Raw genomic sequence first — 72,089 nt, 5'->3', positions numbered from 1 at the left:
ATGTGAAGACTTCAGAACAATAAGGAGGCTACAGAATTACTTCATCTTTTTTGCTGTGAATGGCTTACATTCTCGTGAGCCCCAGAGGGCAAGATTTTGAAGATTTGAGGAAGTCAAAATATGACCCTAAGTAATCAACCCTTCCCTCCTCCTACTCGATCGGAAGTCCGCTTGTGACCTTTCACCGTAAATACATTCGTTTTTCCGGAAAGCGCGGTGGTGCGATTTCGCTCTCGAGCAGTTCCTATTTCGCGCGCCGGTGTCCAGTCCGACGCGTCTATTTTAAAACCAACTTCCCCGATTCTCCATCAGGTGTCGGATGGGATCGTATTACTCTGCTTGGCTCTGGGGACGACCTCGCAAGGCGGCAGCGACCGCCACCCGCTATTCCCGCCTAACAGTTGCGTTAGCGCAGCGTAAGTTTATTGGAGAGTCAGCTACTGAAATGACGCAACGAACGCTGGAGTATTAAACTGCTGCGTTCATCAAAATATCAGAAACACACATTTTCCCGATCACAGTTCTGGCGAACGAACATCGAAATCCCACGCGAGGTGATTGAAAATGAAAAATAATGTATCTCTGAACGACAGATTCAAAAACCTAACATGATCGCGTCAACTATTTTAGAAATTCCTTTTGGCATTGCGACATTGATCATGAATTCGCTTCATAAAGAATCTGATCAATCGCTAATTGTTTTATAAATTAGAATCGGATAGATGCAACAGCTTTTAACATTATATCTCTGACGCTGATAGCTCAAGATAATTAAGAAAGCAATTAATGGTGTCCATATTGTAATTGGAACAATTGAAATACCACCGGCACACGGTGAGCAAAAATGTGATATTTTAAAATCTTTATAAGAAAAAAATAATGGGCTTATTGAATTTCTTTTTATGTTAGGTGTAATAAAATAAAACATTGGACTACCTCTTATACTTAAAAATAAATTAAGGCTTCTTTCGAAATATAGGATTATTATATTATCATTAGCAGTAGTCTTCCGGCATAGGGTAGCCTTTTTGATGAACCCTGGAACAGCACAATACTCGTAAGCAATAACCAATATTAACCAAAATGCCCTGGAACCCCATAATACGCATTTCAATTATCCATTTATATGTTAGGTAAACGAGGAAAGGGCAGGAAGAGGATAGTGATGTTGGACGGGATGAAGGGAGGAAGAAAGTACTCTGAGATGAAGATAGACCTGATGTGGAGTAGGATGCTGGATTTTGTGTTTTGTCAGGAGTCACGAAATATTTATTTGGTAGTTGTGTCCATCCTACCTTAACCGGTAGATTACCTAATAATAATAATAATAATAATATCAGTGTTCTGCATATTTCCTACCTCCCATAATTTGATTCATAATGTCTTTTCCAATTATCCCTCTACCACGCTTTCCCAGCGTTCTCACCAAAATATCACCATTTTCAGCATCCCACCAGCGTCTCCTCTATCGACGTTTCTTACCCTCCTCAAATTCCTCCTACCACCTCCTTTCTTCCCCCAACATGCCTAAAAACTCGGTCATTTGTTCGCATAACGTCCGCCATATATTATATAATTATCTACACTGATATCTCAGAGGCCTCCAATCCACGTACACGTATCCTCTTTCTCCCACGACCATGTCACCATGCCATACTAAAATTCACTCCATTATTAAGTTTTCACTAATCTTTTCTCTGCATTTTTACTCAAGGTGCGTGCTAACTCCCGACACTGTACGAATATAAACTCTTCTTACCCAATCACATTCTTATTTTTATTCCCCTACTACTGCCCCCACCCTTACCCAAAACACGTCTAACCTAACCTGACAAAACCTGTTCAGCCAGGGGGCTATGGAACATCCCCTCGTCAGGAGATCAGGCGGCCGGGAAAATGTTGTTGCAGAATTTGGCGTGAACGACGGGCGGTATGAGCCATCATCCTGTTGAGACCTTAAGGCTTTTGTGTCATATTCATCAACATACCCTTTCATTGTGGGTAGTAAAAAGTTCTCCAGCATCTCACCATAGCGCACGGAGTTCACAGTAGCATTTAAACCTCGAGATTCGAAAAAAGCAAGGTCCAATAATGCCTAAGGAGGAAGCAGCACACCAAACTGTCACTTTGGGGATATAAAGAGGCCTTGGGGGAAGTTCGCGAAGGTTATCAGTCACACTTAACGAAAATTTCGCTTATTTACTGAGCCGGAGAGGTGAAAATGCGCTTCAGCGCTGGACCACAGCGCCCTCTGCGTCGCCACTACACTATCATACTATCATTGTCCTTAGAGAACGTTTCTACGACGAAGCCTCGATGCTCACCAGACCACTGCATGGTAATTAATAAAAAATGGCGTGGTTTCCCCCAGCTAACGCCACCACTCTTACTCCCCTAATTTACTTGCGCGCTCTTCAGTGACTTTTAAAAACTAAGGAGTTTATTATGTTCCACCCTCTACATATATGTGTACATATATGTACATATATATATATATATATATATATATATATATATATTTCTACCCTTTCCACGGACATCCCAGTGTTACTCCCCTATCGACCACTGTCTATTCAGACTCTCCATTCGCTATCCGCACCTGTGTATTCTGAGACATGTACAGATTCCAGATAAGTAGTCTTTTCCTCCAGTCTTCTCCTATCTACTGCAAAATGTCCACTGTGCCCTGTTTAGATCCCGCGAGAAAGACCAAGAGACAAGTACATAGCGCAAATAAAATAGGACATAAAAGAGAGAAATTATGAGTAGGTGAGAGGGAATTAACACTACATAGAGAAGGGGCGAGGGCTGCAATAAACCAATGCTAATATTAAAATACTGAAAATGATGCCAGTTGAACTGCAATGGATTCTTTGTCTAGACGATCTCAATGGCCTGGGGAGCGGGTATTTATTTTAGTTTCGTCGGGTCGAATGGAGTGGTCGTTACCTACGCAGCGTTCGGCAGCAGCTGGTTGTTATGGTTGCCCCAGCCGTGAATGTCTCTTATAATGCTCCAGCTCAATCTCGTTGATGCTCGCCCCGTATTCCCGACGTAAGCCTCTCCGCAATCTCACGGGGTTCGGTAATAGCTTGGAGTGCCTTCTTAAGGTTGGTGAGATCTACGCATCATTCCACAAGGAAGGTAGACTTGACGCACTGCAGTTGCTGGGGGGGGGAAGCTCTTCTCGTCAACGACTGACTTGTCCCGGTGAATGAATAATGTCAGCACATCCCACCCTTGTGAGAGATGAAGGTGGATACCGCCAAAGATATGTGCGAGTCGGCTTGCAGTTGACACTGTGGTCAAGCCTTCCATCCCTCTTCCAGTAAATCAGTATTAAGAGGAAAGGAGGTGGCCGTTGGCTTCCAGTTCCATTGTTAAAGCAATGTTGGGATGCTGGCCGTTCTGTGCTACAGGAACTGGTCGATAATATCCCAGCTATGAGGCCAGACTACTATGCATCGTCAAAATATCGGAAGAAGTGCTCCGGTCACAGTGGATCTCAGTTTACGGTTTTTCTTCAAAATCTTTTATTAAAGAAATAGGAATTGGTGGGGGAAAAAGGGAACCATATCGTAACTACATCTGATCATTGAAAGAACTTTCCGTCAAACGGAAAGTAGGTGGAGTTTAGCATGTGGAGAAATAATTTCACCCTGTCGACACTGAACCTGGTACTCAGGAGTCTTGACTTTGAGGAGAATGACATTAATTTCTCAGAAACGGCGGGAGATGCCGCAACAGTAACTTTTAACGGAGCCATCCGCTAATGTGCATTTCAATGCACATTAGCGGATGACTGCATTTTAGCCCTAGGGCTAAAGCACTCGACCGGATATTGAGGGATCTGGGTTCGACTCCCAGTCAAGGCGAATGATTTTTACACTCTGAAATTGTTGCATCACAATTCTTCTCCTTATATCCATACTACTTTGACCATTTTGGTTCAAATATTTTCCGAGATAAGTACTGTTCCACCTTCTTCTCGCAATTGTAGATTTGGCCTCCCATTTTAACGTTTAGCTTAACCTTTCTCTTTCCGGAAAACCGCATAACCTTGTTTAGTTTATATTTATTCTCATCCTATACTTATCATACTGGCTTTCCCATGCACTCAGAAATTCTTGCAACTCCTTGGCCGGCTGACCAGCTAAAGCTTCGTTAACCGCAAACCTAATCGATTTTACGGATTCCACACCAACTTTCTTTCCTATCCCCAGTTCTTCCAATGCCTCTTTAACCAATTCCTCCAAATATACGTTGAATAGCACAGGTAATTACTGACACCCCTGTCCTACTCCTTTTCCTAGCACTACCTATCTGGAGTCGTACCTGAACTGTCTGTCTCATCTATATATATATATATATATATATATATATATATATATATATATATATATATATATATATATATGTATATGTATATGTATATATATACATGTATACCGGTGTACCTGTATGTATGTTGCAGATAAGTCTCTCATCCCTCCAATCTACCCCAAATCCCTGCAATACACTCAATAATTTTACCCACTTAACTCTATCAAGCCCCCTTTCGAAAAATACATCCTGTGTGTATTCTATGTTCCTTTCTATCTGGGACCCCATTACTGCAATGGCATCATGCGTCCGGCTCCCTTTCCTGCACCCAAGTTGATCATTCCCTCAGTAATCATTTCCTCCGCTCTCCCTTCCCTTGTTGATAATTCCGAAAATCATCTTAGTTGCGGGGGAAATCAGACTTATCGTTCTGTAGCCCTCACTTATTGCTGCCTTTCCCTTTTTTGGATTAAGAACTAACTCTGATATGACCAAGTCTTCCGGCAAAATTTCTCCCTCATAAATGCTACGAAAAAGTCCAATTAGACTCTTCCTCCCATATTGTCCTAAAACTTCAAGTAGTTCCGCGGGAACGTTGTTCATCCCCACGGCCTAAATTCATTTTAATTCCATCAATGCTCTTCCTACCTCACCTTCGAGTAAGTCTGGACCTAAGCTATCCTGATCTACATCTATTTCTCTTTCTATGTCTAATCTCGCTGGTCTAATTTCTTTTCCATACAGTTCCTCTAAATATTCCTTTCGCCTCTCTTGGATCTTTTCTGGTTCAATTAAATTTTTCCTGACTTATCTTTGACTGTTACCAACAATGTCCTCTTTTTAATTCCTGACGGGGTGTTAATATCCCTGTATAGCGTACCTACTCCACCATTCTCTGTAGACTTTCTACACCCTCGCACCACGTTGCTTTTGATTTCTTTGTATCCTGCCTAAGCTTATAATTTAACTCTTCTTACTTCCTCCTCCATAACTCTGTGTTTATATTCTTACATTTCCTTCTCTCGTCTATTTTCTTCATCATTTCGTCCATAATCCGTGGCTTCCTTGTCCTATTAACAGATACTATTGTTTTGTTCTCGGCTTCTTATAGTCCTTATTTCCCAGATTCATTTCTTCGCTCATGATTTTCTCTATAGCCTGTTGGTACTCCTTCTTTGTCAACCCAGTTAATTTTTCTACGTTCCATTTCCTAAACCGCCTCCCTTGCCTTATCTTTTTCAATCTAAAGTTAAACTTTATAATTACTAAATTGTGATCCGAGTCTGCATCCACTCGCGGGGAAACTGTGAGAATTTATCAAGCTCTTCCAAATTCTGTTCCTAGCCGTGATATAATCTAACCGATGCCTTTCTGAGCCACCTGGATATTTTCATGGGCACGTAAGCCTTTTGTGGTTTCTAAAGCAAGTGTTGATGATGACGAACCCCTGCCGCTGGCAGAATTCAATTGCTATTATCAAATGAAGAACACAATGTATCTTTCCAATGTCCTTTATTTACGCACAGCTAGTTTCAACGCTTTAGTGTCATCCAAGCAGCATCCGAGCCGAATTCACTTGCTTTTTCCCCGCGGTCATTCCTCGTACCTAAACCCTCACCTCATCCTCGTCCATCACCTCATCACCATCTCTTCCTTCGCCTATCGTCACATTCCAATCCCCCATCACCATCAAATGTTTCTTTGACGGAAAACAGGCGATTATGTCCTCTAATTTATCGTATACCCTATCGACTTCTCCCACCCTATGATTGCTTGGTATCACGTATACTTGGATAATTGCCAAGTTCGTCGGTTCTGCTTTTACCTCGACTAGTAATATGCTATCAGACTCTTGCTCTATGTTTACTGCAATTATTCCAGCCCTTTCATTCAATATGATTGCCACCCCTCGGAGCTCTTGTCCCCTCCGTGCCCGTCTGCATAAACACACCTTCGCCAGTTTGTCCCTTGCCAGTCGCGGTACATTTCCTGGAGGTGTCGACGACAACCTCGTTCCGGCACCACGTCGCGGTCCCTCCGACGTTATCCAGCCTTTTCAAGTTAGGTTTGCCATTTAGTGCTCCACATTTTTAATAATTATGACAGAGAAGGGACCAAATTTTTCAATTTTTACTTAAACTACTTATTTGCTGCTCTTTTATTGCAGGTTAGCTTCATGGTGATATTATTCTCATTGAACCGTTATAAATTAACTAATTTTACCCATACTTTCCTGCTTTAGATGGGTTTTATTGTAACTGTCTGCCCCATTAAGGTAACTACATGTTGTAAGGCGTAATAATACTTTTGGAATGTGGTTGTGGAGAAGGGTGGAAAACGTGAAATGGACAGAAAGGAAAACAAACGAGGCGGTAGACGTTGCGAAAGGGGAGGAGAGGGAGAAATCCAAAGAAGGCGGGAAAGATGGATGCAGGGCATATTGAGAGGCAATGACATATTTCAAGGCTGACATACACGCAGGATGTTAAGATAGGAGAATGGAATAGACAGGCGAGGCAGGCGACGGGGAAGAGAATGGGACGAAATAATTGGGGCCAGAAGGTAATTGAAGGAGTTGTTTATTGCAGTGCGTGGCGTGGTGTAGTCTGGGGGTTCGCCCAAGGGATAACTTGAATGGCGGAATACCGGAATAGAACGAAGGCCTGCAGCGATCATTCCGCGAGGGGAGGCAAAGGACTCTGGGGAAGGCGGTGGTGAAGGGGGGACGACCGGGGTTTGTTTCTGTTTGCATCAGGAGGCCGTGTAGTAGGGGTGAGGCGGCAATGAACTCCTTCTCGTACGCAGGCGCGTACACCCCTGGGCGCTCGTCGGGGTCCCGCGCAATAACGCCCACCCCCTTTCCCTTAGGCGCACGTGGTCGGGTTAACGTAGGAGGGGATGGTTGCGGGGGGGATGGTTGCGGGGGGGATGGGAAGGGGGAGGGGGTCGGATTCGTCAACTGGAGCGACCGTGGGGAGGTAAAAGGATATAAATGAGCGTAAACATTTGCAAAAATGTGGGTCAAGGTCGAGCGAGGGACCTGAGTCGCAGTTGCCGCCGAAGAGTGGGGCGGCCATCGACCGGAGGCCAGCACCCAGAAGGTGGGCACGCACGGTAATCATCTGGAAGGAGGATGGGAAGAGCGAGAGATGCCTAGATGCGCGACAGAAGTCTACGTAGATAAACAAACGTCTTCGCCGGAAAAAAATGAGGTCTTACCATCGAGAAAAAACGAGTAGCCAGTGACACACGAGATGACGACTACGCCACCCGTGAATCACTCATGAGTGGAGCCGATGAGCAATATTTGCGGCTGACGTGGAGGCCAGAATCGTGCGTTGATGATTATAATTTTATTTAGGTTTCTGGATCCTTCAGAGAAGGCCACGCAATGGATTTAACTTTAAAATTTTTTATCAAGAGTGTATTTATATTTATTACTTTCAATGACCTCTATGTGTAACATTTCTACTTCCATCTACATGGTACCCTGCCAGGCACCCCTAGAATGTGTGATGGGGGTGATGACATACCTGGGATGTAACAAGAAAAATTTTAAGTTTTAGTTACAATACATGGTATGTAAAATAATTCAAATAATATGCGTAGATTAAGCCAATTAAAGGTTCATGCCCTAGGGCATCTAACTATGAAGTAATTCTCCAAGAATGGGAGAGGAATCGCTGGTAATGATTCTCTAATCTTATTTTTTTATGGATATTACGTGCACAATGAGCTAGGAACACGGGTGGAAGAATTCCATGGAAATAAAAACACAAATATGCTGGCGTGTTGACAAGCAATGAGGACATCCCATCAAAGATCGCAGCAAAATTGTGAGTCAGATTATCAGAATACATCGGTGTGCTACAGCTACGGGTAGTAATAGTGCCGTCGTAGTAGCAAGCGCCGTCAAAGACAGCTGTCCTAAGGAACTTACAATGGAAATTTCAAAATAAATCGCCCGATACACTGGTAGAACGGTATAATTTAATTAACTACTCCGATTCAAATAGTTGATGTTCCAGTAATTAGAGAATTAAATGTTATCTTCCATAAATAATTACTGAAATGTGGTGATAATAAGTAACTTTATTGCACTAAACTAATACAGAAAGTACATAATACTCTTTGATGACGTTTAGAGACCAGGAGACCAGTGAACAAATATTCGAACGAAATTCTCAGCCAATCGCAAGAGGGCGACAAGAGGAGCTCTGCTTCCAGATCGGTAGAGGGAAGTGTTTGGCGCGAGCACGAGGGCGCGAGTCTTCGAAAAATATGATTTCGACCTTATTTAAAACTCTTACGCCCTAGTTACGACTACATGTGATAAGGACTGCACATTCTTGCTTATCAATTTCAAGAAGAAAGGTGACGAGATTGCACCATTTATCTTGACCAGAAATTTCGAAAGTATGCTCGTCCTATAAAGTGGAAAGTCCCTAACATCCCGGGCCGAAAAATGAAAAACTTCGGTTCCATGCTAGGGGCTCTTGGAATCAATTTCCACGGGGTAATACCGTCGAGATACGCATCGAATCCAGATGCATCACCATCAGACATATTATCGTTCGATCAATTGAGAGCGAATCGCCTTAGAGGTCATTTGATGAACAATTATTTCTTTCAACCGTCTCTCGAACTATTCTTTTTAGGATATATTCTTTCTGTTTCCTTAACCTTCATGTGTATTTCTATGCAAAAGAAAGATTCAGGCGTCAAAAAAGGCACACTTTGATAAATGGATTGACACCTTCGCTTCCGCAGGCCGGAAATGCACTGCGCCCAACAAACAATTCCAAAACTTATCACCTTGAAGAAATTTAGCAATATGGGGAATTGATAAATTCATATTACATATTAATTTTAATCGAAAATTTTAATTAACTAAACCGTCAATGCGTTATAGCGTTACATGCCTTATACCGTTTAAGGTAAGCTTGTATGGACACAAAATTAACATCCCTACACTTCGTTCAGTCGCATTACAAGAAACAAACTTATACCCCAAGTTATAATTAACCCCTCTTCAACTACGCATCATTTCTCCCTCCTTTCATACGGTCCAAAATGCCTATCCATTTCCTCTCCCTACCTGGCTTGCCTAATATTCTCCCCTCTATAAAAATAACCATTATCCCATTGCCTCTCAGTATTTCTTGCACCCACCTTTCCTGCCCTCATTGGATTTCTCCCAAATCTCTTCAAATCCAATGAAAAGGGGAGAGGCACGCGTGCATGCCAATGCCGTGCGTGATCATGCCAATGGCGAAATGGGCCAGTTGCAAGATTTGAATGATTCCAGAATAGAAATATGTTCCAGGATGATGGAGAATATTTTGTTTTCGATAGGCCCGTGACATACATAATTTATTTCTAATGGTCAATAAAAACTACCCCGTTAGATTAAAAAACATTACATACTAAAATAAACCAAAATTCCGAATAGAATACAAGTAGAAGAAGTATTGGGGCTTAATAAATATTGCATACATACACGCACAAAACTGCGAACAGAAAACTACTACTACAAGTGGGTCACGAGCGCGGGGCATTAGCTCATGAAATGCTCGTGATATTGTTCATCATGCGCTTTGGATTGTTAATTATGCAGTGTTGTTAAGCATGGTGGCATCGGTGGCTCGCCTGTTTGTCTCAATTTTTTCATGTTGTGGTCGCTGTTGTCAGATTCGGCGGCTGTTTGTGGGTGGATGGCACACCTTTCATTAGAGAGGGTTGGGATAGAGTGTGGTTGGCACCTTTTGTATGGCTTAACGTAAAAATGGCCCTATGCGTTTGTTCTGCCAGAATGTACATAATATAATATTAATGAGTGTCAAAGTAAAAGTTCTTCTTAAAAAGAATATCGTCGACAATTTCAATCCTTTTGTCGATGTGATAAATATGACTGCAATTTTCTTAAAATTCCTTCTATTTCAAGCAAGAGCCAACCTGAATTTCATTCAAATAATTTAAGCCTGTATTTTTTTATCTTGAAATTTCCGGGGAAAATTAGCTGAATTGCAACAAGTTTTTCTTGATAAAAATTTTAAGTTTCCTGTATTTGCTTGAAATTTAGTCCAAACTTAGTTAAGGTAATCTTTCGGAGTTTCAAAAATAAATGATGAGAAAATATTTTGTAGCGTGCGTATTGCCTGAATCGCGATACAGCAACCGCCTGTTGTTGTTGACGCATACCTCATCGCGAGAGCGTGTCCGATTACGTTCTGACCTCCTGCGATTACATCGCACCATTTACCGCCGTGGAGCGAAAACACCAAAATATAATCTAGCGTTTCTTTCGACTAAACCTGACCTGATACACAAGGAATTGGGAAAGTTGGAAAAACATTTAAGGGGAGAATATGTGGGAGAGAGGTAGAACAGATGTCATTCCTCCCAAACCTCAAATGAACGAGATGATTGGTCACTGCTGATGAATTCGAAGATAAACTCCGTGTGCGATGGATGAGGTTCAAAGGGAAGACCAAACAACACTCGCGCATGGTCTGAGCTACAACGGAATCATCCCTTCCACTCGTTGCAAATGAAAGAAGAATACTCGGTGGCAAGTTATATCCAAAATACATTGATATGGCGTCGTGATCCTATGTGACCCATTCGCCTGGAGAGAGAGAGAGAGGGAGAGAACCTACTTGATGTGACTTGTTTCATGTGATTTCCGTTATCTATTTGATGAAGCGAGAAACATTACTACAATCAAAGTGAGAATGTTTCCGTTTGGAGTTTATGTATTTCCCTACCATTCATTCCATTAAAAGTTTTAACATTACGCCCATTTCCATTTTTAAAAAATGACTTTTTTCACTTTTTGCGATCATTTACAAGATTAGAGCCTTCAAAAATTATTATAACGTTTAGGGATCAACTTATAAAAATATAGAATAGATGGATGTTGCCAGCCAATCTGCGGGTTGAGAAACTTCTGATGATTATTATAACTTAAACTGGAAATGAGATTTAAGAGCTCGAAATAAGAAAATTTGTTTTATAGAATGGCTATTAAAATTACAGGATCTGACTGAATTGAAAAAAATAATTTGAAAGATAACTAAGGGACAACCGAATTACCTGATGGAAGGGGGAAAACAAAACTCTATGTCGTCCAATTCGAGCGGAAAATGTGTTCAGTGTTAGTCATAACTGTAGTTTGTATTCGATAGATTTTTAGATTTTTGGCGAATCGATGGTTAAAAATAACTTCCACCGATTGTAATGACGCGCATATTATCAAACGATCGCGAAAACAGCCAAAATTATTGCACTTTAATATCATGGAACAAATGATTTCTCTCTAATATAGACAGTGAGAGCGAATAATTTTTCCAATGTGTTAGTTGCGGTGACAGAGTCGCATTCCATAGTTGAAATTTCATTTTTCGTGAAATAAATCAACGCCAGATTGCTGCGTACAATATCATGTACACAGGGATTTCCCGCCAAACAGGAAAGACTCTTATCAAGCTGTGATTAAGACTAAGGTCAGGTTTTATAATGTCACGTTACAATGGAGGATAACTTTAACCTTGGGTTAAGGCCAAAACTCGGTGCTCGGTTTTATGGCCGCTAGTTAAGTTTCAAACCGACAGTTAAACAGCTCAAATTACTGACAGACGATATTACCATGAATACAATGTTTACATTCACTAATGAGCAACCTTATTTGTTTATAAAATCGGATTTGACGGTTACCGGGGATCGAGATGGTGCGGTGGCTATCGTACTGGCTTCCCACCCAGAGGGCCCGGGTTCAAAACCCCGGCGGTGTTGAATATTTTTCAGTGGTATCTCGATCCCTACTTGAGGTGCTTTGTGGAGGGCACTTAAGGTGAGTACGCCGTCCGTCGGATGGGACGTTAAACTGCGGACCCCTTGGCGCCTTTCATAAAGAGTAGACTAATACGGTCTCTCAACCCTTCAACCTTTCCTGCTCATCCCTAATGGCGCAAATGACCTCAGCTGTCGGTCGCCTCCCCTAAAATACTACTAAATACTGCTACTTGACGGTTACCTGCAAGTTAAGTTACCGCTCACATTGACTAATGATTGGACTTAATGAGACATTATCATACCGGGCATAAGTATATTTATTGCATTTGACCGACGATCCCATTTGACCCATCAAGAAAATCAAACCATTGGACATGAAATAATTCGGATTTCAAAAATAAGGAATGTTGTCCCACCACGCAACCAATGCATCGAGATCCAAGCAAACCGACTGCGGGGGCGGGGAGTGGTGGGCGGGAATATAAAAGGCTGCAGCATCCGCAGGATACTGCAAGGGTGTTCGGCGGCTGGTGTAGAACAATTCTTTGGCATCATGTAACCCAACGCCTTCGTTCAATGACCATTTTGTTTGTGGCATATTTCTTATACCTAGAGCTTTCTACACTCGTGATCATGAGTAGTGCCATTTGGGAGATATTTCATTTGCCTGCTCGGCAGTCAATCGCAAGCAGTTATCTTCTGCCCACCGACATCTTTGCAGTTATCCGAAGCATCCGTTTCCATCGGTATCAAAGGTAATGCCCAGCATTTTACGAGCGATCTATAGGCTGTAACTTCTCCTGGTGGCTTCGCACACAATGAACATGGAGAATAGAGTTGCCACATTTGCGTCGTTAGATTTGTGTTTGTCTAGTATTTATTTTAAGCCGTGCACTTAATTTTCATAGTCCAAGTGGCCCCAAAATCAGACTAGCCACAACTTTTCATTGTGAACAGTCGTCCACTTGGCATTTATTACCGTGCGCCTCAGTTGGCCGATGCGCGTTCGATCACTGTCTAAGTCCTTCGATCCCATTCCGAGAACACTGTGAAAGAACGCAGTGATTGAAGAAGCGGACGAACTAATTCAATTTCAACAATTATGAGACGGGGATTGAAAAACTCAAAAACCTACGAATAATTTGCATTGCGCTTGATAACCTTTGAATCTGCTCCGTAGATTCCTCGAAACATCGAAATCAATTCCTCGATTCCTTCGAAACAGGTGCTCCGACAGTTCAGATGAAAATTTGATGTTTTATGTGCCTGGATCATTAGATAACTGATATAGGGTGTATTTGGACTCAACACAGAGTCACCATTACGAAAGATAAGTATCACTCAAAGCTGGGATCACTGGTATGCCTATCCAGCAACTTGTCTTTATTTTTCATGTAAAATATGCGATAAGATAGTTTTCAATTGCCAATTTCTCGATTTCGATTTAAAAATATTTTAGCGGAAAACAGAAAGCTAAACACAAATAGTAAAAATAAGGGAAAATTAGGAAATTCTACGTAAATGGAAATTAAAAAATCACTACCGAAAACAATTCAAAACCTTTTCTACCTTGCAAAATGGAAAAACAAAGACACAAAAATATTATACAAGTAAAATGCACTTTACATTGTGAGACATAATACCCAACAAATGAGCGAAATCATCCGTGTATCATTTAAAAATTTTGATCATTTAATACATTTACTTTTAACTCTTTTTTTAACATAAAGCTTTTAACACACCAGTGCCATATTTACAACAATTTCGTAGAATACATTGCAGACCAAGTTAGTAAAATTCACCCGCCTATCTGATAATAAACATGGAGGTGAGAGGTTGGGTGGGTGAGGTGCAGACTGGCATTCGTACATCAAAAGGGTCTTGATAAAGGGGGTGGGAATCTGGGGGGGGGGGCACGACGGTTCCTATATGCTCTGCGTGTGTCGCTTCTGCAGTTTTGCCTGGAGCTTAGTCGTTAATTTTTCCGCCCTCGATCGCACGGCTCGGAGAAGCAGCGAATTTCTTCCATCCACACCACCGCTCCCCTAAAAATCCCACCTGCACACGAAATCATCAAATCGTAGTTTTTCCGCCTGGAAACGTTAACAATATGAAGTAAGAAGGGACACTTTCACACAACACAATGTTCATACTTACATGTTGATGAATGTCGTGTTAGTAATTCTATATCTTCTCATTCTATTAGGAAGATGCGTCTAATCAATCTCGAGAAATACCAAAAAAAGCTGACTGTATTGATTATTTCTGAAAAATATCTCGAAATGGCAATCTGTAATCCAAGAGAAATTATATCACAATTCTAAGCGTTAAATCTTCAGTCGTAGATTTTTTTTATCTCATGATTTTTCATCCCGTGATTAATTTGTTGGTTATATTTACGATCTATGAGCTGCAGTTTTTGCTTCTTCGACTAAGCTCCTTCCTCCCAAGAGACAGCTTATATAATGTTTTTTTGGGAAAGTATCCAATAGGTTCTATTGTTTCAGGCTTCACTTCGTGGAAGTATTTAATATCCATTACTAAAAAGAAAGACTCGTACTTTTCCACAGATTTTATTATACGGTACATGTACCGTATAATAAAATCTGTGGAAAAGTACGAGTCTTTCTTTCTTTTTAGTAATGGATATCCAATAGATTTCCAAAGATATTCATGAAGCAACAAATATCATGAAAAGCATATCAGATAGACTCTATACCATATTTTACATGGGTTCGTAAAAATCATCAACGTGGGTAAAAGTAAAATCCACGACATGAAAAATTTATCCCCGACACACTTCCAGCACTTGAAATTCTGCGGTTTAAATTTGGCATCGATTTCAGGACACACTCCATGCATCCTGAATCCAGCGGCCGATACAGGTGCCTAACTTCGCGCCCACTTGCTCCTTAACGAATTTAGACATCCTTCAAGATGGCTTCATCCTTAAATTTGAGATATTGAGACGCATAACTGATGAGTTTGGACGCAGCTAATGTAAATTATGGAATGGGAAACAGCTTGAGAAGAGCCGTTCGTCGAGATAGCAAAAGGTTTAAAGAGAGACAAAAATTGTCACCGATGCCAAAGTCATTCCAGCAAATAAAAGGAAACGGAGGGCGGACTTGAGAGATTGACGCGAATCTCAACAGATTGACTCCTTTCATTTCCTTCATTCATCAACGTCCAATTTCTCCTCCTTCTTCCCAAGGTCGTTCAATTTCTCTCTCGTGACTCCATCGATTTGGTACCATGGCACACTTATACCATATCATACGATCGTTCAAGTAAACACATCGGGGTAATATCGATTGTTCCATTCACGTCCCGGGATCAATCGAATCCACGGAGCGGCGTCCGCCCAAACGGAAACGTCGCGCCTTCCTGCCCCCATTCGCCTCCCCCCCATCCCCCGCCAACGAACCCCACCCCCCCAGCGCGAGTGGAAAATTCCACTGCGAAAGGGAGGACGGCGTATGCGTCCGTCTGTGTGCTGGAGGGATGTGGGCTGGAGAGGAGGCACTGGAGGGGGCCGCAGAGGCGCCGGCCGTCCTGGGCTCTCTCTCGGTGAGAACTCCTCGCAGGCGGGGTTGGGGGAGGGGAGGCCTTTGCCCCGCCTCTCCAGACTGGCCTGGGCCATCCACCCACCCATCCTCGCAGGTGTGCGTGCGTACGCAAGGGGAGGGTGGGTATCTCCACTCCCATACAAACACGTATATGTTCATGGATTTGTAGGTATGTTTTATTACCACTGCTTTGGCACTTAGTGTTTTTTCCCTGATCGTGCAACATATGCTAACCAAGGAGCATTTCCCTTTATTGCATTACGAATTTCCTTGCTAAAGTGACTGTTTTAAATACGATTGCTTTTTTCTTGATTGTGCAAATATAGTGGGCTTATTCCTGTTGCTCTGATGTAGTTAATGATTTTTTTGCTGGTCATGCCTGTTACGGACACTTAATTGGCATATTATAAATAGGTATGCTACTATCACTGATTCATTATTACAAAATGTAGGTCTTGCTGTCATTATTTTCTATAGGTGGCTATCTAAATAATGTTAAGGTGTAGTTTCTTTCAGCCTGGTGGCTCCTATTTGCATCCATATAGTGTGTGGTTGTTGTTCGGAAGAAGCTTCTTTTCATGCCCTCGCCCTAACAATCGACCGATGGTCGAGGACTTCCACAGTGCCATTAGGTTCACGTAAATCCATGATAAAATCTGTTTTTTCCATAGATCTGTCCTTTTTACTCCAGACAAATAGTATTTTTTTAACTGTAAATGAAAACCATCAAGACATTGATGGTACACTTAAACCAGAGTTTTCTACATAATATTGCTCCTTCAATGTCTACACTTTTTAATTTTTGGCCCTTTCTTCATTTATGGCAATCACCAGTCCCCTTGACCTCGCCATCAAGGGATTTTTCCAGACACAGATGTGGCAGTATTCTCACAACGGTCCTCAGCATTCATGAAAAAAGGGAGGGAAGAAAAGAACTGAACCTGCATCCATGACTCCCCAACTGAGCCAACAAGAACTGTAGAGGAGGGGCGCAGAGGGTACCAGAGCTGCAGGGAGAGAGGGTTAGGCCCATCAATGCACGTTATGCGAGGTTTTTTAGAAAGAAAGATTACTTTGGTTACTTTTGGGACGATTTGTGATGTTTACGGACAATTATTTTGAGAAGAAACTCTGGGTAATAGCAGTAGAGGAGAAAAGCACGGAAACTGTACAGCAAAATGACGAGAAAGCCTGGGTTGTTACAAATGCGGTGACCTCGGATGGAGAGGGTGCGGGGGAGGGGGTGTTTAGTTTTGTGAAGGCGGCAGCTAACTGTTGAAATGTAAATACCGTTGTGTGTGTCTTCTGGGGCAGTATTTTGCTCTCCCCCTCTTTGATGCAATTGAGTAACCTGATTTCCTTTCACTTTTTCCTCCACTTCCTTCTCCTTAAGGTCTAATTGGTGGTGCATTCTGATTTGCAAAAGCAGTGCTTCACCTAAAATCGCTCTTTCCGATATTATTTCGGAACGATTTAGCTTTGCTAATAATCTTCAACATCCTCAAATTCACAAGAGCTAACGACCTCACTAGTTCTCTGTCACGCATATCGTTAAGAATGTATTTTATCATAGAGACGTCATATATGTCACCCCACCTTGAGATCGACTCCATAGAATACACACATGACTCGTGAGTTTCCTTGCTCTGCTTCTGCCTTCTGCTGAGGCTCCTGTAGATATCGTCTGATCAGCTTCGGAAGAAATACTATTGACGATCCCCGTCTTTAGAGGTTCCCATGAAAATATATCTTCTGCAACGCTATCTAGCCACATCTTTGCATATCCCCTCACCTCATTTACGGTGTTCGTTAGCAACACGGAATGCCTCCCATGCTTGCGCAGAAGCGACATCCACTTGCCTCATCCCCTCTTCAGCTGTCATTCCCATGGACATCGATGGCTTGGATTCCCGTGCTGTAGTCTGTTGTGTCACATCACACGATTGCAGTGTTTCCCATCACTCTCGACGGTCCCGCTGTCATCTGGTCTCGCTCGCGTACGATAACCCCCCGCTCCCCTTCCAGCAACTCCACCCCCCGTCGCAGATACGTTCTCGCTCCAGTCCTCGGCAGCCTTCAGGCTGCTGGTGTTGATATAGACGAGGGACATCCAACGAAGCTGCCCGGACGCCCTTCCCCGTCCATTCCCGCGCTCGACGATAGGCACGCTCTACTGTCGCTCACTCCACTTTAGTTTGTACCCAAACTAAATAGTTTCATCTCCATTTAAAGTAATTGCCACTGGATTACTTCCAGTCCCTTTTGATCATGGCGCAGTCGCAGGCGCAGAAGGATTCTTCACAAACCTTGGGACATACCTACTCGTATTCTGAAGCACTAATTCACTATTTATTATCCGAACGCTGCACTCCGAGAGGCTCTAACAGTTCACCAGGCTGACTACACACACATAGCTAACAATAGTTAAGCTTAAGAACGCCTCCACGGTGCCGGTATTACACTTCCGACACAATTGACCCACCGTCTGTCCCTGCTGGGTAATCATTGCCATTGCGTCCGCCGGCCAATGCCCCCTGGATGCAGTACCGCTCGGCCACCGAGGTAGCTGCGGCGTCGAATGAAGGATAAGTCGGCAGCGCTTTTTTTTGCCGCACTAAGCGATTTTTAACCGTTATTTTCGTGTTTTACCCACCAGTCCCCAGCATGTGTTTTATCATTAGCAAACCGCAACCCCAAAAAAATAAATTCCCCAACTGCAACTGTACACAGCATTCCATCGGTGACGATTTCCTGATTGCAGAGAATCTTCCGTCAGTGACAAGGACACAGTTACTCCACCAGCCCCAAACCTCCACTTTCTAAAAATCTCATACTAAAGTTCATATTTTCGTGGAAGACGAAACGGGACAGTGCCCAAACGTAAAACTCTGCCCTTCCACGATATCATCTCTCTACTTTTCTTCGGGTCAAACGAGCAACTCCACAACCAAATCGATACGTTATGAACGGGTCTTATAAAGGATGATTCTTTCCGCAGTTCCTCTGTTCAATGTACTCCAGGAATAAGAAATTTTGAGTGAGGAGGTATTGGTTGAAAGCATGAGGCGGAGGGACGAGGTTTAGTACAGGAGGTGGCTTCCCGCAGCTTTCATCAAAAGCGTTTTTACGTAACTCCATCGCTGGGATGGCCGCCAAACTGGGATTAGACCTCGAGCCGACTACCTTTCGTCTGTCTCCCTTACCCTACCCTTCCACCTATTTGGAACAAATGACTCCACTAGTAGGTACATATATTCGTACAAGTTATCGTTGCTCCCGCCAACACAGCTCTACAGGTCCTTAGATAGCGCACTTTCGTCCACCATTCAAAGGTTCTGACAAAAAATATCCAAGTGGAATTAGGATGAACAATCGAATCCGTAAAACATTGTTCTCTTTTAACACAAATGTTGTAAATACTACTATTACATGGGCTGTTCAATAATCCCTTATAAAATCCAACAGATGGCGATCATAGTATCGGAAAAGATATATAAGAGAATAAACGCAATCGTGTGGTCGATTCGAAGGCTGGTTTGGCGCTTTCCGACTGCAATCCTGACGAGTTTCTATGTCGATGCATAACTGCAGACAAAACATGGATACACAATTATACTCCAGAGACAAAGGAACAGTCGAAAGTGGTTTTTTTTTTAATCCGGCCGATCCGGCAGCGAGGAAGGCGAAGACGGCGAAATCGGTCCACAAGGCTATGTCCACGGTTTTTTGCGATGCACGCTGAATCATTCACATCGATTACTTGCGAAAATAATGAAGGATGGAGAGTAATAGGCGGAGTTATTGCACCGGTTGTGCGTAGAAATTAAGAAAAGACATTCTCATTTGGTCAAAAAAATCCTCTCCCATGAAGACAATGCACGGATGCACTCCTGCGCAGTTTAAATTGTGAAAATTATTTAAATAAAGTTTGGATTATAATAACATCCACCGTATTCTCCAGATTTGGCCCCCAGTGACTTTTTTTTAAATGTCAAACCTTGAAAAAAATGGCTTGAAGGAAAATGATTCACATCGAACGAGGCGGATATGACCAACACAGATTCCTATTTTCAGGACCTTCCGAAATCCTACTTTTCGGACGGCTTAAAAAAGGTGGGATAACGCTAAAAAAAAGGGTGCCGAGCTAAAATAAGATTATTTTGAAAAATAAAAAAATTTACCCAAAATTATTTGCCTTCTATTTTTTTCCAACCACCCACATAATTTATGCATTTACCAACTACATGCAGAGAAAGTCAATCACGTTCCATAACATGACGCACTTCCTTCGCCTCTTTGATTTATGCTGGCAAGCCAGTTACGCACGCCTTTTTAGTCGCACTGGAATGCTTTTTTGCCTCATCGAAGGAAACTGTAGGTCGCAAAAAGTTGATTGAGTCACGTCGTAGGGATTGAATTATACAGAAGGAAAGTGACGCAAAGGATCCAAGTTTCGTTCGATTGTTCTTGATTGCCCGCTCCCTCTGCGTCACGGAACATTGGGCGGAATTCGATCCGGTTGGAACTGGAGGTCGACAAAAATTGGCGGGCTGCTTTCACGCCATCTTCCGAGAGCAGCGGAATGACCCCCTCGCCTTCAGCACCGTTCATGCGCGGTGCATCACCTTTTGATCCTTTTAACGATCGCGAGGGTCGAGTTGGACGGTGAGGTTAATCACTGTCAATTTCTGGAACTGGAAATATCCAGCGCGAGGTGGAGGCGGTGACGTGCTTCTAAGTCACGATTCCAGTTAGCGATCGCGCAATTCACGTCGCAAGTAGCCTTCACCTTGGCCCGCTGAAGACGCTCGGACAAATGAGCGCACACGTGCGCAGCAGCTGCCCTGGAGAATGATCGAGAAGTGCCCTCTCTTGAACTTTGGCATACCGCTAAGCACATAATATTGCACTAGCGTCAGAATGATCAAGGGACGTTATTTATCATTAACAATAGTGTACCGTTCGAATGCTGGGTATTGGACGGACACAAGGGTCGCGTCTACACTTCGAACCCCGCCTGATATCAGAATAACACCGCAACACCTTATACGACAATAAACTACTCTTCAACTCTGATCACTTCGTTCTATCCAACATGCCTATTCTTTTCCTCCCCCAGCCTTGCTTTCCAAAATTTCTCCCATCATAGTTTTCCATATTTCATTCAAATATATTCAATAAAATAAAGTGAGTCTCTCGTTATTAACTAAAATCAGGATATTTTTGACATTGCATATCCAGAAAGAGAACGCTGAAAACGGTGTTTATCTGTAGTATATGTTGTCTTCGCACATTCACTTTTTATATTGCTCCAATTTCTCATTCCTGAAATCCATTGATCATAGGAGCTGCGGTAAAGACCGTCTCTGCAAAGACCCTGTTCATTGCGTACCGATTTGGTTCCGGAGTTGGTCATTGGACTCGAAGGGAAGAAGCCAGCGGTCCGAAAAGACTCCGGGGCAAAGCGGCGGCTTCCCCGACGGACGCCCACCCCTCGTTCACCGGCCCTGCTCCAACTCCAGCCCCTCCCCTTTTCCGTCCATCCACCCCGTCGTTAATGTCCCTTGACAGGTAATTCCGAAGACCGACCAAAATATTACGGATTTTAATTTATCATCGTCGAAGCGCATCAATGCATGTTGCCTGAATGCCGTCAGAAGTTATGCCAGATTCATTTTAATCATCTCCTCAAGGTCCCTACAAGCTTCGTAGTTACTATAAGGTATTGGGCTAAACCTAAGCTAACATACAACCCCACACCCAAAATTACAATGAGCCCATCTTCAATTCAGCCAACTTACTTCCTCCTTTCATTCCAACATCTCTATCCTATTCCTACCCCTCCCTCGTAGTCTTACATTCTCTCCACTGTCGCACTCTTCTAAATCCCATTGCCAAACGAAAGGGTCTGCATCCATCTTTCTCCAATAATTCTCTCCTCCCCCACCATACCTAGCATTTATTCATTCAATTTCCTTTCTATCCACTTTGCCTTCTCCAAACTGACATTTCAAAGCCTCCAATCCATGCTTCCTGCTTGAATTACGCCTATACCCCATATTAACGAGCCTTTTCTTGACATCCTTACTCAAAGTCTCAGTCATCAACACCCTCCTCCTTGTGAAAACTTCTTTGCCTAATGCAATTGTTCTCCTTATCTCTCTTCTACTTTGACCATTTTGATCCTAAGCACTTCCAAGATACGTAAACTGTTCCACCTGTTTTAGTTTTTGCCCTGGTAATTTAACATTTGCCTTACCTTTCCTCTTTCTAGAAAACCACATATCCTTTGCTTTATTTATATTTATTCTCATCCCATACCTATCACACTGATTTTCAATTGGCCCAACCGAGTTTGAAACCCCCTGGTTGACAGACAAACTGAAGCTTGGTCATACGTAAATGTGATTTTATGTATTCCCCACCAACTTTAATTCCTCTCTCTAATCCTTCCTAAGCCTGTTTAATGATTCACTCCAATTATTGTGGAACAACACAAGTGATAATGAACACTCCTGTCTTACACCTCTTCCCAACTGCCAATCCCGGCTCCCTACCACATGAGCTGTCTATGACAAGTACAGGTTGTGGATAAGTCTCCTACATTTACACCTCCAATTACTCCTATTTTCAGCAAAAAATTCAGTAATTCTATCCAATATCAAACACCTTTTCGATAACTACGAAATGGACATATACATCCTGATTGTATTCTGTCCCTCTCTGCCAGTGACCTCATTACTGCAATGGCATCATGCGTGTAATCCACCAAAAGTCATTTTAAATTCATAGGCAACTTTGTGAAGTGTACAGAGATGGAATGTTGAATCAAAGTGGAGTGAGGCAGTGGTGCTTTCAGTTTAAAAATGGCAGCACCAATTTCCATGACGAGGACCGTAGTGGTCAGCCTTGTCACAGATTAACTGATAATGAAAAGCAACAAAATAATTCATGAAAATCACCAATTTTCAATAATGGATCTCTCTCTAGATATGGCTTGCAACAGAGAGCTTTAAGAGTGACATAGAATTGCATGCTGGCGTAAACAAATGTTTAAAATGTAAGGCGGCAGATTTCTTCAGAGACAGAATTGAAAAAGCTTGTGTATCATCAGGAAAAATGCTCCATTTGAATGGCGGCTATGGGGAAAAAGTTAAAGAATGTACCTTTCAAATGTATATAATAAAAATTCGTCTCGTCCCTAGATTCATACTAAATTTCATAACTTAACTTACATTCTGGACAGACCTCGCCGGCTTTTCTATTGCAGCGCACATTTCAACAGTTCGCAGTGAGCAAAGTAGAAGTATCACAGCAGGATTCCTACTGAGAGTAGGGACGTTTACACACTAAGATGGTGGCTCTACTCCTACCCACTCCCACACTAGGCCAAAACATAAGTTATTTTCTTGACAGTCCTTGTATAATTAAAATTCCAACTGTTTCGGCTAATATTTTGGATTTCCTGATAAGCAGAGTATATTTTCAAAAACTTGACATTTTCTTATACCATTAGAGAATTACACCATGAAGTGACTGAAGAGCTTGTTGCATTTGCTGGCCTTATATGTTACACTGAAATCATCAACAACTATATTCGCATGTGAACACACATCAAGGAAACTTCTTCAATGTCTTTTAGGTTGTCTTCTGTCACATGTCATCACTAATTTATAAATGGAGATCTTTGTGGCTACCAGCAATTTGTAGCCATTATGACACCTTTGCTATACAGATGGTGTTGTTACTTGGCCTCAAGGAAAAGAAGCTCTGGAAGAATGTCATGAACACTTCAATAGTATTCATGAAAACACCTAGTATTATAAGAAAATCAAAGACAGTACCTTTCTTTGACAAATTAGTCACAAGAAGGTATAATTAAAGTCTGGGATGTTTAGTTTCCAGAAGAATACCCACAGGGACCAGGATATAAAGATATCCCATCACTGCCCATGTCTGAATTGCAGTGTTATTAATACACCACATTATTGAGCTAACATAGCATCAGATAATGAAAGCATTAAAAATAACTAGGAGCTACTTGTTTCTGTTTTAGGAGGAGGTACTCTATTCATAAAAAGAGCTTTGGATGAAAAAGGAGAATGACTGGAAAAGACAGGAATTAGTCAGAGCCAAGCTGCCATGCACTTTAGGAGCAACTGACCTAACAGTTTATATCCTTTGAAGTGATTAAGTTTTGGTACATTGAGGAAAATCGTACACCTGCTTCAATCTCGAAAAGATACCATTCTATCTCTTCCAATAGAGTACAAGATTCTATGAGCAGGTGTCTCAAGTTACATCAAGCAGACGTGACTGTCCATGAAGTTTACCTGGCCAATGGAGCATTAAAGAGTGCTTGAGGCAGGGCAGTGGATGAACTATGTAGAGCATTTTATGACAGACTTTGGGCAGAAGATGGCATGAGAGGCCAAAGTTGAGGCAAAAGTTGGGCTCTAATATTCTTGTCTGATTCAGGAAATAATGAAGATAGCCAACAACTATTACAGTTCAATAGGAAAGATAATTATCACCTCAGCTGCTTTGTAGACAGGACATCTAACCAACCACCAATTAGAAATAAGAGACCACGTCATATTTTTAGGAAAGTGAAGAAATGGTAGAGATGTAACAAAAATTACTCCGTCAGACACGTGGAAACACTAAGAAAACAAGCAGAATCACAACACAATGTTTTTATTTCCAATTCTTCATTTCTCCTATCCAGTGGAATTCATTGATACAGGCAGAATGCCTTCATAATGAGCAATTTTAAATCATCACAGTTTTCCAACTTAAGTTCAGAGGAATAATTTCCAGATGTGATAGCTTGATTCAATAAGTCCGACAGATTGCCTTCAGTGTATCATTCTGACTACAAAGGTACAGAGCTTGATTGCTCTTTGGTTTATCATCACCATCAGTAAGGATTCCATCAAATCTTGACAATAAATCTTAAAAATACCATGCAGATGGTAAGGGGTACCATCTTTAATGGTCCATGAGATGTTTCAAAGATATTAATAATTTAATAAAACACCTTTAAACAAAAGGTCAAATATTCTGGTACCAAAGTTCTTTGTTTCTCTGAAGATGCACATCACTTGCAAGCTCATCATACATTGTACTGAATAGTGCATTGGTGAGTTATTTCATGATTATGTCTTCAGACAACAAATACAAGTACTTGTACATTACATGGATTTCTAGTTCATAAAATTGCATTCAGGAAAAAATTTGAGATTTAAAATTGACATGCAATTGAAAAATAAACTTTGATTGAGGATAAATCTCATACATCACCAATAAAATGGATGCTATGGCATAAAAATTTTTGTTTTTTTAACATGAAACTTATTTTTATTTCATTTTAATATTTTCCATAACAAAATCAACTATTTATAACAGCAATAAAAATAATTTCTCAAAACTTTCTGACAGCAAGAGATTTGGTATGAAACTTACACATGGACATATACATATATATATATACATGCATGCATCCAAATTTGACAAAGTTAAACTTATGAGAGGATGGCAAATATTATGAGCCATCTCCTCACAAAAATCTTGAGTTCCAAAGGGTAATGGTAAATTATTGGAACACTCAGTTTTTAGGCAAAATATGAAGTAAACTTTTACAGTACACAAAACAATAATACATGGAAAGAACAGATACCAAGAAACAAGTGTGTATTACGATATTAGGAAATGAATTTTGACATTTGAGACTCAAAACCAGGCAAAGCAGTCAATAAATCACATTATATCGGAAACAACTTTTGAGCCTTTGCCTTCAGCTTTAAAAGCTCAAATAACACAGAAAATGGACAAGCAGATTTACAATTAAAATGTTTCTTTAACGGATGAAAGTACAGTAAAACTTCCCAAATGTAAATGGGTTGCATAATTTCAGATTACACACTTTTCTCAGAATATCAGGGAATAATAGATTTTATTAGCTTCTAAAATACACAATTACCCTGAAAACAGATAAGTAATGTGGCATATTCTATCTACTCTTCCACATAATAAAAGGAGAGCAAAGCTGCTCTAATGACACTCCTGGCAGCAGTTAAAAACCTTAATATCAAAAAATCTTAAGTCGGTTGATGATTGTCAACTATCTCTGGTATTGTTTTTGTCTGTAACATTGGCAATCAATGTAACTTGTTCCATACATCTGAAAAGTCATTTAGGAACCAATAAACATCTTTGCCATTATCATGAATTCAATCTTTTCTTTTTATTGCTAGGAAAACAGCCATGAAACTACTTTTAAGTAAAGTGATTTCAAATTTAAGAGCTTTCTATAAGAGCGGGTTATTATCGAAGTGCTCACAGCTCATCATTAAGTTGCCATGGCCAACATTTCACCAACCTTCAAACAAGATAAGTTCAAAACTAACATTCATAGCTTGTACAACACCATGCTAAACTTAAAAGAAAGAAGTCTAAAGAGTTCCCACGGCATATAAATATTTCTCGAGGCCAGAGGTCAATTGCAATTTAAAAGCTTCCTAAAATTCCAGGTACCACCATGGGTGTACACAATAAGGCCGACTTGAAAGCATTTATATTTCTAAGCAAAGGAAGAAAAGTCATAGCTATCAATATTACAGGGTTAGGCTTAACTTTGTGAAAGTTTTGTATTTCCATCAAATGAAAGAGGAAATGCACTTTTTCCACAGAATTAATTTAATTAATTCTGAGGAAGAGTATTTTTCCTCTTTCATTTGATGGAAATAATAGATATAATTTTGTATTTGGAGGAATTCAATCAATATTCATCAAGAGTCAAATTGAGTTCAAATGTTTGATAGGTGAGGATTGGTGACACTTTGTACTCAACCTTACTGCATACAAAATTAGCATATTACAGGGCAGGCCATTTCCTTTTCCCATGCTGTCTGTTGTAACTCTCAGGGAAGATATGTTATCAAAAAATCTGCAATCTGAGTGAATATGGGAGAGCAAATCACAGGCGTCACCTGGATTTGAACTTGACTCACACACGCCAGTAGTTACAGCAAGAGACTTTGGTAACGTTGGGGTACTCTTCCTCTACAAATCAAAGACATTTACTACATATATGCAATAAAACATTATTCCACTGATGATGTACAGAAGCAAAACACTGAAAACTATAATGTTGCACACAAACCATTGAAAATGTCCACCAGGTGGCATTTTTTGGAGAGATCCCACATGTTCAGTAAAGTTTTACCATACTTTGCATCAGTTTCATGAACTTAGCATATAATAAGAGAAGCAAATGAGGACAAATGCCACCTTACTGCCATAAATACTTCAATTAAAGCATTGAATTAGAAAAAATTATGAAATACTAACACTATTGGATGTTGTGGGTGAATATTACATGTGTGTGTATACAAGGTCTGTACAAAAAAAGATGAAACATCTTTCTTAACATGAATTGCTTGATAGATCACAATTAGTGATGTTATGCCTTAGTGTGGCATCTGTGAGAAATAAAACACAACCTAGAACGTGGCCCTATATCGACTTGTCTCCGCACAACAGCAATTCTTGCCTGAGCTTGCACACACTTGCTGTACAAGCTCTTATGTCCATGAGAATGAAGGTGTTTGAGAAGCAGTGCATTTGAATTGAATTCTGTTTTAACCTCCGGAAAAGTATAACTGAAACTTATGCAATGATTCAAGAGACATTGGGCAATGAATCTAAGAGTTGTGCACAGTGTTTTTGTTGGCACAACAGAGAAGTGCATGACAATCAACGTCAACAAATGGGGCCGACATCAAAAGTGTGAATGATTTAGTGTATGCAAACTGTTGATTAACTCTCCGGGAGAGTGCCACTGAAGTTCGACAGAAGAGACCAAAAATGTGGAAAAACAAGTCTTAGTGCTTTCATCATGACAATGCACCAGGGCACACATAATTGATTTTTACCAAAGTTTGAACCAAAAACAGCACACCGGTTTTCCTCCAGCACCTTACTCTCCGGCTCTTGCTTCACCAGCATTTTTCCTACTTTTTAAGTTGAAATAACTTGGAAAAACGATGATTCGAAACTATTGAAGATATCCTACAAAATTCTACAGCCGACTTAAAGGCTATGTCTAAAGAAGCATCCCAGGTACCATTCTAAAGCTAGAAAAAACATTGGGAGCATTGTGGTGGCAGGCAAGGGCTGTATTTTGAAGGCAATAAGCATGATGAAAGGGTAACTAATAAAATCAAGAATTTATTCAAACAACCTCATCTTTTTTTTAACAGACCTTGTATATATATTTGGGTATTTACTTTCACCAGGGAATATAGGAATTATCTCACAGAATTGATACTCGTCTATGATATGAAAGAGAGTCGCAACCCTGTAATGGAAGACAGTTCAAAAACAAATAGGATCAAATGATTCTTAATCTCAAATATATCACTGCAAGCAGCCTTTAATGATATTGAGTGACTTAGAATTAACTCTTCATTAACAATTGCATCACCAGAAAATAATTCCAGGACATGACAGTATTGAACGTTTAAAACTGAATTCAATTCTACTATAAGTTCATTTTACAATTTTTAATGCATTAAAAATTTTAAGTTAGCCAAGCACTGAAAGAAAAGTTCTTTACCGGCAAAATGTTTGTATTTACTATATTTTACCTAATGAAGGTGTTCGTGGACTTATAGCAGAAATACGGAAGGAAATACAGGTACTGCAAATAAACCAGGATTGTGCAGAAGTTTTTCGCTGAGTTCTCATGGGACTAATCTACAAAAATTCTGATGGGGCTTCTACATTGTATCACTAAAATTTTAAATTGGTTCTAAAATCGATAAGTATTTATTCCAATCTTTTCATTAAATACCATATGCTATTCGGATAGCCACACTTTTGTGATTTTTTCATATAAATCACTTAATTCATCGAGGATATGGTTACAAGTGAAATTCCAAAGAAACTGCGGGAGATGCCGCAACAGTAACTTTCAACTGAGTAATCCGCTAATGTGCAATTCAATGCAACAATTACAGAGTGTAAAAATCATTAAGAGTTTTTCATTCAGAGAAAAAATTTCAGAGTTTAAGAGGACGCCTCGATAGCTTAATTGGCTAAAGCACTCGACCAGATATTGAGGGATCTGGGTTCGAATCCCAGTCAAGGCAAATGATTTTTACACACAAATTATTGCATTGATTCACAAGTGAAGTTATTAGCAAGCAATTAATTCAAGTTTTATAGACTTACGTAATTCACACTGAATAGCTGTCAACTCAAGTCAAAGAAAAAATGTATTTGCTATTTCACAGCCTTGGTTTAATTGAAACAAAGTATCAAAAGTAAGAGTTAGAAAGAAGAATGAATAATTGTGTCTGCAATTTTGCGTAATTAGTACTGTTGCCCTCGTGCCTGGTGGTTGGCTTGAGTTACCTTTAAAAGACCTGACGGTATATATAACATTTTTAAAAAAGATTAATGAAAAATAAAATAACTCACTTTGATATTTCGGTGGCCCCAGCCATCTTCGAGGAGCAAATGATGGGAAGATAAGGAGAAGAGGGGATACAGGGGGAGGGGGAGGATTAAAAAAAGGGGCATACATTATTTCTTTTAGAGATAATTTTTAGAGGGCATCCATTCATTTTTTCGAATTCAGTGTTCATTATGCCTGGCAAAATCTACCTATTTACCTATTACCCACACGCCACTTCAAGGGTATGTGGCAGGAGCTGATTACACACCAGACATTCAACATCAAAAATTAAGTTTTACCTAACTTTTAGTTACAGTAAAGTTCTGTGAAATAATTAAAATAATTTAGATCATATTAACCATAGGTACACACACACTACAGTATATAAGTTGGAGCTTAGCTCTGGGGGTCATGAGAATGCACAAGCCCTTCCATTATATCAAGGTTGAGTCAGTCCATTTGGAGGGGTAAATCATTTAACTAGGTATCTTTCCCCCATTTATTCTTCAAGACACATTTGTTTAATTATTAGTGATCTTAAGGTATCTTCAAGTGAAGAAAAACCTTCTAAGTTTAACTTCAGGTCAGATAATGCAAATTAAAAGGAGTTGCATTAAAATATTAAGGTTTAGGATTGACTGAATTGTTCCTGAGTCTCCAAAATTATAATACACGGATATATCATTGGTATAAAATGCTTCTCAGATGATATTATTATTGCCATTTTTAGTTCAAATTTTTAATTTAATGTTGGTGACTACAAGTCCAAGTCCAGCAGAAAATATTGCTGGATCAAATTTTCAATGTTGTTAAGACTCATACCCAATAATTACTTTTGAAATAATTTCTAAATTTCAGGGTACAGTAGTCCCAAGGATAGACCTGCGAGCTACTGACCAGAGGGCCAGCATTTGGTTCCGGGTGGGATTGCTGGACATCCTTAGTTTCTATCTATCTACATGGTAACTGCCCATCACCACTAGTATATGTAGCAGTGATTACACACTAAGTACCCAACAGCAAAATTTGAGCCTTGCTTAATTTATAGTTACAATGTATTTCTGTAAAATTTCTAGTATTGTTTTGTACAGCACAGAAACATAGTCAATGAATAGTCAATAATAGACATAGATTGGAGGCTTTTAAAATGTTGGTCTGATGAGGTATGGAAAAGGTGAAGTGGACAGAAATGAAAACAAATGAGGAAGTGATAGGCATGATCAAGGATGAGAAGAAACTGCCAGAAGAAATCCAAAGGAGGCAGGAAAGATCAACTCAGAGCACTCCACAATCAAAACATATTTGTCAAGAGCATCTCAGAAATTACGCGGTCACAGACAACACCATGACTAAGAAACTGCCCACTTCTATAAAAAGGCACACGAATTAAATTCAGTTACAGCTGTATCCATCCAAATAATCATGAATGAGAGTGATTTTAGCTATGGCAGCATTTGGAAAATTATTCCCGAAGAACTGCACATGTCATCACACTAGATTCTACAACTGCTGACTCCTTTTCAGAAGCAAACATGGCACACCCCACAATCGTGACTATGGCACGACAGGCAACCAAAGAAATGAAGCTTTGAAATTTTTAGTAATACATAATTAAAATTTATGATACCTCCTCATAAATGGTCACAATCTCTAAACACCTCATCCACGTGATTTCACAATAACATATCAAAGTCCACATTTGCTCCAGGAGTACTCCTAGAGTACTACTGTCGAATATTGTCGGTAGTCCTTCCATCAACATCTAAGCCACTTCAACTTACTCAACACAGGAGTCTCAATTTGTGATTAATAAGTTTCAAATTATCCAAGTGCACACTGTGACACAGGTCAGAAAAAGGAAACAAGGAAATTTGTGGTTTTACCATTTAAGGTTGGAAGGATGTCTCTTTGGCAGTGATGTTGAAAATTACCCCCATCATACTCTGGCGGGAGAGATCATGTCAATAAAATTACAGATACTAAGTGTAGAACAGATAGATTTAAGATGTAATTTTTTCCATGAATGATAAGGGATCAGAATAACATTGTCCAACCTCCGTAGGGTGATATTCAGGTCAGATTTGGTCTGGTGTGTTTACCCCTGCCACACACCCTAGCTATGGCTTGCAGGGTACTAAAATATCTATCTACCTACAAGACGCACAAGCGGTGATTCTTAGTTGGAACATTTTCCAAATTAAAATAGAGCAGAGTTTGCAACACTGACCGTAATTAAAACACCTCAGATAATAACTTTTAGGTCAAAGAGTGCAATACAGTGGATTATTCAGCTAGCCTATCACTAATGCTTATTAGGAACACTGAAAACAACAGATTTAGAGGCATATTAATGACAGGTGGAAATTGGTAGGTGAAAACTCTTATATTTTCAATTGAAAATGTTTAACTCCTACTCTGCCCTGCCAACTGTTCCTTAAAAACAAATATAAGATTAGTAATGTGATCAATTTGGCAGTATATTTGGTTTTAACTACACGCAGGAAAGGTGAATGAGGTTGACACTGACATGTACACTAGAACTTGCATGCTATGCTCAGTTCAAAACCACTATAACAAATGTGAACTTTGGCATTTGTAAGTCCTGCTGCTCTGCATTGGAGAGAGCACTGTGTAATCATGGGAGATGGCCGAGTTAAATGTTAACTTTAAGGAGAATCGGTGTAGCATTTATCATATCACACATCTACTCCTTCATAGAGGAGAGTGCAATAAGTAGAGGTATCCAACTAGAATTAGTAAGTGAAATTAGCTTATTCTTTGACCATTTTGCATGATTTTTCAATGTAAAAATTTAATTTATTTCATGCCAGTGTCATATACTGCTCTTAAAAGCCAAATATAATTCATTTTTTGTAATGTTATCCAAAAATATGACTAGGCACTGTATCAAATTGGCAGCCAATGTTTCAAGGTGCATTGATAAGTAAAATGAAAAATAAAACAGAATCATCATAAACTCTTTTAACAAAACACGTATATCTTTCTTGCAAACTTCATAAAAGCAGTCCATTTTGGTCTAAAAAGAGCTCACCTCTCATGTTACATATCAAATTCCTTTCACCATTATTAGTATGCAAATGAATGTGACCCTTGAAAGTCAACATTTAACTTAATAGTCTCATCATCATCCTGAAATAATAATTGATTGATACGCTAACCAAAATACAAAAGCTTACTCATGAATTGCTGAGGTAGATTTCAAAATCTTTGGCAGTACTTAATTTGAGAACCTATGAACCAAGCAACTCATGAATAAATCCTATTCCAGAATGAATACCAATAACATTATTTATTAACTGAGAATTAACCATATATATGCATCCTATAATTACTAGACAAAATCATAAACCAAAAGGAAATCACAGAGTAGTCATGGGACAAAGCCCTAAAGTTTAAAAATTTGGTTTTCAACCACAAACAGGGAATATGTGGAGGCGGTCTGTATAATTTACAACAGTTGAATTTACCAAGGTTTTCTAAAACACATTTACTTCAATATGTCTCACTAAATCCTTTCCTTCTTGGTAAACAATTTAAAATATATTAAAAAGTTTATGTGCAGAAAAATTAGCCAATAATATGGCCTCCCGTCAATCATTACATTGATCACTTAAAGTCTTGAGTGCAAATCTTCAGTCATATTCTCAAATGATACAGTGAAGATGTAATTAACTCCATCAGAATAAACACTCTCTCAAAAATATATGTATCAAATACTTACTGAATATTCTCACAATTTTTCAAAAGTATGAAAGGCCCGCTTTTGTGAGAAGTTAGTGCATACAAAATTAGTAATTCACTCAAACTCCTATCCAATTTAAGAGTTACCAAAGATAAAGGATTTACAAACCCTTGTTAGCACACATTTACTATGCCACCCTCAGTCATTTTAGAGCCAATCAAATCAAATCATGTCAACATACTTTGACGTAACTTACAATATTTCATCAAATCATAGTCATTTTTCATTCATTTCATATTTTTCACATATTTCCGTGATCAAAAGGTGGAAAAAAAAATCATTTCAGATTAATGAACTCAAGCCCTAATCCTTTCAAACTTGAAAGAAATCCCATTTAATAAGAATCAAAATTGGGATATAATTTTTTACACTATCATTTTTTTCCTCAAGAGGGTGAAATATTATACCATCATGTGGAAAACCCTATTTTGTGTACATGAAAAATCATGAAGCAGTCATTCATATGGCTAGGAATGAGTGTCCTTCATTTTTGTACATATTTCTGAAAATTTAAACATATTTTCTAAGTCACTCAATTCAAACATACAGAAAGACCAAAATAAACCAGGAAAGTTCTAATTATCAACTGAAAACAATGATAAAATAATTTTTACAAGTAAAGACAGAATAGTAAACCAGTTTCCTCCATCAATGTTGAAATATCTGACAGTTCCTAGCAAAAATGAAATTAATTAACACTACTACATTACTAATTACTGAAAAATATTTACATGCAAACCTACCCTGAATTAGGAATGATAGAAAATGGACCATTATTTACAGCAAAATGCACACAAAGTTCCAAACAATTAGATTAACACAAGTAATTCATGAAGCAAACCACCAGCTGAATGGCGGGAGGTCAATGGAGGAGGAGGGTTGGGCAGCTGCCCCTGCTTTGCGATTCAGCATGCCTCCCCCTTCACTCCACTTAACCCTCGCCTCTTCCTTTACCTCGGCAGAAGATGCCGATCACTCCTGTTTGAGGCACTGATCACAGACACGAACCGGGGCATCCCAGCCCCTCCTCCTCACGGCACGCCTTCCTGTAGAGCAACCATCACAAACACCTTGCCCACAGTCCCGGCAGTGGTGGAGAGCTAGCTGAGGCCCAAAATCATGCCGACACACACAGCAACCTTTGATCTCACTGTCCGGCACCCAGTATGATGGTCTTGCAGAATCTTTTATCAAGCCTTTGAAAATGATTCATACAGGTTAACATTAATCAGCCATTGCGGAATGAATTCCCTATTCTCTCTTTGTGCAACCATGTAAATCCATATACCTAGATTTTACAGTGACTTCTGCACAAACCTTTTACTAGCACATAGGTTCAACCAATGAAGAATTATTTGAAGTAAAATCTAGATCAAAAAATCTCTGATTACCCGGGTCTCGAATTATCACCTTGAAATGTTTGAGATTCAAGTTAATGATTCAATGACTTTCAAAATTTGAAGCTAAACTTTGAAGTTGGAACTTATAAAATGCACATATGTGTCATAAACATGAGTTATGCTTCTTGCATTAGGATTGATTATTCTTACACAGTAAAAATTAGAAGTGATGTGATACACATTTAAAATAAATTAAAGATGCTGGCTAAAGTTTTTTCAAGTCTTACTTTACTTTCAACCATAATTTTGATTTTCAATTTTTAGTTTCTCACAGTTAATAATAATTCTCACTCAGAACTCTAATGATTGAACAGAAACTGTCACATGATTATCAACAAACCTAGAGTGGGACTCATTGTTGGCACAGAGATTACAGGCATGGCTTATGCTATGGATAAACATAAACTGAATGAGTTTAATGAAGACACAGAGGAAATAGTTCTAATATTAAATTAAACAATGGTAGACAAGACCACAACGATAGGTTGAAGTTCACTGACAGCTATGCCAACCAATACATGTAATCCATTCCCATATGTGAACAGAATAGTAGATAAAATTGGCCAAAACCATTAAAATTACTCAAAAATAAAATACACATTACTTATTTCTGTTCTAGTACATCCTATGGCTGATACTAACACTCTACATTACATGCACATGTAGACTGCTCTAATATAATATCTACATGCTCAATATTAGTGTGAGCCACACTAGTTTTTCAACTAACTTTATGGGAAATAAATAATTTGATGCTAACTACTATTTTCCTCCATATTTTGTTAACTTCCTCTCGGTCAGAGTGCCCATATTTTAAACTTGACTCTGATAGAGCATGACCTCAAACTACTGACACTTTTTATAAAAACATTTTTAATTGAAATGAATTGTTCCAAATATATTAGTCCGGGCCAACTTAAAAAAAAAAAAGAAAATGAACAAAATGTAAAAAGATTCCCAATTTTGCAGCCTACACACAACAATACTAGGTACAACATCTGCATAGCCAGCAGCTGAGCTAACCCAATGTGGTGTGTCTTTTCCCAAGCACAACATGCCCAAAGTTTTATGCAGGGGAATGAACAACACAGCAATCAATATGTGTAATTAACCATCGCTCCATAAGCAAGGAATCATGTATCCTCTCTAACCTTCCCATTCCCTCTAACGCCCAGATTCAAGAAAAAGAAATTCTAAGACTGCTTCACCATGTCCATACTCCCTGACACCTCTATCTAACTCCACACATTGGAAAACTGGCAACAATGTGGACCATTATCTATGCATTGATCCCTCTATTAATATATTTATCTATAGTTATCTATAATTAAATGTTATCTAGGCATTGATCCCTCACCCACACCCTTCACTCATCTCCATTCAAACAAATCGTTTTCATTCTTCCCTCTAATCCACCTCTTTCCAAATCCTCCCCCTCGCAACCCTCACCCCCCACCCACCTAGGGCTACAGAGGACATCTTTTCAGGCCCAATTGACATAATGTCCTCCAATCTCTTGCCATCCCTCCCCTTACCCTCGTGGCATACCCTGCCCCTCGTGACGGATCACCCACCATCCCTCCACTTCCATAACACAAAGTGATCAGTCTCTTCTCCCTTTCATCATGATTAGCCTCCAAAACTATGCTCTACAAGTTGTGTCTCAATTTTTTCTTTGTGCACCTATCTCAGCCTCTTCTATCAACAATCTGGTTGCATAAAATGTTGAGGACTTCAATAGTACTTATGTACAATGCCCTTGATAGCTTAGTGTTCTGCGAATAAGCATGACAAGTCAAAGATCTGTGATTTCATTAAATGAAGAACACAATGTATTTTTCCAACGTTCCAAACCACTTTCACTTTTCACTGTTCGGAAGATGAACTTCCACAAAGTTGAGCCGGAAACCATTAAATACATATTAGCAATTTGTTTACTGGTCAATGGAACTTTTTTTTTCTACTGAAACTCTGCATTCTTACACCTTCCCCACTGACCCTGTCTTCATCTTTCATGTGTATCTCTACCCCTGATTTGTCTAAGTTCCAATCCATGAATATGTTTTCACTGTTTGGCAGGATAAGTGTTTGAATTTGTATTGGGTTAATGTGGCTCATTTCTTTTTGTGTTCGTCCATTTCTCTGGTGGTGGGTGAAACAGCTCATGAGTGCCAACTCTTGGCCAAAGTATCGCAAATTGGTGGCATAATCCCCTGCCAATTTCAGCGGTCATCAAGCTTGTTGATAGCATTGAACCGACAAATCAAAGCTTATTGGTTCAAGTCCCGCTCGAGGAAACTTTTTCCCACTTGTGATCTGCACCCTTGTACCTTCTCCACTAGCCTTGCGTTTGTCTTTTATTTGCGTTTCTATCCCTTTCGCAAAAGGGTCAAGTCATGCATGATTCCTTAACAGTCTGAATCCAAACTGATTATTCCTAGGGACTCAATTGCCCTCTTATCAGTCCTTAACTGACGATCCTGGGTACCATTGCAATTGTGTGCAAAATCACACTTATTGTTCAGTAGTCTTCAAATATTCTGTAGCCCTTATGTTTTTAGGGATGGGAGCTCATACTGATCTGAGAAAATCTTTCAGCCAAATTTCACCCTCATAAATGGTAAGAATTAGTCCATACGAACTCTTCCTCACATGTCCTCCTAAACCTCTAAGAAATTCCACAGAACTGTTTTCATCCCCACACTCTAATTTGTTTTCAATTTACTTAGTTTCCTATTTATTTTGGCACCAAGTACGCTTGGACCTTAGCTACCTTCATCCAGATCATAATCTCTTTCTATGTCTAACCTAGATGGCCTAATATTTTCACCACGTAGATCCTCTAAACATCCTTTCCATCTTTCTTGAATTTTTTCCCAGTTCAATTCGCAATATAATTTTCCTGACTAATTTTTTATCCTTTGCCTTTGATTTTTCCTTCTTACTTCCTGGCAAGGCTTTCACTTTCCTGTACAAAGAACTAATTTCACTCTTCCTACCTTTGTATAACAATAAATAATCCAATTTTTTCTATATCTACACAAATTCATCAGCCATTCAAACTAAGTGCCAGCTTGTAATTCAAGACCTTAAAAGATGTATGTCATCACTGGAGCTTAGCCATTTGCCAGTACACTTACCCCTGGGAATATCAAGCACAGACGCAACTGTGCTCAATGTGCTTGCGACAGCTTCACCACATTTCCTCACAAGCACTTCACTCTCGTCTGCTTCATCATCATCACTCGCAGCTTTGGTACCTGAAACTGAAAATAATCATTCATTATCATTTATTTCCTGAAATGCAAAGCCATGTCAACATGATTACTGAGGAGGACAAGCCACATTACCATTCTTAAAACATGCATCACACACTCGCACTGGGGTTTTCCAACCCCACTTTGGAACAGGCATGACATTTTTTGAGCAATCAGCACAGACTCCTTCGCCACAGGATCGACAATGATGTTTGGTGTCCGACATATCAAACACCTTCTTGCACACACAGCATTCCTGGAAAATCAACAGAATCTCAATTTAGCAAATATTTCAAATTTATATACATGAATTCAACAGACAGTCTTTTTTATCACAAAAATAGTATCTACTAGAAAATGCGCTGCAAGTTTAAAATGCCTCTATGAAGCCATATCAATCTCTCTCTATGCAAAGGTACAATTACTACATGAAATACTCCATTATTTGCACCAGCAGATTTATTGCCAAGGCTTATTTAAAGGTTAGATAAAAAATATTTATTAATATCCCATAGTAGGTTTGTTAATGGTATCATAAAATAAAAATAAAGGTTGGTTAAGTGGTAAAGAACTGATTAAATAACAGTGTACCCAAGTAGCAGGCACAATCAGATTACTGAAATAAATTAAATAAAGCATCAAACCAATATAAAGCCATATTATAATCAGAGAAACCTAAAATTCAACACTACAGTAAATTCCTCTTCAGTTCCACATACTTCATTCCATTTAACATCTCTATCCTATTTCTGCCCCATCTACCTCACATTCTCCCCTCTATCAGTCTTCAACATTCCATTGCCAATCAGATTGCTATATATTCACCTTTCCTGCCTCTTTCTGATTTCTCCAAGTAATCCCCTCTCTATCCTCCCCATTCACCATGCCTAGTACTCCCTCATTTGTTTTCCTTTCTACTCACTTCACCTATTCCATCCTTTTCCACAACCACATTTCAAAAGCCTCCAATGTATGCCTATTATTCTGCTTCAATGATCATACAGAACCACACTCCATATCAAAGTTTTGACAAGCCTCTTCCTCTACATCCTTACTCAAAGTACCTATCATAGATTCCCTTCTCCTTGTAAAAGCTTCTTTACCTAATTCAATTCTTCTTCTTATGTACCTACTACTTTCACTATGTCAGAAATGTTTTCAACCTAAATGGTTCAACTGCTCCACCTACTCTACCATTTAACCTCCAATTTGAAAATTTAACTTAGCCTTTATGTTACTCAGAAATCATATAACCTTTGTTTTATTTAAATTTAATTACTTCCCATATCTATTGCACTGACTTTCTAGAGCACTCAGCAATACTTGCCACCCATTGTCTGAATGGCGATGGAAAGCTTGGTCATTCAAAAACTTGACTGATTTTATGAATTTCTCACAGACTCTCACTCCTCTTTTCACCAGTTTTTTCCAATCCTCAATTTTATCCACATATTTGTTCAAAAGTAGACGTGATGGACAGCCCTGTCTCACCCCTCTTCCTAACACTGCCCAGTGCAACTCCCCATCCCCAACTCACACCTAACAGTCTGAGATATGAGCAAGATATGGATAAACCAACTATTCTGCCAATCTACTCCTATTTTCTTCCATACATTCCTGAATTCTATCCAATTCCCTCTATCAATTGCTTTCTACAATCTACAAGACAGAAAGAAATATTCAGACCGTTGTCTCTCTCCGTCAGTGATCTCATTACTGCTATGGCATCGTGTGTGTCTCTCCCCTTTCCTGTATTCCCTGTACAGTGAACCAATTTCACTCTTTCCTCGTCACTCTTTCCATATCCTTGTGCCTTTTTTCACCCTATAAGTTTCCTGTTTCAGTTTATGATTCAACTATTTTTAATTCTTTGCACCTAACCTGTCCACATTCTTCCATCTCCTTCACTCGTCTATCATCCTAACTAACTCATCATAAATCCATGGCTACCTTGTCCTGTCCCTATGAACTGTTTCTATAGTTTCGTTCGTGGCTTTTACTATCCATTTTTTGATGTACACATATTTCTTTTCCATATCCCATCTCTCTCATCATGGTTCAGGGGTTATTTGGTGAAAGAGACTCCATAGTCTCAATGTCACCTCAAAATAAAGACAACTATCGATCTATCTATCTTTCCTCATTCAAGATTTTTTCTACATCCAGCTGATACTCCCTTTTTTTTCCATACCAGTTAATCCTATTCTATGTTCCATTTTCTCAACCTTCTTCCGTGTTATCCTCTTTGAATCTGAAACTGAATTTTTTAGTTCACTTTAAAATCAGTCCTCTATGAAGTTGAAGTACGAACTGTAGGTGATGTCATGATGGCATTTTTTCATGCTGAAAGGTCACTCATATGTAGCAATTACCAGATCAAAACCGTATTTAACTACACAACTCTGGAGCACTCACCTTTATTTCATTATTTGGTTTCCAATATTTTGGAGCAATTTGATCAGCAACCCAAGAAGAAACTATTCGTGTAGGAGGGGAACCAACACTGGCAACAGCTTCAGAAATAAAAGTGACTCCATCGAGGACCCTCTGAGCAGCATTCTGTGCTCCATGATTTGCCATGGGACTCTGGAAACATAATTCATAGAGCACAGTTCAGATAACTAAACCGAATCTTTGATATGTAGTAAAAGACTAGATTGCCACAGGAGAAAAGCTTTCCCTTCTATGAGAAGTTGGCAAATTCTGGAATGAAACAAGGACGTAGAAGGAAAAAGTAACACTCAATCATCAACATTAAATGAAGTTTCTAGATGAAAAATGGAATTCATGCAATTCACTTAATGGAATGGAATGCAATTTGCAAATTGTGCTGCATTGTTATGATTTATGGAGAAATTATTAATTGATAACTGATTTATACTGCTAAGTATTAATAGATGAACAACATAGTTAAATTTTATTCAGGTGGAATTATACATATTTTTCAAATTATTAGCAAAAAATATTTTTGCCATGTATTATCACAAACAAGCTATGGAATGATCATTAATTATTAATTACATCAATGATTCCTTTCCACAAATTATGCTACCCTAATTGGGATGCAATTTATACTGGTTCAGAAATCTGGTTCCTTTCAAAAACACACTAACAAGATTCCACCATGAATGACATTAATACCATTTAGAATGTGATTATACTGTTACCACAACAAACTTTCACCTCTCCAAGGAGGAGGTTGGTTTGAAGCTTGTTTGGGCCAGCATCAGCAATAAGAGAAAAGGCGCAGATGTTGCAATGGTGTACAGAGAGCCCAAGGTCAATCTCAGTCTCTTAGGAGGAATGTTTCAGATTATGGCCCTGGGCCTCCCTTATATGCAAACAACTAATATCAAAATTTAAGTCCTTTACAATTCAAAGGTTTATCATTAAAAACAACTCTGATACAACTTTAAATTAAATCAGTGTGAATGTCATGTTTTGTGATGCATGAAGTGGGTTTAGCAATTCATTAGGTTATGACACTAATGATGGCTTATGTGCAGTTGAACATGTGCATATTACCTTAAATGCTACAAAACACGGTGCTTTACAAATAATCATCTCCCATCTGAATCAAAACTCCATTTGATTTCAGAACCTCAATCATAAATTGGGGAAGTGGTGTACGGGGCAATGTCGCACCATTTCACTAAAAAATCGACAAAATATTAAGAATAAACAGTAGAAAGAAAACATACCCCTGGCCAAACATGTCTTATTTCTGTCCTAACAGCTGCATCTTCTGGATTCTTATTCCCGTACCAATACTGACGACTTCGGTAAATGACACCACAATGGGAGCACTCCAAGACATAGCTGGAATATAAATATGTGAAGGTATTTAATAATAAGTAGCTCTTTGGCAAACACAGGTAACATCATTCAAAGAACTGTGACAAATGCCCGGACAGTTACTAAAAGGAGTCACACAATGTTGTGCACACAAGTCTGAGAATTTCACAATGTAAAAACCATTTGCCTAAACCAGGATTCGAACCCAAATCCTTCAATGTCCAGCCAAGTGCTTTAGGCAGCTAAGCTACTGAAGCATCCTCCTACATTGTGGATTCATAAGGCCTTTTAAGGAACAAGATTTTGTGCAGGATAACATCATAAAAACTCTTTCAACTTTTATGGAGTAAAATTACAGTCCACCCAATTCAGATTACACAAAAAGCTGGGCAAGGGCAAGCCATGATCATAGAGACATATTCAAGTTCTCACCAGTGTAGTACATGCACATTTTGGGAGGAACATCACAAGCTCCTTCAGTGAAGGGGTAATGAGTGGGTGCAAATCCACACCTGAGAAGGAGGTCATAGTGTGGCAGAAATACTGCTTGGTCTCCAGTATATTAGGATAAATGACCATGAGGGGCACACAGCAGAGAGAAATTGACCAAAGGAACAGAGAGAAATTGACCAAAGGAACTCCACATATTAGACACTTAAAAACAAGGACAAAATAGTTTTATTAAAAGATGATATGAAAAACAGAGGGAGGAATATTTTGAAGAACTCTTGAACATTGAAAACCTTAAGGAACTTACCCTTGAAATAGAGCCAAATACATGAGTATTTAGTGAATGTACAGCAAATTAATTCACAAAAGCAGTAACATACATGAAAAGAAGGAAATCACTCAGATAGGATACCTCCTACAACCATCTGTTAGAACAAGGGATTAACAAAATTGTGTAAAAAGAAATGATGAAAGTATTTTGCTAAAAAACTGGAGGAAAATCATCTTGATTCCTATTTTCAAGCAAAAAGGATATACAAAAATGTAACAAGTATAAAGTACACGTACAAGTATAGAGCAATCAAGGTCACACATAGTGACACTCATGACATGTGTCAGGGGAAGAGATCATGAGTAATACTCAAATAGGAGTAAACAGAAAACCAAATTGGCATCATGTCCAATTGAAGTCCTACGGATGTAAAGCAAATATCCTTAGAATACTAATGGAAAAATGCAGGATTGAAATATTTGCATTTAGCATACATATGCTAAGAGAAGACTTATGCCAGCAAACATAGATAAGTGCCATGGTGGATCCTTACATTACAATAATATGGTTAAGGGCAGGTTCAAGAACGTAACAAGTATTGTGAGAATGTCAGTATGAGAAATTTAGGGTTTCCTAGCAAGAGTCTAGCTACCCCCAAAGGACAGTTTAAGGTCCACATCACTTTATATCGGTGGTTCATACTATCACAGGATATGTATTCGATGAGGCTCCATGCACAATTTTGTCCGCTGATAATGTCAAATAACTTCAAGTCGGTGCAAAAGAGGCATAAACCTAAATCTAATCATGGCACCAAAGACTCAGTAGACCTAATTTTTTCACAGCTTAAAAATGTTGGTGAAACACTAGGAGCAATGAGAAAAGACCATGAGATTGAGTAAGATGGACTGCAAAGATGAATGAGAGAAGCCGATCCCAGCAAGTGAAAAAGGCTAGGGAGGGTAGAGGAAAAAACTTTGCACTTCCACATAAGGATATTACTTCACACCACCATGGTTTTGACGCTGTGCATCATCATCAGGTTTCTCGGAATCAACACCAGATGTCAGCGCTACCACAACGAGTTATCTGCGTAGTAATGGGTAATCCATTATGAGTAAGCACGCAATGCATCAGTGTTCTGGGAAGAGATCTGTGGTGGGGACGCCTCTCTTTTGCTGTTACAATGTAGTGATTTGTGAAGATGGAAAAAATTGAGATTCGAGCAGTGATTAAATACTTCGTAAAGAAAGGTATGAAAGCTAAGGAAATTCATACAGACTTTCTGAACATGATATATTACAGCTATTAAAGACATGTTTCCAAATTACAGAGATTTCCTACCACCTTTAATTAATGTCACTGAAAAGCCTCATTATATGACACTACATTTAAATGCATTTATTGTGTAATTTTAAATTCATAACCTGATCACAGTTAAATCAAAACGATCATTCATTTAAGTAGACAGGACTAAAACATTAATACTAACCCAGACCAGGCATACATGGCAAGGCCATACCAGGAAGTGTCGGAGGATGAAGATGTTTTAGGAACGACCACTACTTCCCTTCCATTGCTGTGGCAACTTTTACAAATATATACACAATTTTCATACTGATGCTGGTAACTGAAATAGAAATAATACAAAAAATAAATTAATTTCTTCAAAATTGTGCAGTCACACAATTAACATACCACTTAGAAAAATGAATAAATGCAATTATCCAAATATACATAAAAACTAATTACAGAACTAAGGACCCACCATCCCACTGCCTCACCTACTTGCTCTAACTCCCACTCACGCACATCCACTGACTTGCCTCACCTAATACATCCCAAATGTATGACGATTATTATTTTACTGTTGTTTTCTACTTTTTCCATTTATTCAATCGAAAGCTTAGCTCGACAAAGAAATTACGACAGAAGTCATTAACAATTTTCAAAGCAATATAATGCTTAAAAATGCATTACAAGGGACACAAATATCAATTACATGGAAAAACCATTTCACCATGTTGGACCGGCTCGTGATGTCACAAGGCAGTGGAGCAGCATAGCAAAACCAACCACAGTAAGCTCTTGATTATCTGTGTGCAGATCATCAATCTAGCAGATTACATGAGCTTTTCTCTCCCTAACAACTCAAATTAAAATTACTATCGTAAAGATGATTAAATGCTTTGAAATTTCTAAACTCTCTTTTATAAATACAATTTTAAAATATTTGAGCTTACATAAGAGTTTTTAATTTCACAAAATAAAAAGTTGCCATCACTATTTAATATTTTTACTTCAAACATTTTTATACCATCCGTACTGTCCCATTATCGTGTCCCTTGCATTCATTAGGCCTGAGAATACCATAATCTCCTTACAGGCAAAGAAATACATAGTTTTACCAAGCAACAAATAAGTCACTCAGTAACTACACCGAATTATTATTATCAGAATCAAAGAACAAATATGAATATGGATTAGCAATTCTTTTTTAAAATTTGCCCTTGGCCAGCCATTTGTTTGTTCTTGACTACGTGATTGGTTTAGCTGAGGAAAATGCATTCTGCTTTTAACTTGATGAAAGTTCTGTCTCCTTGTAAAACCTTAATTCCACCCTCATAAAAATTATTGTAAAATCAATGCTACCAATACGAGTACAAAAATAGAAGCCACCCACCACTGACCAAACCCTCCAATGACGATTTCTACCTCTCCTTCACTGAACTCAGTAAGGGCAAAATTTAGCCTCCCAAACTTAGCCTCTAATTGGTGCACCTCCTGCAAAACACACTACACTGAACACCACAATGCCTCCTGCTCTGAATAAATTCCAATGACGAACCCAAAATGCCTCCACTCAAACTATGCCCATGAAATTTCCATCAAGCAGCTTCTCCATAAATTGTCAGACCACAGTTTCTTCAACATAATGAAAACATCCAACTGTCTCTCCACTCCAGAACTAGCAGAAATTCAAAAGTTATAGTCTGACCCTAGTTTCACTATTTCTCCTGAGAATAAACGCTCCTGTGTTGCGGAATGTACATGAACACATATCTGACTATGACGCAGAGGCAATCCATCAGCTGAATGATAATTTATTTTATCCAAGTTATCTGGGGTTTCGACACACAACACCACACACGCCTACACTTTCCACTACTCTTGTGTACTGTTGATTACCGACGACTTGTAGTGACTCCAGATGATATATTTGAGCCCCAAAGTGTAAAAAGAACCCTTTTAAATACAAAATAAACTTATTTCAATACAATATAGATCCAATTTTGTCAATTGTAATTCATCAAAGCCTTCAAACAAGAAAATGTTTAAATTTGTCTTACTGTCCCATTCATTTTTATCTATTTCCATTATTAATAAAACTCTTAGATGTAATATTAACATCATAATTATGACTTTTCCCTGCAAAAAATATTGTCCCTCCAGCTGCATGCTTATTGCAGTACAGGGGTAAAAGCAAACAATCGTAGCACTACCATTTAGACAGCACTTGTGGGGCTGGTGGTGAATTTCAGAACCCACCCAAAATATTACTATCAATGATAATGGTCAATAATATTGATACATTGAAACAAAAATAAATATAGATTATTTACAATTTGATAAATACCGTTGAATTATATTTTCTTAGTCCTAATTAACTTCAGAACAAGCTTTTAACCAAATTTTATAAGAAATATACATAATTTAATCACTGGAATTAAATTATCAACACTCAAAAATTACGAAAAAAATATTGTAGATACATACCTGAGATATGCAAAAAAAGGAAATTTTAAGTAAAAATTTGGGACTACACCAATTCTTGTGATGAAACTATATGCAAGTATTTATGGTAATTGTCACCATCTGCATTTGAAATATATGCACATGTACATTTTTTTATTTTGCTATAATACTTAAGAATATTACAACTGGTGTGGTTTACATTGCAACCAATTTAGTAAGTGTAACCTGAATTTGAATACATTTTAATGATGCTTCCATGGATGGAGTTAATCAGCTGTTCAGCCATGAGAGCATTTGTTTGAATTTTTCATCATGTATCACTACGACGTAAATGAATGATTTTGAATGTTCAATCGTGTCAGGTAATCATAAAGGGGCACTTTACTTTCTTCCTTACAAATTCCCAGAATATCAATTTGCCATTTTGTAAATTAGGGAACAAAATGATTAAGGGGCCAGTCTTCTGATATCCATGATAAAAACATTTGTTGAATTCTTTAAGGGTAAAAAGAGTTAATTTTTTATCCTTCTCAGATTTTAAGGTTTTTGATGTTATCCTATGGCAATGTTCTGAAAGTGTGGCTATGATCAGCATTAGCGCAGTATAAAAACCCTTTCTACCAATTTTTCATTCGGGAACCTTTGAGTTGATTCATAAAGATAGCATGTTTTCTACCAAAGCTCTTCAGTGCAGGCCCATATCATCTGTATTATAGATCAGAGATTACTGTGAATCAGATTGAGTCATTAGTTCTTACAAATGTTCTACAGGTGTTTCACTATTATGATAGCACTTGAGATGCAGCTTTATTGTAAATACTATGCCTCCTCTTAAATAGCCATAGCCAACCAATACTTGCAGTGAAGTTCTCCATATTCAAGTACATGGCAAGTTTTTATGCTTAGTCTTGTATTCCAGTGCCACACATTTCTACTTCACATGATTGCTTATGCATGTGCCACCTGTGGACATGTGAACCTCTTCCTATTGTTCACCTTCTGTAAGAGCAAATAAATGAGCCTTAGGCTTCTTTAAGAGTTCGGATAGTGTGTCAAGTAATAGTAAACTCACAACAGAAACCTCTGAATCCAATTTCTCAAGAAACTTTACCATGCCTGATGCTCAAAGTTACATTTTTTCAAAAAAGTTTGTTGTCTCCAGCATAACTTTATAGAATTTGCATTACATATTGAAATTAAATGAAATTATTGACTTTGTCATTCCACATACTTTATTTAAAAACACGACCCAGGTTTCAATGTTGAGCGTCACCTGATGATGACGCTCAACATCGAAACCTGGGTCGTGTTTTTAAATAAAGTATGTGGAATGACAAAGTCAATAATTTTATTTTATTTCAATATTACATTTTTGCCTTTACTGTCACTCTACTTTGGTGCTATAGTCTAACCTGGATTTAGTGTTAATTGGTCCACCAAGGCCTATTCCTCTAAGGATATTGATTAACTATAACTTTGAATAAGTGAATAAGGAATGTAACTAATTGTGAATGTTAATATAATAAGGGAAAAAAGGATATAATTTTTCAAAAATAAAAATTCAACAATGCCCATTTTTTCTGATTTAACTGTAGACCACACACATGGCACTGAGGAATAATATCCCCAATTGCACCAGAGAGAGAAAGAGAGACTCACAGTCTGCACTTTCTCGAACATCTAGGTGGACGGCTCTGTTATCATTGGAGAATAATTTGATATTCCAGGAATGATGATAATTGATACCATTGATGAAAATAAGGATCAATATGGGAACATTGTGGACAAAAAAGGGTGGTGTCATTAACTGAGAGGACATTCACTTGATGGTGCCACCCCTACAAAACATTGTAGCAACATCATCCATATACCTGCAAAGGATATCCAATAAATGTGGTTGTCCATCTCGTAGATGCCCCATACTTCCTTGACACCTACAACCACATGACAGGCACTTTGCTGGACAAGTGAAGTATTCATCGGAAAAGAACATAGGAGCAGAGTTCTCTATTTCTCCATTGAATTTCTCATTTAGAACCTACAATGGAACAAAATGACCATTTATGAATCTACTCGAAGCTTGCAAATGACCACCTGACAGCACTCATGAACTTAACTGCCAAAGGCTTTCTTTGCCATTGGGTATTAATTGATGTTTTAAATGCCAGTAATGCAGCAGGCAGACCATTAAAAGATACCTAATCACAGAGGAGAGATGTATATTCAATGGTCTCATTCAATCCATTAATATGGCAAAATCTAGAAAATTTTCCATAGCAAAACAAATAAAGAATGCTTTGAAATATATACAATTTTTGGCATAAATGTGATTTCCAGCAAAATAAGAACATGGTTTCTGGGTGTTATATTATTGAGCTATACATATGAAGTGCTCTTTTCTGATGGGAAGTAACTGTACAGTAATGTACAGCAATAGTTTTAATGCAAAAGAAAGAGTGAATAAGATTGTAATTGGAAAGGCAACCATGAAAGTCTCTTCAGCAACACATGGAAAGAGCATGAAGTACTTGATAGATCATAAAATCAATTTCATATTTTGAAAATAATTATTGAACTAATAATAATAAACAAGCTTAACACGAATAAACTAAAATAGAGTTGTTGCCTACAAATAAAGGAAAAAATCAAGAAAATTGTTCACATGTATGCATTTTAAATAATGAGGTAGCCTTGAACTCTGAAAAGGACAGAATCGCAGGTAAATTATGGAAACATAACAACCTCCTGGATATGAATTCAAGTCTTAACAAAATACAAAATAGTTTTCACAGCCTCCTCTCTTGTGTATAGAAACAATATATTTAATTACTAGTTTTTTAGATCATAACGTTTATAAAGGGAGACTCTCTATTTGACATCTATGACCCAGACAGGACATGTCAACATTATATTAAAAAAAAGATTTCCAGCTGTTACCTAATTAAGTGAGCAATCTTTTTACAGTTATATCAATAGCATCTAATGCTGACCTTGTGAATGATAGATAACTTAGGGCATTTGTAATTTTAAATCCCTTTCTTCTATTTACATGATAATACCAAGTACATATCCACATGAAAAAGGCTACATGAATAGTAATGCCGCAACTTTGATTCGGAATTCAGATTGTTTTATTCCATGATAGAAGAAAATATGCAAGATGATTCATCATCCTAAACAATGTACATTTGATTTACTTTGAATAAACCTAATGCACAACTGATTTATTTTGGCATGGAATACATTAAGGTACTTCACATTTATATAAACAGGAGAAATTTTATCATGTAATGACTGCTTGGTATTATGAGTAAAACTCTGGAATGAATTATGCTCGTTTCGTGAGGTTCCACTGCCTGCATTTCATTTTGATAAATGCATATAGTTACTACATGAGAGAATTACTTATATTTAAAAACACAAGAAAATACTTATCTGATTGATTTTTATTTGTTAATAAACCATTTGAGTGGAATATTTTCAATCCTGTGGCTGGTTTGACATGCAAGATGTATAAATGGGACAGATTTGCCTCACAAATGCAATTGCTCTGCCAAATACCATTTGAAGCGGGGCTTCAATAAAATACACTACGCGCAGTAATTCACCAATTAAAAGTTAATTTCGTAGTTTACTCTAAAGTGCATCATCTAATGAGAAGAATATATTTAATAAAAGCTACCTCATTTAAAACACTGATTTCAGTGAATGCCTTGAATTGGGCCCTCCTACTCAACATAAGAATCCAATTAGATGAACTTGCCTTCAGAGTGTGGTATACAACTTGTGGTTGTCGTGGAGATCGAACAGAAGAATTTCGGAGCGCTTCATGCACAGCTGAGCGCAGGGGAGAGAAGTCAGTTGGCAGTGAAACAGTTTGAACTCCCAGATAACTTAATGAGCTGAATGCCTCAAGATTCATTTTCAATTGACTGAACCTCCTCCTTATAACATCTTCTGGGCTTTCAGTAGATGCTAAAATTAAAAAAATGTAATCTCATTTGACAAATACAAAGTTTTTCAAAGCACAAAAATCCAAGCTTAAATGCTACATACTAGATTTCAATGGTGATGTGTGACTGGTTTCATGGAATATTATTACAGCTGGGCCAAGTGCTGAAAGTGGTCCCCCAAAGTCAGCTTTTGATCCAATCACCTGCAGGGCTGACTGAAAATGCTGAGAGTACGCTCGAGAAGCTTCTCCAAGGAACGTGAACAGGTCATTATGAAGTCTTTCTGCTCTTGTACGATATATAACTAGGTCCGAAACTGCCAAAACCTAGAACATTATTTTACAGATTAGTAAAAAATACAAAATAAATGATACCGGTTGCATTTGAGAATAAGTAAATTCAAGTGCAAGCGTCAACATGCTCTTCAACTTGAACAATCAACTAAAATCCTTGAAAAACAAAGAAAATATGTGACTGGAGCTGCAACAGTCAATTTAGGGGAATCATCTGCGCATTTGCATTCACAAAGGTCATTAAAGCCCTTGCATATCCATCAGTGTAAACAGAGGACACCAGGAATTCAACTACACTTGGCTAGATCCTTTCTGGACACTCAGCATCACACGGTTGGAAAAAGGGACACAGGAAAACAGGCGTTTGAGGCCTGATATCAAGGTGAATATTCTATATATCTTGCATTAGTAAAATACTTTACTCCAGTTGATGAGAAAATGTAATTCAATGAAAATAAATCAATAAAATTGTATGCAACTATAAATAGGAAATTGCAATAAGAAAGATGCTCAAAGAGCTAGAAATATCAGCTGACATGTTAGCTATGATGTTAAAATAGTTATTTTATGAGTTATGATTTGATCCATTTAGCAAGTCATAAAATTTAGAATTTTACAAATACATACCTCAAGAAATAGCAACTTCAACCATAGTACATATTAGATCATTCCTAGTTATTCTGTATTTTGACACCACTATTACAATTCAGTAAAGAATTTTACATTATGATAATACCCCTGTCCAAACTTAACTCAATCCCTTCTTGAAACTCTCAACTTGAAGAAGCCAATGAAAATGTTACTCGACAGAATAACTGAGACTTTCAACTACTATTGGTAATAATTATTTTACAGCCCTGTCTTATCCCCTTCTACTTCCAAAAACCAAGTCCTAACTTGTATGAAAAACAACATAAATATATTTCCAGGTTTTTACCTAAATATGCTCTAACTCTCAGAGTTTTCCAAATCACTGGACAACTTGAATTAGTTTTTACTCATAAGTATCAAAAACACATGATCTCTTAACTTAATTTTTGGGACTCTTATGGAGGGGAAAGAATTTCATGTAACACTCATACTTCCAAAAAGAATTTTCCTACCCTCGTGGAATATACATAACTCACTATTTACTGTCCATCGTAAATATAATTACCTATATATTCACAACATTTTTGTTTTTGAATTTAAATTAATAGCTGGTGATGGATGGGGGACCTTCAATACGGCACTTAGACCTTGAGGTCCATTGGGCCAAAACATACTTTGCTTGCCTACCACACACAGACAGGTGACTAGGCCACCGTGATGAAGGTATGGAAATGTCACACCCAGCCAGACCCAATGTTGTTTAACTTCAGAGATCTAATAGGAACCAGTGTTCCTCAAATTACTGCCATCAATAAAATTCAGACCAGTAGGTTATGCATTCTTCATCATAACAGGCCATCTGCTGTGGTTAGCAGGCCATGGATGCCTCTTACCCGCCATATTTTCCTTTCCTGTGCCCTCCTCTTCATTTCTGCATACCCATCACCCTCTTCCACATCATTGTCATTTTGACCCTCCACTGTTCTCTCTCGTCTGGCCCTGCCTTTCAGCACCTCCTTCAAGATGCAGTCCCTTCATAGAACATGTCCCAGCCAGTTTTTTCTTTTGATTGTTTTCAGCAATCTTCTTCCTTCTCTGGCTATCCTCAACATCACCTCATTCTTCACTTAAGGTCTGTCCACTTTATGTTCAGCATTCTCCTCAACACCCACATCTCAAATGTCTCCAGCCTTTCCTGGTCCCTTCTCAATGCAGTCCAAATTTCACATCCATATTACACAACATCCCACACATAACACCTAACTAGTCTCTTTCCCAATGCAATATCCATTCTGCTACATAAAACTCTTCTTTGCTCGTTGAATGCTTCCCTGACCATCGCCCTTCTTATTTTAATTCACTCCAGCTTTTCGGTACCTCCCTACCCAGATATTTGTTCCTCCTCACCAGTTCCAGCCTTCTTCCTCCCATCTCAATATTTATTTTCTCATCTCCACCAACATTCATTACTTTGTTCTTGTCTATTTATCATCGAGCTATACTCATCTTTCATACCATTAAGGTGTTGTATTATCCCAAATGTTCTTCTTTCTCAGCCAAAAGGATCACGTCATTATCAATATTGATGCACACATCCTTTTTCCATCAGCGGACACTCCTGTATCTTCTCTCCAGCCCATCCTAACCATGACTTCCACATAAAGATAAACGAGGGAGGGGGGGAGACAACACCCCTGTTTGACTCCCCTCCCAATATCAAACCAACCTGTCTTCTTTTCATCAATTCTAATACACACCTCCGGGTATTGAGTACAAATTTCCTATCCCCAATTTTGCAACCATATGCCTGTTTTCTTTGATAATTTGCAGGATGGGCCTTATTCATTCAAATTGATGGTTAAAAGTAGGTGTTAGAGATGCAACCAAATATAAACCACCTATATACACAATATGGAGACCCTCATGTTTGTAATTATTTTTAAGAGCCAAATTTTCAAAATTCAACCCAATCTAAATTTATAAAATATACATGCATTAATCTGCTAACTAAATAAATATGAAATTATTTTTAATTAAAAGAAGTGATATATCATTATCAAGATGAAAATTCTTACAAGAAATAGTGCCATCACATTTCATTGATCTTTAGGTAAAAACATGCACAATTCTTTCTCACTTTACTACTGACTAAGACTGAGTTTTTACTCATGACACTAAAACTGTATCTCATTATGCACAGTACGAATTTTTCCACTCCTGCCCTTATAAATGGTTTATGGCCCTGGGGAAATGCCTTGGATGGAAAATTGTCGTTTTTACTCAAGAAAAACTCAGAGTTTAGTCCAGCACAAGCTGCCTCAAACATTTCCAGCCACTCCTTGTTGATCCAAACACTATGAAATTGTACGGTCCGTATACATTTTAGACTTGGTTAAATGCAGAGGACACAATGGTAAATCATAAAAGAGCTGTCAACTAAGGTTATAACGATATTCTAGAATTCAAATGTTTTTAAGATTCAGAGAAAGCGGTCAGAGGAATCTCTACACAGCAAGTGACTCGTCAAGTCATATGAAAACAAGGTACGTGAGTGGGAGGTTTAAATGACGAACCATCCTCCTCAGCATTGTGAGGAATGATAAAGCAGTGAGCTCTGGCTCAAAGGCAGCAGAAATTCATCTGTGGGTTCAATAAGCTTGTACATTCTAATGACTATCTGCCATAACAGGATTTTAATTGTGATAAAATGGGCCTGCGATGGAAAAAGATGCCCAAGTGATTCTACATATCAGCAGAGGAGTACACATTGTCCAGCCACATGCCAATTAAAGACCATCCCATGCTGGCAGCATTGGCAAAAACAAATATCTCGAGACAGCTTTCAAATAAAACAGAATTAGGAATGTATCATAAATAATAAACTAATTATTTCTAATCTTTTTGTTTTCTGCAAACTGAATTTGCATTCACGTTTGGTTAATTCCTCAATAGAAGAAAAGATGAAGATGATTCATGATCTTAGGCAATGAAAATATAATTTTCCTTGAATAATCCTTGCATAATATTTATTTTTTTGACATGGAATGCATTATCATATTTTACAATATGTAATATTACTTAATGAATTTTTTGCTTAACAAGTACTATTCCAGAATGAATTATACTCATTAAGCAAGGATCCGCTGTATTTATCTTGAGTTCATACACATTCACTTTTTATGTCATCTACTATAGATTACTTGGCTCTTCAAAATATACATACACGCATATATTTATACATACATATATCATTAAGTAATCCACCTGTTAGGGAGGCCATGGTAGTCCAGAGGTGGAGTGCTGGACTACTGACCAGAGGGCCCAGGTATAAGTCCCAGGCAAGCCTCTCTGGGCACCCTTAGTTCCACCCACGCTTTGTGATTTTTCATATTCCAGGTTTTCCTGGGAAACCATAGCTGGCTAAGGGAAAGCAGCTGGCCCCCCTACCCTGATGTGTGAATTTTACATGCCATCGGGCTTAGTACTGGGTGAACTCTATCACCACTTGCCAAACCGAGCTTAGGGTTAATTACTGTGTTTTTTAATTTACCCATTAAGGTAGGTTTTGGATGGATACAACTACCAAATAAATATTTTATTTCTCCTAACAAAACACAACTTAAAACCCTACTCTACAAGTCACTCTTCAATTCCTCATAATTCCTTCCACCCTTCATCCCATCCAATATCCCCATCCTAGTCCTGCCCCTTCCTTGTTTCCCTGACATTCCCCCTACATCAGAGTCTTCAAAATCCCACTGCCGATCATATATGCCCTTCATCCATTTTTCCTACCTCCTTATGATTTCTCAAAATAATCCCCTCTCCTACCCTACCATACCACCTGCACATTACTAATGTGGAAGAAGGAGGCCATTGAATTAGAGTGAGGATGACAGGTAGGAAGAATTGCAGTCTTGCCATTGGACCACTCTTAATGCTATGTCAGTATCTGCTTAGCAAGTAAATTTACGAATAGTGACTTAGGAAGTCACATGATTTAATGTTCCACAAATGAAAAAGTACTTATTTAAAACTTTCATCAATGAGATATCAAAATAAACAAGTCAGAGTAATCAGCCTAGAGGTACTTCTGATTTCACCTCGTGCTTATAAGCTTTATGGCCCCTGAAATCCACACATTGGAATGATGTCCTCTGCACATGCAGGTGTAGGGCATTTTCCAGGCATGACACTTCGCCAACATCAACAATATCACCTGAATTCATTTCATCTCATTATAGGAACATTAAAAAAAACCTTTTAACTGTTTATTATGCTATAATTCATACTGTTTTGGAAGAGCTCGGTACATATCTGTGCCTATTTTAATTAAATGCATTAAAAGAATTATGGGAAATGAGAGTCAGTTTAACCGTGTCATCCACTAATGTGCACACTTAAGTAGGAATTTCAGGACATAAATCATTTGGCTTGACCCACTATTTCCCACAGTCCTTGATATTTGTCAAATGTGAAGACTTTTGTGTGTTTAAAGCTAGAGCCTCATGGAATTTGCCACAAAACGCAAGCCAACGATTACTTTAAACCAGTGTGTGTATGGGAATTCATCAGAATATCTTGTTCCTCTAAAACATTCTTCGCAGCGTAAAAGGGTACCTAAGTAGCTGGACCCACTAAAGTATTCTGTTAGGTGTCCAAGGATGAGGTCAAGGTAAATGAATTAAATTCCATGAAATATACTTGAAATGTATTAATTATTCTTCTCTGAATACATTCCCTTTGGTGATTAAAATTTTCTAAGGTTTTGTATCAGTTGTTCCATTAAATCCTTTGGCATTCATTACTTTAATACCAACACTCGTCCATTATTGCAAAATTTCAATCAATTCACGACTGACTAGTTATGTATTAACCCTAAAGGCTTCACTTTGTGGAAACCATTAACTGCACTGTAATGAAACCAATGTACCTTCACATGGATATAATATTTTCCAACCATAATTTCTGTGTTTTAGTCTTTGTCAAAGGCTCAACCATTGAAAATAATGCCAACATATTGAAACCATGTTTGGATAATAATATATATGTGAGGGAAAATACCAAGTTTCTATATGCTGGTATAGGTAACATGATGCGTTAATCAATTAGATTTGTTAATCTGTTTCATTTACGAACATTTTTAAATTAGCATTCTTTTTCTTTGTAGAACAAGGTGAAAAATTACTTGGGAGAAACTGGAAATAATTACAAAGTAATTTATTCCCACTGTAATTTAATTACATCATGAACAATTTTGTGACTTAATGATGAACTCCTCGTGTTATCAACTATTAAATGATTTCACACATTAACTATTTTGTAGTGTTTGAATGATGTTGATATTTTTTTGTAGATTGACCTATATATTTTTTTGCATTCTGTAGGGTATTTTGCAAATTCTCCTATGCATCATTGTGAATATATTTTTCAACGTGTATTCCTTATGTTTCTCATATGATTGGAATAACTTTTCCTCCAGTAAGTAATAAAAAAACAAGTTTCTAGGGAAAAAGTACCACTAAAGGTGAAATTATAATTATTTTACAATGAGCAGCTGAAGCTGAGCTTTCGGCACTCTTGCCTCATTGATATGTAAGTTTGAATCCACCTCGCTACAAGCGCATCTTGTGCCGATTAGTAAGCTTGATTTCTGCTTTCCAAAACCTTATGACCTTTTTAGGTCATACAACACACAGATTATTGGATAACTAAACCTTAATCATACACGTTTTTCCAGAATAATAAGTGTGCAAACATCAAATAACTTTCAACATGACACACCATGAAATTATTATTAGTATTTTTCTATTAAAAGTAGGTTTTGGATTGATACAGACTATAAGACGGTAAACATGGAATTATAAATGACACCAATGGAGGAATTGAATTTTAAAATTAACGTGTAAGTCTCGCTGAAAAACTAAGTGGTAACACAAGCAAACTGAAGAGGAAGAAACAACACGATATTCACCTTCAAAAGAAGTCTGGTTCGACGATTTTCATGGCAAGTGGAACCAAGAAGACCCTCGGTATCAAGTACGATCACTTTAAGCTGAGGGTCAAAAGCCGCCCAAACGCCAATCGTGCAAGAATCTTGGGCTGATGAAGTACTGAAAACCCCTTCTCCACCAAAGAACGTTTGATTTAGCGTGTGAGATTTACCATCGCCAGTGTTTCCAAAAATTGATACAACTTTAACCCTCGTAGAAGAATCACATCCCAGTCGAGAAATAAATGTTTCCTCAGGTGACACCTGTAAAAAAGGTCGTATTAATGATACACATCTATCTGGTTGTATCGTCAAATGCTAATTCATAGTTTAACTAATGCAAGATTTCTTAATCAAAGATGACAAGCATTCACGTTTACCTTTAATATTTCATTTTCATCGAGGAGAAGGAAACTAGAGCCGCTAGGTTCTTCCAAGTTCGTTTCAGGGGCAAAAGTGACAATTTTGGAGCTCAAAGTCACATCTGGTAGACTTTGTTGTTTGCCATACGTTCTCTCGGCATACGCATTTGCACATCCATTACTCTGTAAGGCGATGCTATTAATTGATTCCATGAAAGGCGAATTATCTTCCTTTCCGTATTGAGAACGTTTTACCCAGCTGTTAATGGTACTGCTGGAACTGCAAGGGTCCCAAATTGAACACAAGGGATCCATTTAACGGGATCTCCATGAAATAACTCTAAAAACTATTAAAATAAACTCTGCATTGTTAACAAAAAATTCCGATGAATGTCTCGCAGTGGTCACCGAATAACATAGACATCAAGCCTCAATTCAACATCGTCATATCCCGTGGTACCAATGATATCAACAAACAGCAGCCGCGAAACACGATCTGAAAAACAGTTGAGGAACAATTTAAAATAGATTCCTAAGATTTATTAATTTTCCCTATTTGTCGTGACCACCGCATGATGAAATGGAAGTCAGTGCCAGATGACCGTACTGTCTAGTTATAATTGACCGATTGTAATAACTCAGGTATTCACTTATTTTGATATAAAAAATAGATGGACGCAAGGCTAAATCACGCGGTGCCTGGAGAGTTCTAAAATGTTTTGTTTGTTATCTGAAGTTCTATAGGTTCTCTATGAAGTTTAAACGTCCTGAGTTTGTGATAGACCCATGATTTTAATTTTTGGCCCAATTCAGAGCGAAATAGGCTGAAGCGCAATTAAAAGAAAACGTGGTCATTCATAAGACCTTGAAAGGTTGGTGAAGTCGTTTGATTTCCTGTTTAGGGTGTATAGGTACGACATAAATCTTCTGCTTGCGTCATTTTTTTGCCCGTTTAAGTTTTTAATACACAGGTGTGACATGTTCTAATTTAAATCAAAATTGTTTGAATATGTCTACACCACATTCCCCAAGGGCGACAAGACCCCAGCGTATGAACATGGTACAACATTATTTCTGATTAACAATACGTTTAACCACTCGTGGTCAGTTTTCTTCGTGTAGAGAATTCTTCCAAACTAGCCCTGCAATTATTTCGGCACCTTGCCGACTGTTGATCGCTGAAGATAATTAAATAAATTTTCTGATACTTGACAGTCTTCAATATTCAACCGCAAATCAATATGTCTGCATCCACTTTTCATACCCCCTTTGAGTTTATCCTTGTACATTCCCTCATACCAAGGAAAACCTTCTAGTATGCATGTATCCTTTTGCCTCGATGGCTAACTTTCTGAGACAGTAAACCGCTCAATTTCAAAAGTTTTTACTTGATGCCCTTTCACCGATTTCCTTTACCTCGAAATAATTAATTAGCCGAATTCATTTCTGCTTTTGACCCTACTACTTGACCTTTAATTTTTCACGAAAGTTCTTCCGAGATAGGTGAACCTGTCTACCTTCCTCAGAATGTGCCTTCCAATTTGATTGATAAAAATTATATAATTATTCATCACGTGTTAAACAATATATTTAATCAAAAAGCTATAAATGTATTCAAATACATATACAGTGCATCAAAATATACAGTGGTCCCTGCATTTGAGTATCATTAAAATGCTCGCTAATTGAATAAAACAATTTTCACAAGCAATCTTTTCAAATGACTTGTCAGAGATGTGATACTGCCATTCCTCCTCGAGTTAGGTGATTTTGGGTTGTTTAATTTTTATTAAGTAAGTTACTGTTTTTCCAGAAAGTACTATTTTACTCATAATATACTTGCATTGAAGTGGATAAAGCTTGAAAGTTTCAAATGAGGGAGAGCGAAGAGATTTTGCGGCAATTCTGACTTTTTTTGAAGCAAAAAAATTCTTAAAGCATTTGAAGAGGTGCTCCATAAAGGGATACCCAAGTTTGTAGTGGGTAAAATTCAACTAAATGCATTGCATATAGCACATCTTAATTAATAGTTCGCTTTGAACATGTGAACATAGGGTGTATGCATTTTGTGGGCCAAATGATGAACATATATTGTGTCTCAGTTGAAGTCCACGTTCAAAATTAAAACCAGTAATTATGTAACCTGAGCCAGTTTCACATACTGTTGGCCAAGCAGACGTAATAAACTATTGATGTCAATGCAGTTAGCTGCCGGGCAAAATGATATTTTCTGTGGATCTTGTTCAATTTTTCATACCAAGTATTCAGTTTTTCACAAGATAGCAGTATATTAGTATCATAAAGAACTGCTTGAAGATCACAGACAGCTGAGTTAATAAGGCAAGTTAATAATGTATACATGGAGCAATACTAGCCCCAAATTTGTTTGCCAGCAAGCTTCTAACAGCAAAGGTGTCATTCATGCATTTTTATTTTAATGCTGTTCCCCAATTAAATTTAATGGTATTTCATAAAATATTCCACACTTAATCCAATGCTGGCCACGAACCTCTATGATCATATTTGTTGCCATTTTCTGAGCATTCTTTTGTTAATGAGTCCACTGTGTAGTACCTGATGCATTCATTCTTATTAACTGCTAAGTGTTCACTCTCACTGGGAACCGAATAAGGCTTGCTGCAATAAGAGGCCCATTCTCTTACACTCGTCCCCCTTGCTCATAACTTTTACCCCACCTTTCCCTTTTACTCCACATTTCCCTTTTACTCACAATGTCATATCAATATGACATTGAGATGTAAAAACCAGATGAAATGGTGATTGCCAATAAAATACAGATCACTCCTCTCCCCACTAGTATTTCAGCAGAAAACCACTCTTTCTATGAGGAGAAGGAGTACTACATAACAGCTATTACCATACTATTACTCGACCAGTATTATTCAACAGCCACATCCTCCCTTGGCTACTAGCCAGCCAAGGGAAGATGTGGATAATGGATGGATTGGAAATTTATATTGTTCATGTAAGAAATACAGTTCCAGAAGCAAAGCAGTTGATTATCAATATGTCCACACAATACAGTTGGCCATTGATGCAGATTTCTTTTATGTGTAATGTTATCTGAAATAAAAACGTATTTTTAATCCTGAAGACTTAGAAGTAATAAGATTAAGTAACAATAAGTAAGTAAATTGCAAGGCCATAATCTTTTTTTGCAAGTATGTATAATTATGTGCAACATGTTAAATGTACTTGGTAGTATTGATTAGGAGATCTACCAGTTAAGGTAATTTTTTGATGGGCACAAATACTAAATAAATATCTTGTCTCTCCTAACAAACAAAGGTGTGTGGCAGGGAGCCACCAAAAAGGTGTGTACTTCCTTCATCCCATCCAGTATCTCAATCCTATTTCTGCCCTTTTTTCGTTTACATAACATTCTCCCTTTTATCATAGTCTTCAACATCTCACTGCTGATCAGAATGACCTGCATTTATCTTTCTTGCCTTTTTTGAATTTCTCCCAATCAAAATATTTTCTCCCCTACCGTGCCTAGCAATTCCTCCTTTATATTCCTTTCTGTCTACTGCACTTTCACCATCCTTCTCATCACCCACATTTCAAAAGCCTCCAATCTACATCAATGATCCTGTTTCATTGACTATGTTTCCGCACCGTACATAACTATGCTCCATATCAAAGTTTTGAAGAGCGTTCTTTTAAATTCTTACTCAACATCTGTGTCATCAATTCCCTCCTTGTGAAAGCTTGTACTTGGTATAGTGTTAATTTTTTTGTACTAAATATAGTGTAAACTCCAACAAATATAAATTCAAAAATGTATTGAAAGATAGTAATTAGTAAACCAAATATTATAGAAAATGGGATTTCATTTTAAGTCATGCATAAAATTTCAATTATAGATTTAATTAAAATAACAATGTAATGCCTTTTGCATGTCAAACATTTGAAATCAGGCATCATCAAATGCATAATTGTTTTCAAATTATATTGAAGCTCTGAATTTTAATATTGAACTAGTAGCCCCTCTACGTCAAATGATATAACTATAATTGGGATGCCAGTATTGGAGGTATTGCCTGGTAAGAAAGAATTATCTTTTTGCTTTAGATGCAGATTGTTCATTCTTTTTCATGTTATTCTCTCTATTTTTCATCAAGGCTTCATATATTTTCTTTTTATAACATAAATAGCTACAATCCCTATTTAAGCTGATTACATTTAAGCATTACTCATGTTCTGAAATAAAATTTGTCATTTTTTCCTGTCAAATACCCAGGGATAAAAAAACCTAGACTATATTCATTTAATTCACCTCTTGCTTGCATAACATAGGTAATTATTATTACCGCTAATCTACCAGTTAATGTAGGTTTTGGATGGATACAAGTAACCAAACGGTTGAGCGACAATCCCCTTGCCTTTCCTTACAAAACACAACCTTATGTCCTATTCTACAATAAGCCCCTCTTCAATTCGCCATATTTCCTTGCACCCTCCATTCTGTCCAACATCCCAATCCTATTCCTGCTCCTTCCTCATTTGCCTGACATTCTCCCCTATATCATAGTCTTCAACATCCTACTGCCATTCAGAATGCCCTACTTTCATCTTTCTTGCCTCCTTTGAATTTCTCCCAACAATCCTCTCTTCTCCCCCACCATGTCTAGCACTTCCTCCTTTATTTTCCTTTCTGTCCACTTCACCTTTGCTATCCTTCTCCACACCCACATTTCAAAAGCCTCTAATCTACTCCTATCATCATGCTTTAATGACCATGTTTCCATGCCATTCATAATTATGCTCCATATCAAAGTTTTGATGAGCCTTTTCTTAAAATCATTACTAAACATCCCAGTCATCAAATCCCTCCTCCTTGTGAAAGCCTCTTTACCTAGTGCAATTCTTCTCCTAACGTCCCTACTACTTTGACCATAATGGTCCAAATCACCTCCGAGATACGTAAACTGTTCTACCTGCTCTAATTTTTGCCCTCCTATTTTAATGTTTAGCTTAGCCTTTTTCTTTCTGGAAAATCGCATAACCTTTGTTTTATTTATATTGATTCTCATCATATATCTATTGCACTGAATTTCTAATTCTTTCAGAAATGCTTGCAACCCCTTGGCTGACAGACTAATTTAAGCTTGGTCATTGACAAGCTTAACTGATTTTATGAATTCCCCGACAACTTTCATTCCTACCTCCAGTTCTTCCCACACCTCTTGAACTATTTCCATTTCCTTCACATATATTTTGAACAGCACAGGCGATAAGGACACCCGTCTTACTCCCATTCCTAACACTGCCCATCCAGACTTTCCATCTGCCACTCATACTTGAGCTGTCTGAGAGATGCAGATAAGTCTCGTAACACTCTTATCTACTCCCGTTTGATGCAATACATTCATTTATTTCTAGCCACTTCACTATAACAAGTGCCATTTCAAAATTTACAAAACAGACCAATGTACCCTGATTTTATACTTCTATGTGCCACTCTATGAGTGATCTCATTATTTCCATGACATCATGCATGTCTCTTCCCTTCCTGAACCAAAACTCATCATCCCCTAAGTAATCATTAAGTAATCATTACTCTGCATCCTCTTGTTGATGATCCTGAGAACCATTTTAGCTGAGTTTTAAATAAAACTTAATGTTCTGTAGTCCTTTAACTTTTTTGTAAAAGGCACTAATCTAGCAAAGCCTTCCGGTCAAATTCTCCTCTCATAAATGCTAAAAATTACTCCATAAATCTCTTCCTCCTTTTTCCCAAAACTTAACGTAGTTTCACACGAATGTTGTCTACCCCCATGGCCTTATTTGATTTCAATTCCCTTAATGCTCTTTCTATCTCCTTATCAAGTATGCCTAGACCTAAGCTATCCCCATCTACTTCATATTCTCTGTCTATTTCAAATCTCATCGGTCTATATTTCTTCTGTGTCTAAGCTTGCAGGCATATCTCTCTACCATACTCTTCTTCTATATATTCCTTTCATCTCTCATGAATCTTCCCATGTTCAATTAATAATTTTCTTGATTTATTCTTGTTTGTTTGAAATGATTTTCCCTTCTTATACCCAGATAATGCTTTCACCTTCCTGTACAGCATACCAATTTGACCCTTTCTCTGAAACCTTGCCATGCCCTCGCATGGCCTCTTCCACCACACTTCTTCTGCCAAATTTGTTTCACATTTCAGTTTATTATCGAACTCTCTATAATTCCCTATTCTCAATTCTGTATTTACATTCTTCCATTTCCATCTCTTGTTTGTCTTAGTAATATCTTCTCCCTAATCCATGGTTTTACCTGTCGAGATAGATCTTGCATAAAACTAGTCAATCAGAATAGTTTGTTCACTACTCCTTGCTTGGCAATGTTTTCTGCTTCTATGGTAGAAGAATCAACAGTCCTTCATTTTTGCGCTTCCTGCCAACATTATGTAAAACCAATATTACGTAATCTCTTTTATCATTTCCCCAGTCCACATTCACGTACATCCTTGTACTCTCACCCTTTCTTCGATGAGTTAACCTAAGGTAGTTGGTACCCTTCAAATATTTCAGTGTGCATTTGATTCCCTGCCAATCTTGGCACATTGGATCTCGACAATATTGACTTTGGCAGCCTATAGCATAAGACAAATCTGGTCTAATACCTTAATCTACATACAGTAAGCTCCCAACAGCTCTTCTGTTTTGGGAATCATCAAATATTTCACTCCTCAAATCTACAGTATTATGTCTCTGCTCACTGTAAATGGGTTTAAATTTACATGGCCTCCATTTTGAAATCAATCCAAATTTTTCTTGTGTAAGATAACTCATCCAGCTCATATTTACCTGATCTTGTTATCTTTGATGCTAACAACTGTGAAACTGTGATGCCAGCCCTTGCTTTTTATTTCGAATATTTTTTTATAACTGGTCTCTGAAGGGTTTGATTTTTTTCTTTCACACTGACCACTTGTATTTCATTCACATTAATTCCAACAGTCAAATTATTTTTCTTGTGAATCCTCATATCACTTTTGCGCTGCAACTGCCCCAATATCTTTACATGCTCATTTATTCAATTGTTCCAGTCTCCCAGATTGGTGCAAAGTATATATGCTTGGTCTTCTTTAGCCAGCACACATAACAGATTGCCTCCTTCCCTTCATATACAAAGTAGTGAAGTTGTTCCATGTATACTTCATCCTTGATTGGACTGTTGAGGTAAGGAGTGGTTATGTCCGAATGTTCAATCTCCCAACCCATCTCAACTAAAGCTGCCATTAGTGTTCTTGTGGTCTATCTCTTAATCAGAGGACAATAAGTTTAAAGAAAGTCTACCCCACATATTTGTGAATATCCTGGAATTGTTATTGTGGACTAATGGGTTTCAATTTCTCCTAACTGATTATATTTTGTTTTGAACATCCACTTGTATCTGAACACATTCTTACCCCTGTGCCCTTCAACAATTACAATAATACTTTATTCGTTTTGAAAAATGGTACAACCATATTAAATGTCGTCAATATGAATATTACTTAATATTTAAACATAAGTTCTTAAATGTGATGAAGATTTTCACAGAAGAATTCATCAAATGAGTAAAGTGGGTGAGCAAGTAACCAGGTATATACCCTATTCTTGAAACTCTGGATACAGTCCAATATCAACTGAGTAGGCAGGTAGTTATACAGTCGTATGTTCACATTATGAAATGTGTTGTAGTTTGATGACAATCTACAATAAGTTGTATTTAGATTTGCTTTATTCCTTGTCGTTTAGTTGTGAATATGAGATCTTAATTGGTAAGTTTCTAGATTAACTTTCACATGAATCAGAGCCTTAAAGATATATAAACTAAATACAGTCATGATTCCATACCTAATAAAAAAAGGTTTGCAGAAATCATGTGCAAGAGAGCAAATAGCTCTCTTTTGTAGTACCAAAAGTTGTTCAACATGTGGGGAATGGCCCCATAACTTAATACCATAATTCAAATGATATTGAAAGAAGGCATGGTAAAGTGTTAAACGATACTCATTTGAAATGAGAAAGTTGATCTTTCTTAACATATAAACAGCTTTACTCAGTTTATTACAGATCTGACTGATGTGGGTATCCCAGTTAAGTTTTGTTTCAATATAAATTTGTAGTATTTTATTAGTTTCAAATTCAGTTATTTTTTATTTAAGACTGCATACAATACGCTGAGTTTTTTTAGTATTTAAATGTAAATTATTAATATTATGTCATCAGCATATAAAACAGATATAGGTTTCATATTATAGGGCAAATCATTAATCATGATGATGAAAAGTACTGGGCCAAGCAGTGAGATACCACATTTCACTTTGAGAGCTGCAGATCGACAGCCATCAAGTTAAACCAATTGGTAGCGATCATCCAAATACGACTTCATTAGTTTCAGTGCAACTCCCTTAACACCATATTATTCTAGCTTTGTGAGTAATATTGAATGATTAACACAGTCGGAAGCCTTACTAAGATCACATAGTGTCACAGAGACTGACTCCTCTTCAAATGCATTTATGACAATTAACTATGGACTCTACTGCCAAAATTTTAGATTTCCCAGATGAAAAGCCTTACTGTGATTTGGAAAATAGATTATTGGACTCAAAAAAATTACATATTTGATCTTTCATAATAGCTTCAAAAATTTTTACCAAAAAAGGGGACTATGGAAATGAGGCTTAAGGTTGGACACAAGGTTATTTAAATCATTTTTATCATCTTTCTTATTGGCAGGTACTGTTTTGGAATATTTTATAGCTGCTGGAAAATCTCCTGTCTCAAAACATAAGTTGGCTAACATAGCTAATGGTTCCGCAATGAACACAATAATGTACTTAATTAGGGAATTAGACAGACTATAAATATACTTACTGTTGAATTTTTTAAATTTTTTTAAGAGTCGATATAATATCAAATAAAGTAACAAAATTCTATTTAAAATTTACATTATTTGGAAGAAGATTTTGCAACATATTGCCAATAATTGCATCAACGTTTCGAGGGAAGCAATATTCGCAGCATCAAATTTTTGAGAGAACAAATTGTCTTCAATAGCTTATAAGAAAAAAATATTTAGTGTCTGGGGTAAAAGGAAGATTTTCTTTTGTATTACGATGGCCAATTTCTTGATAATTACTCTTCATGCTGCCTTTTGTTTATTATTTGCATTGGAAATAAAATCCTATTTAGCTTCATTTTAGAGGTCAGCCGGAAGGTGATGGATTCAGTTTTCTAGGTTACAAAAGGGATTTTACTTATAGATTATCTTGACACTAGTCAAACAATTACTGAACAAAACTACGCTAAGCTTCTGGACCAACTACAGCAAAAGATATCAGAAAAAAGGCTAGGTTTGGAAAGATAGAAAGTCGTCTTTCATCAAGACAATCCATGCAAGACAAGCACATATATGCACAAGTGTCATTGCCATGGCAAAAATAAGTGAACTAAGATACAAATTGTTACCACACTTGCCTTATTTGGATTCAACAGAATTTCCAACTTTCCCAAAGCTCAAAATTTTCCCCCAGGGGTGGATGGAGATTCTCTTCAAACATAGAACTGACAGCCCTAGCATGCGGGTATTTTGCAGGCTTGAAGGAATCTAATTTTTGAGTTGGAATGAGGGCATCAGAACATCACTGGACCAAGTGCATTACTATACAGGGAGACTACATTGAAAAATAAAAAAGTTTCACTGAGCTAGGTCGTTTATTGAAATTCCATTCCAAGAACTTTTCAAATTACCCTCGAAGCTCATCAATTGCTTGGTATTGCTTGAAATTTTCAAATACATCTATTCTCTTCTTCAATGATACAAGCGTGATGAACTTAGAAAAATAGCAGTGAAGGTAATATAATATTTAGCCCCTATATGGGACGTAGATTTAATGATCCTCCTACATCTGAATGTATCAGGTTTAGCTGCTTCTCTGCCTTCATATTACTCCTCTGAGGAATATTCTTCCTTTTCAACTTCCCCTGAATACAAGTCAAGCAAGTCCTTATCCTGCAACCCATTAATTTATTTCCATCTAAATTTAGCTGGGAGATCTTCAATAAGATCTGCTCATGAATGTAGCCTAAACGCATGTTCCAGATAGTTATTGATGATCCTTCTGGTACTTTTACGATATTATTCCTCTTTCCATTGAGTAATTAGCTTTCTTCTTGGAGTCACAAGGTTCTGTGTCAATAATATATTAAAGTGAATCCTTCCGTTCAGGGCACAAGTCCTCATTTTACCTTTTTATGCCTTTTGTGCTTTAACATTTTCAACTATAACCTGCACACCTTTTCCTTCTATTTTCCTGTTGTTATTATTACTATTGATTTCAAGGGTTTTTTATCTACAGGGGTCAGACAACTTGATTAGTCAGTTATGTTTTCCCAATCCCAATCGCTATGGTTCAGCTGCTTCTATTTCATCTCTCTCCATAGTATTCTCTTATTTCTGAAACTTGGAGCAATTTCTCGCTAAACCTTTCCATTGAAATTTATTCTTTTCCTTGTTTAATGTCACATTAATTTAATACTCCTGAAATTGGGATAAAAAAATATTTAATCAATGTATATGTAAATTTTCTAAATGAAAAATCAAAATCATTTTTTCCTTTGGCTTTATTTTTGTGTTACAGCTTGTGTTCATCCACTTTCAATGAATGACTTAAATAATAAATAAGTGCTATGAATTTTCCTTTGTACAGACCTGCTCCATTAAAACGTAATGAGCAGGAAACCACATTCAGTATTATAAATAAGCTTTCCTCTTAATTTACTCAGTCTTCCTATTTATGCGCAAATGGTTCATATGAAAAAGTTGGGTCATCGGGGTTCCTTTAGGACTCCTCTTCATTTGAGTCCTTAGGCCCTTGTAGGTTTCTTTACATTTTTGTGTGAAGCAGGAGGATTATCCCCTCCAGTCAAAGTACCAGAAGGAGACTTTGTTGTCGAGGAAGAAGTTGTAATCTCTTCAGTTGGAACCAATTTCATGACTTCACAATTTCTCCCTGTAAACCCGTCCTTGCACAAGCAGCGGTAATTGCCATCTTCTTCAGTCAAACTCACACAGGTGGCTCCATTCTCACAGAGTCCTTTATTGTTCTCACAGTATGTGAGCTCTGTAAAAGTGTAATTACAGAAATGTTATATACAGAGAACAAGTAAAAGAGTAGCCGTACAACTATATAGAACATATAACATGTAAAACAGTCAGTCTCAGCATTTCTGAAAGTAAAATACTCAAAATGGTGCCTTGCAAATCTTGATTTGAAAGAATCTTGTAGCTATTGTATGTGCAAAAATTAGAAACTTGTCATTTTTTTACATATATCAGAGTAAGGGTGTTATTCTGCTAGTGCCTATGCTGGTTATCAAAGGCTGTGAAATGAAAACAAATTTTCAAATGACAAGACAAAAATTACTGAATGGCAAAGACAGTTAAGGCTAACTTTGCCACTTTGGAAATTCTATGCTGAATGAAATAACTTCAGGATGGATTGACAAACTCATTAACTTACATTTTCAATCCATAGATATTCAATAATATATCTCAGATAATTTTTAGAGTTATCATGGATTTTTATTTAAAGTTGGATGCCATTCATTTCCCACAATTCTCTATACATGTTAGTGTTAATTCAATCGTAATACCAATTTAAATGTGTAAGAATTGAAATTTGAATCAACAAAGCACTGAAAAAGCCTCATAATATTTTAAGTAATGAGAGTATAATGTATAGTATACTCTCTCAAAAAACAATACATGCCAAATCCAATATCAAACTATTGGAAGTTTTTCATTATGCCGCATCACAGAAAAACCTAATTACTTTAGAGCTAATAATATATATTTGGCACATCAAGATTCGAACTAAGTCAACTTTTAAAAATAATCTAAACTTCACTAAACCGATATTAGAATACCAACCATCACAATGAGATTTTATCATGTCCATTTTTGCACTCATGTTATGTAGTCTTATTAGAGCTTATAGCTTGGTGGAAATTATTTGTAATTAAATAAATCATAAATTCATCTCATTCAGGTTCAAAAGATATTAAAAACATCTTTTAAGAGCCCCCATTTTTTTATATAGCTTTTAAATGGATATATTTTTATAACCTGGCCCGGTCTCTATTTGAATGAATTCGATCAAAACTCAAATTTATGTATGTTAGCATGATATTGTACCCTAAGTTTCTGTCATAACTGCACATTTTTATGGTCATCTGATGTTTATTGGTCCATTAAAATTAGCTTTTCCTAATAAACTGGCATTCAGTGCATGTTAATTAATGCTTTCAATTACTATCACAATGAGAAACAGCCAACCCAATGAACTGAATGGCATGAAATGTTATGTTTTTTCCAGTGGAAGCAGTTTTTTTTAATAACTTAAAATAATGCCACAAATGTTGAATAAACTTGGTTTTATATTATTTCATGCTAATCTCTAGTAAATTTTTATTTCAAATATAAAAATTTTAAAAAGCATTGGAAATCAATCTAAAGTTGGAAATTCTGCAAGAATTATACATGTATATATGAAACTTGGTTGGTAGTTGAATAATCATAATTCAATCTGAGCCCAATATAGTAACAATGCATTATATTGGAATATTGCATTTCATGTTAAATTCATCTTTCCTCTGACTTAATCGTAATTTGTCCAACATTCTCCCCTCTGTCACAGTCTTCCACATCCCATTGCCAATCAAAATGCTCTGCCTCTATTTTTCCCATCTCCTTTGGACTTCTCTCAACAATCCCTTTGACTCCCCAATCATGCCTTGAATTTCTTCATGTGTTTCCCTTTCTGTCCACTTCACCTTTTCCATTCCTCACCAGACCCACATTTCAAAATCCTCCAATCTATGCCTATCGTTTTGCTTTAATGACCATGTTCCAGAGTAGTACAAAACCATGCTCCATATCAAAGTTTTGATGAGTCGTTTTTCGGTCCACAACATTTTTAAGATAGGTAAAATGTTCCACCTGCTGTAGTTTATGAACTCCTATTTAAATATTTATGTAACTCATGTAGCTTTCCTCTTTCTCCAAAACTACATAATGTTTATTTTGTTTACACTGATTCACATCCTACACATATCATATTAACTTTCTAGTGCACTCAGCAATGCTTGCAATCCTTGGCTGACTAACCAACTAAAGCTTGATTATCCACTAACCTAACTGATTTTATGAAAACTTAATTGACTTCCATTCCAATCTCAAGTTCTTCCTATTCCTCTCTCAAGTTTACTCCAATTTTCTGCAATACATTCATTAATTCTACCTGATTCACTTAGAAATTTGATGGGCACAACAAGTTATGCATTTTTTTTACTAAAACTCAGGAAAATATTTTAGGTTCTCAGGATGCTGATTGGGCTAGCAATATGAATGACAGAATATCCTGCGGGGATTTTGCATTCAAAATGACAGGGACTGCTATTTCCTGAGAGAATATGAAACAAAACTGTTGCCTTTTCCAGTACAGAGATAGAGCTCTGTCTTTCTGAGAGAGCCAAAGGGACTATGTTCCAGTATAGTTTATTGTGCTATGTTTTGGGAAAGAAGGACGCTATTGTCTCTTGTTTAATTGCAAAAAGTCATTTCAGAAGCATTGTGACAGTAATATATTTCATTTTAGGACTAAACATATTGGCATTCATCATCACTTTGTGAGAGAGGTATTGAAATCCAAGGTAGTGAAATTGAAATACCTATGCTTAGAAAATACAACTGCCAACATTTTTACTCTTGACACTGTAAGGCAAAGCATGCCATAGGGGTTGTGCTTAGTTAAAGGGACAGTGCTGAAATAAGTAATTTATGTTTGCCTTATTTGCCCGCTCACATATTGTGCTTGTATTTTCTTTTTATGTTCCCTGCATTTGCGGAGCATCCTTTTGTCTTTACTTGTAAGTTAGTCTATTCTGAGTTTTGGAGAGAAAAAAATTTGCCCTGTAAGTATCCATGGGGATCTCATTACTTTTTGTTAATGGTTTGATCTGCAAAGTGAAAAGTAAGATTAGAATGTTCATGGATGGCATTGTGATTTATTGGGAGATATCTGGGGATGATGATCATTTAATTCAAGCAAAGGCTTTAGATTGCATTTTGAAATGGTGTACGAAATGGGGATTGCCATTAAACCATTACATATTTTTGGTGATAAATTTCTTTAAAAGATCAATGGTATTTGTCAACAAACTAGATGAAGTTGACCAAGCAGTAACTGATACAGTAAAATACCTAGGTGTTAACATCACTAAACACTTTATTTGGGTCACCCACATATGTAAAATCTGCAGGCAAGCAAATTAAAAATTGGGATTCATTTGATACATTGTTGGCAGGACTGACTTTAGGGTCAAGGAATACTGTTACCAAGCTCTTGTGAGGCCTGATTTATAATATGCACATAGTGTATGGAATCCAACCGAAAAAGGTCTCATTCAGGCAATTGAGAAGGTGCAACTCAGGGTAGCCCATTTCGTAAAAAACTGCTATGATAAAATGAAGAGCATCACAGAAATGCTTCTGGAGTTGGGTTGGGAATCATTAGAAGAAAGACGATTCAATGCTAGATTAAACTTACTTAATGAATTCAGAGCCGCATGTTTCATTGCTGAGGTCTCACAAATTATTCCCACTCCAACATAAATTGTACTGTACATTTGTTGCTTGTATCATGAATTTAAAATTTGGAAAATAGATGCCAGAATTAGCAGACTCAAGGACTCCTCCTTCCCACAGACAACACAGGATAGTAACGGCAGGGCTATAGATAGAAAAAATCCTACTTGCCACCCAAAGTGTCTAGTGAATAATTAGTTTTACTTAAATACATGCACTTTCACTAATATCGCGTATTTTGTTGCCAAATCCCTCACAGCATGACTGCATTGGATTGCCATTAACAGTATTTCATGCCCTGCTTTGTTGTTTTCAAGTTTCTCCTTCCATCCCTCATCTCTCTCTGTAGTGGGGGGGCGACACCACCTCCGCTGCCTGAGCCAGTGTG

The 72,089-nt window shown here is 37.7% G+C and overlaps 2 protein-coding genes across 2 annotated transcripts in view; both read right to left on the bottom strand.

Moving 5' to 3' along the window:
- Positions 1-24,367: 24,367 nt before the first annotated feature.
- LOC139688422 (zinc finger FYVE domain-containing protein 1-like) lies at positions 24,368-57,516 on the bottom strand. Its single transcript, XM_071585993.1, has 11 exons — positions 57,050-57,516; positions 56,652-56,933; positions 49,897-50,119; positions 49,604-49,815; positions 47,712-47,878; positions 43,577-43,714; positions 41,270-41,387; positions 39,984-40,154; positions 37,662-37,824; positions 37,452-37,577; positions 24,368-34,107 (listed from the first exon to the last, which is right to left on the bottom strand). The coding sequence occupies exons 1-11, from the start codon at positions 57,344-57,346 to the stop codon at positions 33,884-33,886; spliced, it is 2,121 nt and encodes a 706-aa protein (XP_071442094.1). The 5' UTR covers positions 57,347-57,516; the 3' UTR covers positions 24,368-33,883.
- Positions 57,517-67,920: 10,404 nt separating this feature from the next.
- Positions 67,921-72,089, bottom strand: part of LOC139687605 (neurogenic locus protein delta-like) — an 18,099-nt gene continuing 13,930 nt past the window's right edge. Inside the window, exon 8 of the mRNA XM_071584830.1 lies at positions 67,921-68,177. Within this exon, the coding sequence (XP_071440931.1) occupies positions 67,921-68,177 (257 nt within the window). The remainder of the gene's footprint in view (positions 68,178-72,089) is intronic.

This window comes from Hetaerina americana, unplaced genomic scaffold (assembly GCF_022747635.1).
Source record: "Hetaerina americana unplaced genomic scaffold, ioHetAmer1.1.p SCAF_2, whole genome shotgun sequence".
NCBI classification, from domain to species: domain Eukaryota; kingdom Metazoa; phylum Arthropoda; class Insecta; order Odonata; family Calopterygidae; genus Hetaerina; species Hetaerina americana.
The sequence above is the reverse complement of the archived record's forward strand: the minus strand, read 5'-3'. Positions and strand labels throughout refer to the sequence as shown.

Bases quoted from the DNA above. Each gene is read 5' to 3' on its own strand.
- LOC139688422 (XM_071585993.1), bottom strand. From the start codon at position 57,346: ATGGATCCCTTGTGTTCAATTTGGGACCCTTGCAGTTCCAGCAGTACC. The intron at 47,879-49,603 runs GCAAGTTCATCT...GTTCCATTGTAG, and splicing joins TTGTATACCACACTCTGAAG to GTTCTAAATGAGAAATTCAA. The intron at 34,108-37,451 runs GTAAGTGTACTG...TCATTTTCAAAG, and splicing joins TGTGCTTGATATTCCCAGGG to GCTTGATAAAAGATTCTGCA.